This window comes from Equus przewalskii, chromosome 14, assembly GCF_037783145.1.
Source record: "Equus przewalskii isolate Varuska chromosome 14, EquPr2, whole genome shotgun sequence".
Classification (NCBI taxonomy): Eukaryota; Metazoa; Chordata; class Mammalia; order Perissodactyla; family Equidae; genus Equus; species Equus przewalskii.
In genome coordinates, this window is record NC_091844.1 from 6,859,064 (window position 1) to 6,930,620 (window position 71,557).

At 39.2% G+C, this 71,557-nt stretch overlaps 1 protein-coding gene across 2 annotated transcripts; it reads right to left on the reverse strand.

The window, feature by feature from the left end:
• Positions 1-4,688: 4,688 nt before the first annotated feature.
• TMEM182 (transmembrane protein 182) lies at positions 4,689-55,422 on the reverse strand. 2 transcript variants are annotated; one of them, XM_008524383.2, is made up of 5 exons: positions 55,057-55,422; positions 54,719-54,818; positions 52,831-52,929; positions 23,883-24,020; positions 4,689-6,748 (listed from the first exon to the last, which is right to left on the reverse strand). In XM_008524383.2, the coding sequence occupies exons 1-5, from the start codon at positions 55,186-55,188 to the stop codon at positions 6,528-6,530; spliced, it is 690 nt and encodes a 229-aa protein (XP_008522605.1). In that variant the 5' UTR covers positions 55,189-55,422; the 3' UTR covers positions 4,689-6,527. The 2 variants fall into 2 exon arrangements, with proteins under 2 accessions (XP_008522605.1, XP_070429485.1); XM_070573384.1 differs by lacking the exon at positions 4,689-6,748 and adding an exon at positions 17,242-17,359 and having other exon boundaries at positions 55,057-55,369.
• Between the last annotated feature and the right edge of the window lie 16,135 nt (positions 55,423-71,557).

Genomic DNA, 71,557 nt, shown 5'->3' on the forward strand with positions numbered 1-71,557 from the left:
AATTTTCAAAATACACAAACTTGCTCTCATTTTCCCAGGTCTTACAAATGCTTTCCCGGGGCCAGCCTGGTGGCACAGCAGTTAAGTCTGTACGTTCCACTTCGACGGCCTCCGGTTTACCCGTTCAGATCCCAGGTGTGGACTTAACTCATCATGCTCATCAAGCCATGCTGTGGCAGGCGTCCCACATATAAAATAGAGGAAGATGGGCACGGATGTTAGCTCAGAGCTAAACTTCTTCAAAAATAAAAAAAAGAATGCTTTCTCTGGACCTTACATTCTCTTCTACCCAGATCCATGACTCTTTGTCCTCCTTAAGAGATAGTCATCTTCTAGAAGTTGCACAACAAGTTTCCTCCACTTTCTCACCCCTCATTAACTCCTCATACCAATCAAATCTGGCTTCTGTTCCTCCTACTATGCCAAGATTTCTGTTGTCATTGTAACAAACAACCTCCAAGCCAATGGTCTCCTTTCTTTCCCTTAGTCATCTTCTCAGCAGAGTTGGTAAAAATCAAAACTCAGTCTCTTCTCAAAGCATTCTGCCCTCCGGGCTTCCTTGATATCCCATTTCCCATCAATCCTTCCGCTCCTATTTCTGGCTTCTCCTCAACCTCAATCATCTACTCATCCTCTAAATGTGGGGTTCTCCACTGTAAGGAGAGTTACTCTCTCCAGCCGTCCTCCCTAGTGGTCTCATCTTTCCCATGGCTTTAAATTTGGTGACTCCCAAACATGAGTCTCCAGCTCAGATTGCTCCTCTGATCTCCTGAGCGCCGTATCCAATTGTCCACCAGTGTTTCAACCTGGATATTTTACAAGCATCTCAAACACTACATCACCAAAATGAACCAAGGATTACTTTCTCCCCCAAGTCTGTTCCCCTCCTGTCTTCCCTATTCCAGACTTCTCCATCTACCCATTTGCCTAAGCTAGAAATATGAGAGCCATTCTTAACTTGTCCCTCTCCTCATCCCATATCCAATCCACCAGCAAGTTCTTTCCATTTTACCTTTCAAAATATACTATAATGGTGCAAGGGCTCTGAAGGATTGGGGATTTTCTTACTTCTCCAACTTCATCACAAACCTCTGCCCTTCCTCGTCCAGCCACCTTGCTGTTGGTAGAACATGTCAAGTTCTTTTCTACCTTCAGGTCTTCTCTCCCACTAGTCCCCCTCCCTGAAAACTTCTTACTGCCACTTTTCACCCAGATGGTCCCTTTGTATCTTCTATTGTATCAGAATACTCAGAATTCTCACCTTACAAAGAATTTCCCTGACTATTTCACAATCATGGTTTTATCTGTCATTGTGTCTTGTGTTTTTTCCTAGAAAGGATTTCTCACAATGTATAAATTCATAGTTATTTTTTGTTCACTTGTTTGTGTCTATATTCCTTCCTTGAATCCTAGCTTGAAGAATGAAAATACCATGTTTGTCCTGTTTAGCAATATATACCCAACGTAGAGCACCATTTGTGACACATAGTACACACACAATTACTAGCTGCTGAATAAACTAGTAAATATTTTAGATGAAGAAACTGAGCCAAAGTGAGGTAGAATAACTTGTCAAATTATAAGTTTAAAATCCAGGATTGGAATGCAGACCTTCAGACACAGATAACCTTTCCTACCACACCATAGGACCCTTCCTACAGGTGACCCAAATGCAGAGTTCACGGGGAATCCAGATGGCTTAATTTTCTACAGGGGGATTAAATGAATGTATTAAGCAAGGCATGCTGTTTTAGAAAGGAATTCTTTTATCCAAAAAGTTTATAACTCTTAAATAAATATTCATCAACAGCTATCAATTGCTAGGTATCAGTTGCTAGAAGATGTTCAAAAACAAGGTCATTGCCATTGGGCATTCATAGGGGAAGTCATGACCAGTCCATTGCACATGCATTACCACATATGCCCTGGATTCAAGAGAGCGAGGCCGTGATAGCCCTTATTGAGTCTCCTCTGTACACCCCACTAACCACTAGGACAAGCATACAAGGGCATAAAGATAAAAGGGGCTCTCTTTTTCAGCAAACCTTAAGAACTCAGGTATGCCTGAGACAAATATTTGGATATATGTATGTGCACATATAATGTAAATGTCAGATTTTCTTATATACATACATATATACATTATAGATGTACAAAATATTTTTATAAATATGCATACATTATGTATATATGTGCATGTATTCAGATGTATATCTATTGACAAACACATGTATAGTTTTATCCAAATCCATATATACATATGCATACAACCATATATGTACATACACACACACACAGGTTAATCTAACTTTCTGTTTGACATCTCTCCAGATATTCACGTACACTCATCAAGTTCTTGAGAAAAAAACGCCTTTTGTAATTTTGGGGTGGGTGTTGAAGACAATATATCAATATTTCTTATAGTGTCTTTGTATATGCCACACCAAAATATGAAGCAATAAGCATTATTCTTTACATATCACTCTTTTTTAAGCTATAATGTTTAAATACCTATTTGTTTAGATCATTTTCAATGCAAATGTTATTTACAAGCACTGGTGAATTTTTTAACAGCGGCAGTCTCTTTTTAAAATGAATGAAAAAAGAAATGCTAAGAAAAGAAAAAAGGAATTGCCCTGTAAAGGGGGAACCATCTACATTTCCAGTGAATTACATCACAATAACTCCTGGACTCCCAGAAGAATGAGAATATAAAAAATATTAAAATTTTTGCTGCGTGTGTACTTATTTTATCCCAGTGAGTCTCTCCCCCCATAAATTATCTGCATAAAACTCAGGATCAGTGTAGGATGCCAATGACTCCAACCACACATTTCATAAAGCCAGTTTAGACTATTTGTCATTTGTGCAAAGCAGAATAATCATCATTACTTGAAAAATTCAAAATCACTCATTTATTTACTTATAGATACTTTATAGATAAATTACATATATGTGCAGAATAGAATTATTAGACACAGCGTATGATTCTTTATATCCGGAGGTAGTTCAACTGTCCAATTGCCCCTTCAACTTTTCATAGTCATAGCTACACACTAGCGGGAAAAACGGCCCTGCCCAAGCCACAGTGAGACTCAGTGCCTGTCCATTGTCATTTGAGACTTGTTCTCTGGAATACTTCCCACCCCCACAGACTGGCCCAGGCTGATGTTAAAGTTGCTGAAAATAGAGCTCCTAGCACCTGCCTTGGTTGGCTAGTTCAGAAACTCTAAGCTCTAACTGCACATTTTTCTTTCCTTCCTCTTTTCCTGCTAACCAGGTTAAATGTTCCCTTCCTTAGTTTATGCTTATTATAATACGCATGATGTTAAACATGTCCCCACCTCCTTGGTTTTTAACATTTCTAATATACTGTCTTAAATTTTTGTTGGAATTTCTCTACACTTGATCATCATGGAGGAAATATTTAACTCCTTCAGACAATGAACAAAAATTTAGTTTCTATTTCATCTCTTTTGTATGAGCCCCCCATTCCTGGTAGAGTTTCATCAAAATTGAATTGGGGATCAAGCTTCTTACTCATTGATATATTTATTGTCATGTAACCCCAGCACTATTGGTCTTTCCCCACAATGCTACCCACCTGCGGGCACATGTCCAGCTTATGTTTACTAGCATCCATACCTGCCAAACCCTTCTGACCTTCTAAGTCTCTTTGTAAGCCTAATTTGGTTACTTTCATGGAAATATAAACCAAATTATGTGTTGAACTGAATAGACCATCATCAATTGAGTAAAATAGTTAAAGTGGCACTCAGGGAAACACAGCTATATTACTGTCCCCGGAGAAAATGATTTTCTAAAATTTGCTTATCTCAAATATATTGATTTCTATCATTCACTTTATCTCTTTCTACCCAACCTTATCATTGTAACACACACATGTAAGCATTAACGATAGATGGATAATCACCAAATACTGACGCCCCCTCTATCATATACCCTGATAAGTGGCTTTACTCTTCAAATTCAATAAATGTATTTCATAGATTAGTCATTGAAGTGACTCCATGACCAGCAGGTACACGTCTAATAGCATTTTAAAGCCCTCCCCTCGGCCCCCACATTGAACACCATCATTCAGCTTCTCTGCATGGTTTTCCCAGCCAGTTTCAGAGCACGTGCTACCAGATGCCCGACTGAACTAAAGCCACTGAACAAATACAATGTGGAGAGACCACGGCTGTCACCAAGGTCCACAGGCATAACTCACTGCCCTCTTATCTCACTCTTTCTAGAAAGGCCACCTTATCTTCTTTGTTAAATCAAAACTTTATGATGCAAAATCAACCCTCTTAAAAAAGATTTTATCACTTTGGAAGCTTCTGAAAATTAATCGATATACTGAAGAGAAAAATATAAGGAAACACGCTTTCCCAAATCAGATAGAAGGCTGTTACGAGAATACACCGCATATCTCTGCTGTTTTTAAGGATATTCTACTCCTTGACACAGCAAACACAACTCACCTTCCTTCCTTCCGTGGATTGCTGGTAAGTAGATCAGGAAATGCGTTTGAATTAATGTGATTGATGCATTACAACTAGGAAATACTTCTGAAGTGTGGATCTGTGTAAAAGTGTCACACACATCACATAGTCAGCCAACTGCCTTATGAGAAATATACGGTAGCCGCACAAGGGTATTAGAAAGTGAGGATAGCCATCTGAAATTTATAAATATTCAAACCTTTACTGAAAGCAGCTCGTATGTGAAATTTAAATGACATATAATACACCAGAAAAAGGCTCTATTCCAAAGTTCTACAAAGAGGAATTGTATTTACAGATGACATGAACTAATCAAATACATCTAGCATCGTCTGGAAAAGCTTAACGGCATGCCATAACTTAATATCACAGTCAATATGCATAACAGAGCTCATAATTATTTTTCTAATAATCAAGCCAAAAGCAAAGAAATAAATGAAGCAATATAAAAATGAAACAGAAAAAGACAAAGACAAAGGAAAGTACCACAAAATCTTGTGTGATATAATTGAAATGGCTTGAGAAACCAGTTAAACCCCTAAGGCTTTGTGGGGTTTTTTTTTAATTACAGGCAAGTCCCGTCAGTAAATACTAAACTGCCCTCATGATTCCGTAGATAGCTCGTACCTCTGCTCGTCCTCCAGAAATTCCTCCCATTGAAACAAGGTTTAATGGAAAGTATGGGATGTGTAGAGAATACTTGGGCAATTTCTCCACCACAGGAACAGCTGGATGGAAAGCAAAACAGTCCCTCTATCGCACAGCATCTTCTAGGTGGTCATTCTTCATTTACCTCTGAGTCCCGTCTTTGGTATTCACAACAGCTGCGGAGGCAAATGCCGCCCCTGGAACAAAGCCCCTTACCAAGCGGGTTCTCTGTTCCTTCACTAACACCAAACTCCCACCGGGGGAGGCTTCCAAAATGCAAATACGACCTAGATTTCTCAGATGGATTTGATTTCAATCAAAATTAGTGCCAAACAAACATCTTTGATATGCAAAATGTCTACACTAGTAAATAATAAAGAATTAGACCCCTCAGTCCCCTCGCTCAACTCCCCTGCAAAAAGTTTTCTTCCAAGATGTTAAAGGAAATAGCAGGTCTGTAAATGTTAATATACCTACTGTAAAGAAGAAGAAATTGAGGGACAACAATGAAGGGAATCAAATGATCAAAAAAGTACAACCCATGAAATCTTGGGAAAAGTTCATTATTTCATAGTCTTTAATAAAACAAGGAGATTATCCTCATATGGAAGTATTTTGAAAGTTTATAGCTAGTGCATATTAAAAGCACATTTCATCAGTAAATTTTCACATGCTGAACATATTAACAATATAATTTTAAATGGGAATTTTAAAATACCAAATAGAATTATGTACTAAGCTAAGGTTCTTGGTTTTTACACATTTTACAGTGAACTGGAATAAGTTCACATTGTGAGTTTTGTTGTGGCCCATTTTAAGTAATGAGTTTGCAGGGCTCTTGCTACAAGAACAACTTCTATCTATTTTTAAATAATGAATAATTAGGCCAGGTGTCAGTGAATGTGTATGTGGATATGTACATGAGTAGAGAAGAAATGGAGTAAATTCTCTGAAAACATTTGTTTTCTGTCCTTAATTATTGTGCAAAGATTTTTTTTAAGAGCAACAGAAGTGAATGCCAAGGATGCTTTCAATCAAATCCTGATTTGCCCCAGGTGATGGTATTATGCTCTTACCAGGACTTTGCAACCTGCGTGAACTCACACAAGTGCAATGAAAGGGAGGCCCACGTTACCTGCTCCCTAAAGAACCAGAGTCTTGATAACACTTTGAGAAGATGGACACTTGTTGGTCTCTGGAGAGATTCTAGGACCTTCTTATTAGAGGAAATGGCAAGTAAAATGGTTAATTCAAATAGCAACTAAAAAGTTACATCAAGTAATTCTACTCTGGGATGACTGAAACAAAATGAAAAAAATATGCTGTGATTTAAAATCTCCCAAGAAAACACCGGTGGCAACAGGTGGATTAGTGATGTATCTGAATATGCCGTCCAACAACTAGAAATAGTAACCCAGCTAGCAAAGAAAAAAATATCCCTGCCGGGGCCAGAAAAAATGACCAGCCATACAGAACAGAAGGGGTGAAATCCACACAGTCTTTCATTTTCATGTTTTTGTAGCTTTCCATGTCAGCCACCGCCTGGACCCAGATGACATATAGCATCACCACCAGCGAAAACAGGATGCCTGAGAAGGATAAAACAAAAGACCTTTAGACTTTCTGAAGATGTTTTCCCAAGAACACTAACCAATCATTTGCCTGATGATATGTCTCTCAAAATGTGATTCCAGCTAAATCACCTACTTTGTGTTAGACCCTTTATTATGTGCTTTATACGCACACCCTTTATCTTTAATTTTCCAAACATTGAGGTGAGGGCCATAGAGAACCTAAGAACAATGCAACAGCTGACATGTACTTATTGAATACTTACTGTGTACCAGACACTGTGTTAGGTGCTTGTGAACATGAGTCAAAGATCCTTGCCCAGTGGAACTTATTTTCTAATGTTTGTCCATCTTTTACCATATGCCTGGTGTGCAATGAGCACTGTATTACATCATTTCTTTCAATATACACAATAAACTGGCAAAGTAGGTACTATTAACCCCAAGCTTTAAGTATGTGTAAACATAGCTAGTAGTTTTCAGAGCTGATTTTCAGCTCAGGTCTTTCTTTTTTTTTCTTTTTTAATTTTTATTTTTTCTGGATGTACATCATATTTCGAATTCTGTGTACATTACATCGTGTTCAGCACCCGAACACTAATTATAGTGCATCCCCTCACATGTGACCCTAATGACCCCTTTTGCCCTCCCCCCTTCCCCCTTCCCCAATGGTAACCACCAGTCCAATCTCCAATGCTATGTGATTTTTTTTTTGTCGTTTTTATCTTCTACTTATGAGTGAGATCATATGGTATTTGACTTTCTCCCTCTGACTTATTTCACTCAGCATAATACCCTCAAGGTCCATCCATGTTGTCACAAATGGCCGGATTTCATCATTTCTTACGGCTGAGTAGTAGTCCATCGTGTATAAATACCACATCTGCTTTATCCATTCGCCCCTTGATGGGCACCTATGTTGATTCCAAGTCTTGGCTATTGTGTATAATGCTGCAATGAACGTAGGGGTGCAAGTATCTTTATGCCTTTGTGTTTTCAAGTTTTTTGGATAAATACCCAGCAGTGGAATAGCTGGATCATATGGTAGATCTATCCTTAATTTTCTGAGGATACTCCAAACTGCTTTCCATAGTGGCTGCACAAGTTTGCACGGCCACCAGCAGTGAACAAGGGTTCCCTTCTCTCCACACCCTCTCCAACATTTGTTATTTCCTGTCTTGTTAATTATAGCCGTTCTGACCGGAGTGAGGTGATACCTCATTGTAGTTTTGATTTGCATTTCCCTGACAGCTAATGATGTTGAGCATCTTTTCATATGCCTGTTGGCCATCTGTATATCTTCTTTGGAGAAATCTCTGTCCAGATCTTTTGCCCATTTTCTAATTGGATTGTTGGTTTTTTTGTTGTTGAGCTGTATGAGTTCTTTGTATATTTTGGATATTAACCCCTTATCTGATATATGGTTTGCAAATATCTTCTCCCAATTGTTAGGTTGTCTTTTCATTTTGTTGATGGTTTCCTTTGCTGTGCACTTTCTAACTATTGTTATAGTATTATAATAAAGCTAACCAGTGCTGCAGTTAAATATGGCAATGGAAATAGGAGCCAAGGTAAGTACCAAACCAGAACAGAGATGAAAGCACTGAACTACAGTCGTGCGCAGCATAACGATGTTTCAGTCAACAATGAACTGTGTATGCGACAGTGGTCCCATAAGATTAGTACCATACAGCCTAGGCGTGTAGTGGGCTATGCCATCTGGGTTTGTGTAAGGACACTCTATGATGTTCAAACAATGACGAAATCGCCTAACGACACATTTGTCAGAATGTAACCCCATCAAGTGATGCATGACTACAATGTAAAAGAATATACATGATTCTTTAAAGTTGAAACATATATGCCGAAGATTGATTACAGCATAAAGGAAATATTGCCTTGAAAGAATGAGGGAGGGGGCTGATAATAAAAGATTCTGTGGAACACAGAAGCGCAGGTTTGAGATCAAGAGCCTTATTAAACAAAAGAAAGGAAGGAAGAAGGGAGGGGAGGGAGGGAGAAAGCAAGGAAGAAAGGAAAAACAATGCTTAGACACTAACTAGAAGGCAACATCACAATTTATCAATAGTTTCAGTGTAACTGTAATCCACCTGTTCAAAAATGCTGCTAAAATTATAAAAGTAGAGAAAGTATTATAGTGTTGGACCCTTGACCGTAACAAGGAATATACAGAGGAGCATAATGAATGCTCAAATTTGAGACTACCACTAAGTATAAAGTATATAGTTTTCCATGTGACTGTGACTGCAATAACAGAAGGGAGCGATCCCAGCGCTCTGAGCCTCAGGAGAGTCAGCTAAGCTGATTGAGTAGTGAGTGAGAGGCAAGTCCCACAGACAAGCCACACAGCCCGAGGGGTTCAAATTTGTCCCTCAGCAAAACATACTTGAGGTCACTTGCTATTTGTCTAAAAGTTCAATCAAACATGTCAAAGATCTATAATAGATTTTGAATTAATAATTAATTATAACTTTGAATTAACGGATGGAACCCTCAGGTATAAAATCTCTATATTCTAATTGCTAGTCTGTGTGAAAGGCAAACATGGCCCTGTGACCAGGAGCAGAGCCAGAGGCATCACAGCAGGAGAGAGGAGCTTTTAAGAGCCTAGCCATCAATTACCCCTCTAGGTTAATTGTGCTCACACAGTTTTTGGGATGTGCTCTCTCTCGGGCCATCAATTTCATAAAGAATCTTGAGACGTAAACACAAAAGAAGGCCTCATAAATATGTCGAGGTGTGTCAGTATCAGAGCTTAAACTTTCTCATAATCATGATACAAGCTACAGAGCAATGAAGAGTCAACCTGGACGCTTCACTAAGAAGAAACATCCTTCACACCGTGGTCTCTAATGTAAATGCAAATACTGGAGCACGGAATAGAGCAATTTAACCACTGAACAACAACTCTATCACAGAGAAATACTAAAGTCATAGCCGGCGAGCATACTCCTTACAGAGCCGTACCTCAGATTTTGACAACAATATGGCAATGCCATGTGTTGTCTAGCAACTGTGTGCATTTCAATACGCTTTTTCAGCAGATATATAGACAGTGTTCTCTGCTAATGGAAAGGTTGGCTTAGTTATTTGCATGCTATTTGCCTTATGCAAACACACTGCAAACCTTTGTTATTATTTGTTGATTTGGTTTTTATCTTCCTTGTATCACGTGAAGCTCTTGTGCTTTCAGATATTTTTATAAAAAAAAGAAAATTGCCTTTGGGAAAAACCAGTAGCCTCATACACAATTTTTCAAAAGTTGCAAAACCTATCACTGAGTTTAGAGTATTTAAAAAGATGTATTGGAGGTAATCATGTAGATGAGTCTTAATAAGGAAGAATTAACTTATATATAAATATTACTGTCATTTGAAGAGCAATCACATCCTAAAAGCAATAAATAATAGGTGTTTCTATCACTAGAGTCTTTAACTTGTTCACTGATTGAAGATGCAGTCCATTATTTAATTCATATCACATCAATTTATGATTATATCTTACCCATGGGGTAAGACAGTGTTTTCCGGGGCTGGCCCTGTAGCGCAGCGGTTAAGTTTGCACGTTCCGCATCTCAGCGGCCTGGGGTTCGCCAGTTCGGATCCCGGGTGTGGACATGGCACCACTTGGCACACCATGCTGTGGTAGGCGTCCCACATATAAAGCAGAGGAAGATGGGCACGGATGTTAGCTCAGGGCCAGGCTTCCTCAGCAAAAAGAGGAGGATTGGCGGCAGTTAGCTCAGGGCTAATCTTCCTCAAAAAAAAAAAAACAAAAGACAGTGTTTTCCTACCCATTAAATTGCCAATGTTTTATACATATGTGTGTGAGTGTGTGTGTGTGTATATGTGTGCAGAGAGACAGACAGAGAGAGAAGGAAAATGAAGTAACAAACATGGGGAAATTATTTACACCAAAGGCCAAGGGTTTAGCTGATATGGCACCAAGAATTTATGACGGGAGCCTGCATGAGGTATATGGCTAAGAGAGGAGTCAGGATACTGTTACATACAGGTAGACTGATCAAATAAATAAATGTATTGAGGCTAATTGCAGTCACGTTCTTCACTGCCTGAAATAGAGTTACAAATCTGAAAAGGGGGACAGCTAGAATGAACTCTATGGTATTTGTTTGTAATTGAATGTATCAGTGTGGATTTACAGTTTTAGATAGATAGGTAGATAGATAGATAGGTATATAGATAGATAGATAGATAGATAAATGAATGAATATAGAAGAAAAAGTGTGTGTGTTTTAAAATATATACCTAGATATATTTCCTAATTCTGTTCCCTGGGAGGGTCTGGGAGCAGCAACACCTCAGCAGCATGGAGGACACCAGGTATCCAGATCATGGCTTCTAAATACCAGAAACCAGGGCGTCTCAAAGAAATAGTTGAATCCAGGCTGGGACAGAAAGTGATGAGTCTGGAATGTCTTGTTATACCAAATAGCAAAAACATGCTCAAAGGATAATGGGGGTGTTTCAGAAGTCAGTTTGATGGCGCTTCCCTGAGCCGATTCTGAGACCATTTGATTATCAAACAAATGATAGTGCCATATTATATCTCATTGAATAAAATAGATTGAATCCATGATCCCACAGTGATGTAAATAAATGAATGAATAAATAAGTGGGGAGAAGGGAAAGCTTTTCCTTACAGAATGCTAACTTATAAATGTAGAAGGAATAGTTGAATTAGAAATCACCATTTGGGAATCATTTAAGTTACAATTATTGGAAGAAACAAAAATGGATGCTAAAACTAGTGGATGCAATTTAGATGAGAAATAAATATTTACAGAGGCTCAAAGTCTCTTGCCACAAAACACTTATTAATTGTAAAGGGGGAATACTAACTTTATACTAAAGAAACCTGGCAAATACCACCTTACTCAAATGATCCAAGTTAACATCACCAGTGACATGACAAATTGATGTTACCTAACACCTCATGAGATGCAATGAGCAGAACATAGCATCACTGCTATGATACGGCAGCCAAAAATGAAAAGCCTATATCCAATCATGAGGAAACATAAGACAACCAAATTCAGGAACATTCTAGAAAATTGCAGGCCTGTACTCTTCAAAAGAGTCAAGGTCATGAAGGTTAAAGAACTTATTCTGGTTTGATGGAGACTCAAATAACACACCAACTAAATGCAAAGCATCTTCCAATACTAGATCATTTTATTATAAAAGATATTATTGGAACAATTATTGAAATTTGAAAGGAGTCTCTGGGTGAAGGGACTTGCAACTTCTACGTAAATCTGAAAATATTTCAAAACAAAAACAAAATGAATGACTCAAAACAAAAGTGTAGTGGAAGTCTAGGGCTATGTGTGTTGGAAAATACATACATTGTGGGGATGGGAGGAGAGTATGTGTGTTCATACACCAGAAAGATACATCCTCTTTTGGTGGGATATTGACTAGTAATATTATTGGTTTGGTCCACCTACCAAGTGGAGAGTCTTCTCTGGGGCAATATTAACTCTACGGAAAAATCTTAAGTATTATCCCTTGGTACCTTAAGACCCTCACTCATAAAGACATAAGCAATAACTCTCTTGAGCAACAAGTGAGTTACATTTCAAACCCACTTGTCAGATTGATTTTAGCAGGAATAGAAAATATTGCTAATATTTAGGCAATAATTTGTAATGAAGTTATATTTAAATTTGGTCATACATTTTGAATGCACAATTTATTTCCAATGAAATTTTATAATACCTATTTTTTGAAGTCCAACAGAAATTCAGAGAAGAGCTCACTGGAGGCATAATCAAAATATGGCTCCAGATCCCATGAAGATTTGTGATCATAAGAAAACCAAGGACGAATGATTAAGTCACACCAAGAACACACCGGTCTCTTCTCACCGGCCGTGTGGGGAAGGGCCATTCAAGCTTATGATTTGGCATGGATCCTCTCACAAAGTTGAAAACTTTTCCCTCCAAATATCATCAATTCAATTTGGAAAGTACTTTTTCTGAAACAAAGGTCACATAAAATTTAGTCACAAATGGGCCAGCCCTGGTAGCCTAGTGGCTAAGTTCAGCCTGCTCCACTTTGGCAGCCTGGGTTCAGTTCCAGGCCACAGACCGACAGCACTGGTAGGTCAGTGGCCATGTTGTGGTGGCAGCTCACATTTAAAAAAAAGAGGAGGATTGGAAAGGCATGTTAACTCACGGCAAATATTCCTCAGGAAGAAAAAAATTTAGTCACAAAGGGCCATTAGGAAGGTAACTGCTAATGATAAACAGTATGGAAACAATCATAATATGGAAACAAAAAAGAATTTCCCAAGCACCAAGTCACAGACTGAGAAATCAAAATGCGTGTCCTCAATATTTCACAGAAACAAGAATGGAAAAAGAAGGCATACTATAAAGATCTGTTATACCATCTTATAAAAACCCGATTTAAAAACATATTTCTAGGGAAAAGTTAGCCACAGCGATGAAAACTTTCTTCTTCAAAAGGGCAGTCCAATGTCAAGCCCTTATATTCTTGCCTTGAAATACATAAACTTGTATTTAAAAAAAAAGCCTTTTGGGGGCTGGCCCCGTGGCTGAGTGGTTAAGTTCAAGTGCTCTGCTGCAGGAGGCTCAGTGTTTCATTGGTTCGAATCCTGGGCGCGGACATGGCACTGCTCATCAAACCACGCTGAGGCAGCGTCCCACATGCCACAACTAGAAGGACCCACAACGAAGAATATACAACTATGTACTGGGGGGTTTGGGGAGAAAAAGGAAAACAATTTTAAAAAATCTTTAAAAAAATAGCCTTTTGGAGTTACTGAAAACCAATAATCTTCATCTTTAAGTGTTTAGACGTAACTAAACTGCCTTTGAAACATGCTTTAACACCTTGAACCATGGGCAGTTATTGGCTGCTTGGGGAAGAATGATAAATTCAGGCTGATTCATTGGCCTCTTTTAGTCATGCTTCCACACAAATTCAGTGGCAACTCATTTCAGCCTCCAATGGGCATGGGAAAGGCCACAGAATTCCATAGTCAAAAAAAATGCACTACAAAGGAAGTTAAAGTGAATAGTAAATTAGAATCAGAAAAATTCGTCTTTTCTCTATCTGGAGGACACACAATCTAATAGAGCAATACACAGCAAGGGCATCTACATAGAACTAGAAAGTAGGCTTCATAAAATTTTAGGGACGACAGCATCAGCTTACGCATTGTGTCTATTTGCAGAGGATGAAAACGAAGTCTGCTGTAGTTAACCGTCTAAGCACGGCTGAAAGTTTAGCCTGAGGCATAATTCAAACCAAAACCCTGATAGCAGGTGCAACTCGTTAGGCTGAAGACATTTGAAAACATCCTACAACAGGGAAAATATTCCAAGAAGGTGGTGGGAGACCACGTTCCTTTTCCAGGTCGAGCTCCCTGGAAGGCAAGGGGAGAGTTCATACTCGCTACAGAAGGAAAAAGTCTGGAGCATGAGTAAGAGAGTAAGGATAGCAGCATTCTTGGAATGGTAAGCCTACATCCGACACACCCAGAAGAAAGAACAGAAAGGAAACTTGATAAGCTATGTATTTACTATCAGTTTCTAAAAGGAAACATAGCAATTCATCAAGAAATACATAATGAGTGCACAGAAGATGTGCACAGGACACTGAACAGCATAACTGACAACATCCCCACAAGGGGATTTAGAAGAAGATACACAAATAGTCTTCACATAAATATTTCTTAAATTAGCCCATACTAGTATTTGAAGGTATTATATTAAGTTTCAATGGTTTGAAGGTTTTACTAATGGGTAAAAATCATTCCAGATTTCTTGTTTCTCTTTCTCATTCTTTTAACTGAGGCATAATTTACATAGAACAAAATGTACGCGTTTTAAGTGTACGGTTTGATGAGTATTGATAAATGTAAACATCAGTGTAACCACAACCCCGTTAACAATAGAACATATTCATCACTGTCACTCCAGAGAGGTTCTTCATGCCTCCTCACTAGCCCACCGCACCCCCCCCCACCCCGCCCCCCGGCAATGCATCTGTCACTCTAGCATAGTTTTGCCCTTAGAACTTCATGGAAATGAAATCATGACAGTACGCAGTCTTTTGTCTCTGACTGTTTCTACACAACATGATGACTGAGAATTCACCCATGTTGTTGCGTATGTTAGCAGTTCACTCCTTTTTACTGCTGAGCAGTGTTCCATCACATGAATATACCAAGTTTGGTTTATCCATTTATCTATTGGTGAACATTTGGGTTCTTTCTAGGTTTTGGCTATTATGAATTAAGCTCCTATGAATATTTTGGTTTGTGAAGTTCTAACTCAAACATAGAGTCGTGAAATGACGGATACATTTCCTTACATAAATGGTTTGAAAAGAAAATTGGCAACAAAATCTTTTTATGAAACACCATCTTATACAAAACGGATGAAATGGCGCTGGGCTCACCGATGCTGTGGCCGTGACCTGAGGCACACCTGCTCCAGTGTACCCGCTATACGCTGGTAGACTTGCTAAGTGCTGCTAAGAACACAGTGTTTTAAAAAAAGATACTGCCTTACCTTATGTTCCTCAAATGTTAACTTTGTCAACAAAACTTGATTGTTGTTCAATAGCGGTCACTGGGCAATTAAACTCTCCAGGTGCCTAGAGCACAGGGATCTTTTGTGACTGGTTGTTTTCAGTTTTTTAATTCGTTTTTTTAACTTTGTGTATTATTCAAAACATATAAAATATGACACATAAGTGAATGTCATGAAGTTTCGTTATATCATGAACCCCTGTGAACTGCTCCCCACTCTCGTACTGTTTCTTTCTGGGATCCCTTTGGAAAGGGAGCCGTTCCTCAGCTGTTTAGGGAGCATCTCGAGGCTTTAATTCAGAGGATAAAAATTACAACTCAGGAGAGAGAGCTAGACTCTCTCTGAGAATGCGCAAGGGTTTTAAGCTGTTGGGATGAAATCATACTGTTCCCTCATAATCTGGATGACACACTCAGAAACGACTTTGGATAATATCTGCAAATTAAGTTATAGTGGGCTCATTACATTTATGTATGTATTTTAAAAGCATAAAGCGTTAATGCATTAAATGTAAACACTTAAAAATGCCACAATATTTGCAAACCAACATGTATTCACTTTTAATACACTAGGAATCTTAAGAATTGCAGTGTTTGAGGTCTTTCTCAACTTCTAAGGAGCCATGCGTGTCATGTTAGAGGAGGAAACATGGGGACAAAGCAGGCTGAAGCTATTCTCACAGGTCCATTCCAGAGTCTAAACTGTATTCTTACTTTTCTAAACATTACATGATGAGCAAAGGAAAATTTGCCAATTCTACATTTTCTAAAAAGTGGTACTTGTCATTACACTGTAACATATTTTCAAAGTAGTCTCATATTTGCTAGTTCATTCATTAAAAAATTAGTTTTTCTGGGAAAATAAGCCTGAGACTCAAAAATAATTTCAATTTTATTTTTCTAATATTTTCTTTACATTAAAATGCGATTGCTTTCTTTTATAATTCAATCATGCTCATTTTTATATATCATATTTCAGAAATTATAAAACTACTAATGTATAATGGTCAACCGTAAACATTCTTGGCTTATCTCCATTTTTCATTTTCTCATATTGACTTTTCACTGATTTTTCTCCAGTTTTCTAAGATAGCCTGAAAACCTTATATAGTTATAATGTCCTGATTAGATTTTCGTTACACCTATCTGATTTCCAAATATTCATTGCTGCCCACACTTTATCACACTACTTTCCAAATACACTAATTGCCTCTTCCCTTTCACTTTCTTGGCTTCACGTTTTTATTTAGTCAACCGAACCTATATAACCTCTAGCAGATTTCTCAAATATTTATTACTTTCTTAGATTGGCATAATAATTTTAGATATTAAACGTCCTGTATATTCAATACTCCATATTCTCTGGAGAAACAATTATTGATAGAGAATGATCATGAGGGTTTATCCATCTCTACAAGTCATTAGGGATTTAATCTGAAAAGTAAGTGTTTCATTTAATGCCAAGGATGTGTTTACACACAATAACTGAGTTTTGGAAAGTAGGAAGTGATTGTAGAGGACAGGCCCGGATTCTGACCTGGATCAAATCTTGCGTCAAAGCTTTACTGTCTAGAAAGTTTTACACTTTACCAGCTGAGTAACCTTGAGCAAGGTGTTCACTTCTCCTTTTCTCAGTTTCTTCACTGGTAAAACAGAGAGAATGCAGAAAGCAGTCACGAGGAATTAGTGGAGGCAAGACAGTTAGCAGGGTGCCTGGGACGCGGCAAGCACATAATAAGCTGGGCTAGTTCTCTTATTTTCATTGTTATTATTACGCTTTGGCAAGAGCGCCTGCTAACGGCTAGCAAATATTCTTCTCTGAAATCTTTTAAAGCACCAGAGCTTCTCATATGACTGGGCTATTTCGAGACAGGCCAAAAGACAAGAGAATAAACTTGCCGGGGTGCCTTCCAGTTCTGAGATTTCATGAGAGAAGCGAGGGAAAGATTGCTTCAAACATGTAGGCCAACGTCTGACTGGAATTCTCCACCAGGTGGCACCCGTCGCCCCGTAGTCCCATGGCTGAACATTTTGGAAAGAATAACATCAGGTGAGTCTAGACTTGCGCTTGCTCAATTAAGGGCATTTTCTGTTTTAAGCGCCCAGTCTAGAAAACCTCCCGCCCCACCACAACAGCCCCCTGGTTACAGGAAATAAACATTCTTTCTAGGACAGACCGTTAGCAGACGTCAGTCGGTCATTCAGAGGAGTCTGTACCTAATGTGCTTCTCTTTCTACACAAGAAAGTGTAAAGGAAACAAAAAGGCCTCAGAAAATGCATAACAAAATTTAGTACAGAAACCAACATGCCTTAGCCACTTGTTACTAGCAATTTCTGAGCAAAGTGACTACTTGGGGGAAGGGTATGTAATGAAAAAGAATATTTGCAAAGAAATTAAATGACTTAGAGTGCTGAGTAATTAGTAGTTGTTAATGATACACACACTCTGGGAAAGGAGAATGAGGCAGATGGAAACTCATTCTGCTTTTCCACCATGACAAAACCTAATCCCATACCAGAGGTCCTATTTATAGGCCAGAAAGACTTTTGTCACCTCCCACATCTGAAAACTCCATTTCAGGGTGGAGATTAATTATCCCCTACGCTAATATGTCCTGTGAGGCGAAGCTTTCATTTGCTAGGCCTGTAGCTCTAGTTCTCAGAAGAAAAGCAACAGCACAGGTACATTTTTTAAGAGGGGTGGGGAACATTTATTTAAGTTTGAAGTTCAAAGATTTCCAGAAAAGTCCCACCGAAGCTATTACTGAGCCAGCCTCTCACACCCTAGATTTCTCCGGGCAGGAGCTAGACCACAGCCCAGAACGTCTCCAGCAAGGATATGTGTAACGAGCCCAGGTTAGCATGGAGACTCAGGAACACAACAGTTCCCTCCAAAGAACTCATCCTGGGTCTCCTTGCTCCTGTCCACACCCTCTCTCCCTTGCACAGCCTGCCTCTGGCTGAGATGTTAGAGACTCACAGGGTTCCACTTGACATGTCGCTTTTGAGTTCTTCCTCTGGGGACTTGTCTCCTCATTTTACCACCATATATCTACCATATTGGTGCCCCCTTTGAAGCTGAGTCAGAACAAGTCTGATCCCAACAGCTTGTTACACAGATTTCAAATGATAAGCAATGTGGGAAGAAATAAACTTTCAAACAAGTATCTGAGAAAGCAAAGCAATAAGGCTTTAAAATATTTTTGTAAACAAAAACTCTACACAGCTCCTTTCTATTTAATATTAACCAAGGTTGACTTATTCTAGCACTTGACATTTACATAAAATGTCAGATGGAGGACATTAAAATTCCACATCAAAATCTTGAAGACAGGTCTTCCCACATTATAATGGTGCCAATATCCAAAACAATAGTTTTCCTGACCAAATTCCTAAATAGGACAACTGAAGGCACAAAGCAAGTGCACAAAGCAAGTGTTTCCAGAAATAGCAGGGTGACTCATTCTTCTAGTGCTATTGAGAAAGCAGATCTAACATACGCAAGCCTTTTAACCGAGAAAAGGGAAATCCAAACGGCCGTCCTATAACCTCATAGAAATGGGAGAAATTCATTCTACTACCAGAAGTAATTTGGCTGATACATGAGTAATCTATAGTTTTTATTAATCACTTTTTTCTTTCCATCACCCACCTCCAACAAATCAGAGCTCTGAATAAAATGTTAAGTCCTGGACTTTGGCGAAATATTCTGTTCCCTATTGGGAAATTATGTTTGTGATCTTCTCCGGAAAGTCTGTTTCTTACGCCCCAAGAAACACACAGAAGCTTTAGAAAGCCATTCTGGCAAGCGTTCACTGGCCTTCCAGGCCTGTTCTCCTGACACAGGGGCCCCTTTGCTGGTCCAGGGTAAGCGGCTGTTCATAGCCCGAATCTTTCACTGTATAGACGTGGAGACAGCAGGTGCAAGCAGGCGCACGCATCTGCCTGTAAGTTTAGAACGCCTGCCTCTAGGCTGTCAGCAATTCTTTCCTAATCCCTTCCTGCTCTTGGTCTTCTGTTTCCTCCACAAACTCTTCTCTTGGTCCGACCGCTGCCACGTTCTGCTTTATCTGGAGAAAGACGTGAGGAGCAAGGCATGACGCCCAGCATCTCCTGTGAGCCATGGGTTCAGTCCCAGCCAAAGAAAGCGAAAGTCTGAAATATGTCCCTTGGCTTCTGTGAGGTATTTTTTCTAGGATTAAGGCAAAAAGTCTCTTGTATTATGCACCCATCATGTCCCTCTTGTCTCATGTAGAAATAGATGTGGGTGCTGGTGCACCACTACGAATTGCATTGCTCTTTTGAAAGAAAAAGGGAAAACAAACCACAAACCCAATTTACTTCTGATTTCAGCATTACCTGCTAGATATGAGAATTTTCTATTCCCTTCAGATCCACTTACGTTTCCTGCACTACTCTCTTAAGTTAGAGGGCTCACGCCATGGTACTTTTAGAAAGCAGTGTCCTCCAGTCCAGAAGGGAGCAGGGGCGAGCCATAGAGAGACGTGCTTCAGGCTGTTCGACCCACATGGCAAACGATTTATACCATTCACCCCAAGTTATTCAGCTCATATTGCTGGTAACCAACAGCAGTTGGGAAACAGCTCTCTGGGCGAGGAGCACCCACTGTGGTCACAGAACCGGGCGGGAGTCAAACCAACACTTGGTGCCCACCATGCTCCCGAGGACTGATTGCACTGCAAGGTATCGTTTCCTCCCATGAATGCATCTGGGGCCTAGAACAAGGCTGCTGTAGTCCTCTGACTTACGAGGTGTCTACGCAGTCTCACCAACTTGAGGGTCTAACGAGGGATTTAGCCAAGATTCAGAAGCTTTTCAGGCACCTCTCCCCAGGTGAGAATCTGTCTAGCTCTATATTCAGCAGAAAAATATATCCCAGTTTCTCAGTCAGGAAAAGATGATTCCAATTGCGGAAGAAAAATCTTTCTACCATGATACGCTGGTAAAATACCGATGTCCAGTTTTTATGGCTTATCACTCAACGCCAGTGTCCCGGGACATCCAAACAACATCATTATTCTTTCTTGTACACTTAGAGGTCTCACTCATGCACAGCAATTCCTGTATTGATGTTGCTTTGCCCAGGCATTAGGAATATTCAGCTGGATGATAATTTTCTCCATACAACTCAAACGTCCTGTAATGCCATGACTACCCCCTCTAACTCTTCCTGCATCTTTCCTATCCTCTCCAACATCACAGGGTTAGGAGAAGACAGTGTTAGCCCCTTTGTAGCTAAGAGTTCTCTAGGAGTCCACATGAAAGCAAATGTCAGCAATGGTTTAGGCACTGTGGGGGTGTGGGAGGAAAGTCACTGAAATACAGACTCAGCGTCATACCGTCCTGACGATTACCACACACTTGGTCCAGCACTGAACTTCCACGGGGAACACATGGCATGGCTGGTCAGGGGAGGTATCTGCCCAAGCACGGGGTGTGGCAACACATGCCTTCCAAGCCTTGCTCTAACCCTGTTCACACAGCAAGAGGAATACCACGGACCTCACTCCTTACTCACAGCAAGAGCTGTGACATCAGCATGCCTCAACCATGTGTGGAATGCCCAAAAACACACTTCCTGCTGATGACAAAGAGTCTTTCTATGAGTACACCCCCAGCACTGGCCATTGAGAATTTGGTTCTGCCTTATCCTAAGGCCATCTGTCCAAATAAAGCATGTCCAATCTTGTTTGTGGCACTGACAAAGCAGCCACGGCAACCAGGGGCCAAGTGGTGCCTGTTGCTAACAGCTTGGCAGAGCACAGCATGTTGGCACAGGTCAGCACGGAGACTCAGGTAGGCAGAAAATGATGAGGCAAACCCCAAGATGAAGGAGACTTTGGAATACTCGGTGCCTGGAATGAGATCTCTTCATTTTGAAAATACAAAATCTAACCAAAGAAAGGGTCATAAATTCAACTCAGTTTAACTCAGTAAATGACCACATGCATGATTCTGTGTTAAATATGGCACAGAAAAACCTTGCCCGGCAACAAACTTAGTGTCTATTTGTATTTTCCTCATCTTTGTATAACATAGCATGTAAATTTCCATCTTCAACTTTGAAAGAATAAGTTGCCTATTAACATTATCTGGGAAGGTTAATAATAGACAATTGTGAGATTTTAAAAAGTCTTTTGTCAATAAATACTCAAGTTTAAGGATGATTTATTGGCCCTATAACTGCTTTAAAAGATTGCGTTTCATGGTGGAAATTACTACTGGACAGTAAACTTTAGTTATTCCTGAGAACATCACTTCTCCTATCCAAACTGATAAAATGAACAGTAATATTCTATCTCATCCAACAGAAGACTTCTCTCTGTTCTTGGGAAACATACAGTCTTACACAAACAATAAGGAATTGTTCCATGAAGGAAATTAAAAGTCAAGTTTGAAAGAAAGTATCCTCATAATCATCTAGCTTAATGGCTTTCAGAATGGGCTCCCAGAACACCTGGGACACCTCTCAACTCCCAGGGAACTTTTACATTAAGACCTGAGCAACGAGGATCTCAGCCCCATACCCACATGCAGCAAAAGATTCACTATAAAAAGAAAATCCACTGGTCACAGGGCTACGCGTATGCATAAAAATTCTTATCTCCCTACAGAGTTCTCAGCCAAATGTAATTCTTTGGATATACTACTGTCTTGTGAAAATTATAAAATGGAAAAATGGCCAACATTTTTTTTTCAAAAGCAGTAAACGCACACGCAATTCCCTAATAAGACCAAACCCAGGATCAGAGCACTTCTGAGTTTAAAACAATCGTGCTGCCCATAAGGTGTCAGTACTGAACCACTGCGTTTACGTATTCCTTTTATTGACAAAGATTAAAAAAGAAAATCGAGGAATGAGAAGAAAGAAATATTTACACATTTTAGCAGAAAGCTGTTATTTCCGGGAAGACCATGGAAAAATATGCACCTTAACTAGATCTTTGACTGAAGTGAGGGTAGAATGTGGTTTGGGGGAGAAAAAACATTTGGCATGAAGATGCTCAGTTTTAAGGCATATAAGCGGTTTGTTCTTATGGAATTATGAAGTAAAGAATAGAAGGCATAAATTATGAGATCTAAGTGAAAGGAGGCAGACGCAAAGGCCACATATTGTGTAATTCCATTTATAGGAAATATCCAGAATAGGCAAATCCAGAGAGACCAAAAGTAGAGTAGTGGCTCTCCGGGCTCGGGGAGGAGAGGACAGGAGAGGAGGAGGTTTCTCTGTGGGGTGATCAAAATATGCTAGAATCAGATAGTGGTGATATTTGCACAACTCTGTAAATACAGTAAAAACCACTGCATTATATACTTTAAAGAGGTATACTTTTTGGTATGTGAATTATATCCCAACTTTTTTAAGTTATTAAAAGTATTATGAGCTCAAATGGGTAAATCCAGGCCCTTGAGAAAGGCCTTTGAAACACCAGTGAATAAAAGAGTTGAAATAAAAGACAAAAGAAAGAAAGAATAGGTTAAACATGGCTCTTGTTCTCGGAGTGGGGCTTTTCCAGCACTTTGAGCAGAGGATCCACATCTGACTATTCTTTTCATTCCCTCTGCAGAATTAAGCGCAATATTATGGAAAAAGAGTATTTAAAGGAACTCTTTGTTAGTTGACCATTGATTAAATGATGATGGGCAACGTCATAAGCTGTCTTTGTGGAATAAAAGGCCATAAAGCCATCCACTCCGCTGCTCTCCTTTATGGTCTCTACAGTCTCAAGGAGCCATTCTGCCCTTCCCATCCGATGTTATGACACAGGACAGTCATGTCCAGTCTGCTCTCGGTCATACTGAAGTCTGTCTAATTTTCTAGAATTGTTATCTTTATAAATAACCTTGTGCTTATGTTTTCAGGTTAGTATTCTGCCTTTTACTTCCTAATTAAATGGAAAGACTTAAAATTCACAAGACTCACCTATTCAATTATTTTTCTATTTGTACTATGATCATTTTAGCAGAAATTACAGACTGGTCGGAAAACTGACTAAAATAAATTCAAGTTTTACAAAGAAGAGAGTGTGTTTAGATAATGCACATGAACCACAATTAAGAAAATTGAATGGTGACATTGTAGAAAAAGATGCTTTTTACCTGTGATAAATCCGGAGGGTTTGTAACATCATTATGGGGGCTATCTTTTTAAGAGCATACAAAAACTTTTACCTATATCCTGATGTTACAGACAGACATGTTATGACCCCCAATTTACAGATAGAATATTAATGGGTAAGAGAGATTAAAAGGCTCTTGCCACAGAACTTTCGCTTCTAGTGTCCTCTTTCATACAATGCAGACACAGTCAACAAAGACTGCGTGCTAAATGTGTTAGCACACGGAAAATGGAAAGTCCCTGAAAAAGCATGTCATATAGTTATCTCTCAAGAAATACTGTATATGAATATCATTGTCTTACTACTCCTAGAAGCCTGATATCGGAAACTAGAAACGGAAAATATGAGGATATGGAGGGAAAAACCTCATGGTTGGAAATCATACCCTTTGTATTGTACATACCTGCAGCAATATACGAGCCTCCACCGGCTTTATAGAGGAAATGGCTGGCAAAGGGAGCTGCACAGATGATCAAAAAGCTTGCAGTCACCACAGCGACTACCCCGAGAAGCATCAGGACTGCCCAGAAACCACGGTAAACTGGAGACCCCAGGAGAAAAGGAGAAAAGAAAAACACACTTAGACTGTGAACACAGCAGACTGTCATACAGTTTCTTTCCTCACGGTTTTTCTAATTTCAGCCGTTGCACTGCTAGGTGGCATCCCGAGCTATGGGTCCTGAATTACCTTCAAAAGGATCCCTTACTAGATGACTTCGGACTCGATGATGTCAATCTTCAATCAACTCGCGCTTGGTATTTGCACCACGCACATGCTAATCTACTCTGGAAGCTTATTTTTCACCAGATTTTCTATCTTAGAAGTGGCAACACTAGAGTTCTAGAAAGAGTCCTCTTGAGTAAGTACCCAGTTGGGTCACAGACAGGTGTTTCATACCAAATGTACGTGAAAAGAGAGTCACATTTACAAACACTGCCTCTTGCTTCCTGCTAAGATCACACAGCGATCCCTTGGAAACTGATAATAGTCACCCCTTTCCCTAACAAAAAAGTACACTTCTATTTGGATTGTGACTCTATTGGAAAATAGTCTTAAGGTAATAAAAATGGCAAGCAAAACAAAAAAAAAGGTTTGTACAGGCTGAGATTTTAAATCAGATATATTCAAGGCATACTACTTTCTATTAATTTGTTCCTAGAAAGATTCAAAACCCGAAGAAAACATAACAGTCTCTCAGTCAAGGACCAGCAAGGCTGAATTAATGGACGCGACTGGTGATAAATGGGTTGTGGGTTGGTGATATGCAGTAATCAAATAAAGAGGAATTCTAATGATCATTTTTAAATGGGATAATTACCGATCTATTAAACAAATTCATCATTTCCCAAAGGCTAAACACTAAAATAAATTTCTTTTGGTGTAAATGAGGGAAAGCACAGTGAAGTAGATTAGTCAAATTACAATTTTTTACGAAAATACAGAAACTTTATAAGAAAGCAAAGAATAATTTTTCTCAACAAACCCACGTGGCAAAAATAAAATATGTCAATCAACTAGAAACTTAAAGAGACAAAAGAGGATGGGAAGATGGAAACTTGCAGAGAGGAGTCACTGGAGTTAAACGGGAAAGGAATGCTGGACTTTTTGTGTGAATAACCAGGTCTTGAAGACAGGAATAAAACGTAGGCTTTCACCTCACAGGCCAACGCTGTTCATTTGGCAGTGAATTCCAGGTTTGCTGTGTTAGGAAGTATTCTGCGGTTGTATTCAGGCTCCGCAGGCAGCAGAGCAGTAAGGTATAGATCAGCTTTGAGTGTAGAAGTAAGAGAGACAGGCTGTGAGCCAAATATTTGCCACACCAGTCCTACCAGAGTTTACTAGATAATCGGTGAGCTTTCCATTTTACACTTTCATTCACCTCATTTACTTCATTGCCTATCACGTGGCAGGTTCTGTGGCAAGTGCGAGGGGTATAAGCATTCGTAAGAGGCAGTCCAGGAAATAAGGAGCCCATTCTAACACTCCCTTGATCACACTAAACCTGGACAAACATGGCAAACACTCTGAGGATTCTGAAAAGTAAACAAAAACACATGGGTTAAGGAGGAAAGTCAAACCTTAAAGAAAGATCAACTCAGCTTCAAAGAGTTTTCTAGGTTTTCCCTTTTTTTCTCTCTTCCTGGATTTGGCCTGAAGGCAAGCCAAATGGGGAAATTTGTAAAAGGCAAACAGCAAAAAAAACCCACTCATTGTCATCATTCTTGCTAGAAAAGCAGGAAAGGGAGCCCCTGCAAGCCATGGTATGGAGAAAATCCTCATGTTTATTTTTCTCTTTTTATTCTCCCAGTCCTGCCTCAAGGCCAGCTTCAAAAGTAGGTGTGCACTGCTACCCCAGTGGAGGCAGGGGCATTTAAGTTACCAAAAGTGATCCAATCCTTCGGATAGAAGGATCCTATAAAGGGCCTCCCGTTGTGCAAAGAGTGTGGGAATAAATCTTATATATTTTCCTTTTTCTCTTGCTGCTTCGCACTGTAGTGCAACTCCATGGAACTGTGCCGCAGCACAGGAGGCCAAAGCTCTGAAAGAACCCAATAATTCCTTCCAGAGAAACTGGGAAAAAGGGGCCCTAGAAGCCAAAGGGTGTGGGGGAAATCCCACAGATGAGAGAGGGCTGGAGAAGAGAAGCTCTAATCCTGTGTTTGAATCTGTAACGAGCTGACACCCCAAGTTGCACATGCACAGAAAATGCCCAGAGAAGTCTAGCAAAGGCTTTGAGAATCAAATGACAGTATAAAAACTATCCAAGTACCAGAGCAAGCCCTGAGCGTGCATGCCCAGGCAGACCCAAACAGCATAGCAAAAGCTTTGCAAACTGAATTGACATTGAAACTACTACCACAGAAGAAAAAGACAGAATATGCAGGTTGAGTGCCTTGTTCAAACAACAAATTAATATTCTCTAGAGAATTTTAACAGTATGAAGGGTCTGACAATATAATATTCAAAATGTTCAGGATACAATCCAAAATTATTTGATATACCAACAACCACAAAAATCTGACCAATTCTCAAAGGAATAAGCAATCAGCAGATGCCAGCTCAAAGATGATTCAGATATGTGAATTATCAGATAGACTTTAAAGCAGCTTTTAGAACCACTTTTTATGAACTAAGGTAAATGCTCTTGAAATGAATAGGAAGATAGAAATTCTCTGAAGAAAAATAGTCTATTAAAAAAGAACTAAATTGAAATTTTAGAACTGAAACATATAATTGGAATGTAAAAATCCATTAGATGAGCTCAATAGCAGAACAGAGATGAAAAAAGAAGCAAGTGAACTTGAAGATAGAGCAAGAGAATTTATCCAGTCTGAACAACAGAAAGGAAAGAGATTGAAAAAAATGACTAGAGTCTCAGAGACTTGTGGGACATTATCAAAAGATCTCACATTTGCGACACTGGAGTCCCTAAAGCAGAGGGAAAAGATACTGATACGGAAAGAACAGTCGTGGAAATAGTGCCTGGAAACTTCCCATATTTGGTGAAAGACAAATTTACAGATACAAGAAACTCAACGAACTCCAGAGAGAATAAACCCAAAGAAATCAGCCCAGACACAAAATAATAAAATTACTGAAAACCACAGACAAAGAAAAAGTCTTGAAAGCAGCCAGGGGTTGGGGGAGGGGAAATGATGGATTACATATGGGGAACAATTCCAAAGACTGCAAGTTTCTCATCAGAAACGATGGAAGCCGGAAGACAGTTGAAGAACATCTTCAAGGTGCCAAAAGAAAAGACTATCAGACTGAAATTCTGCTTCTAGCAAAAATATCTGAGGGATGAAGGTGAAATAAAGCCATTTCTCAAGGAGGAAAACATAGAATTTGTCACCAGCAGACCTGCTCTATAAAAAAATGCTCAAGGAATTTCTTTAGGTTGAAGGGAGATGACTCCAGAGTTCACTTGAAACTTCAGGAAGGAAGGAAGAGAAACACAAAAGGTGAATATCTGCATAAATATAGGAGGCCATTTTTCTTATCTTAATTTCTTTTAAATATGTTTGACTATTAAAATAAAAAAAATCTTGTCAGCATAATGCAGTAAAGAAATGTGGGTTTTAGAATCAGAGTGGCCTGAGTATTTACCAGGTATTTTCTATGTAACCTTGGACCGGTTACTTAAGCTTCCTGAACCTCTATCACTTCTTCTGTAAAATAGGGATGCTTGTATCCATCCTCTAGGGCTATTGGAAGAATTATTAATAATGTATGTGAAGTGTGTGGCATATAATAAGAGACAAAGAATGGCATTTATTTTGTGGTTGCTTTTATTGCTGTTATTGTTAAAATTTCATTAATGCTACATAGCAGGTGGTATTGTGTTCAGTAATAGGAAAGTGAATTACTTGCCTCAGAGAGCGCCGCACACTGTTTTTTCTGTACCACTGACATTTGGAAATCCCTTTAGATTATGGTTTGCAGTGCAGTAGAGAAGTTGTTTGAGCAAAGTAGACTGCCAATACAGAAAGTTCCACAAAGTTCTCATACTGTCTTCCATGGGAAATGTCCCTGTCCATTAACCTGTAAGAAGGCACCAGCCATGTCTTATACCATGTGCCTCCACTCCTAAATACCCAAAATACAAACAAATGGAGTCAAACCCCTGACAGCCAAAAGACGGTGACCTGTGACCCATGCTCTAGGACCTGTGTGTTGAAAAGATGAGTTGGGCTAATCAGTTTGACTCCTTGAGAACTGGAAAAGTGAGGGGATTAGCAGCAGAGTTGGAGCTCACAGGAAGCACTGGTAGCAGTGTCCAGAAGAGTCACAGTAAGCCAAGGCCATACGCAAGCAAGAGGGCAGGAATTATGAATCAGGCACAGAGAGGGCAGAAAAAGCAGAGGAGCCTTTCCACAGAGAGAAGCAGAGGGATGGTAAGAAAGAGAGAAACCTCCTGGTAAGAAAGGGAGAGAAAGAGAGCCAGACAGAGTTGGGGGATAAATGCTCCCCAGAGCGGCTGTCATTCCTGACAACTGCAACTTCCTGTTCTTTGCTTTGCTCTAGCAAAACAGTCTGACTTTTGATTCTGAGTCCCCATAAAAGGCAGGAGCAACAGATTTGTATTTAAGGGAAGGGGGTACCTGGCTGCCTGGAGCGTTGTGACCATACAGAAATAGCTCCCAAGTGAGATCCTTCCTGCAGTCCCTGTGTGCTTTCTTTTTCTGCGTGTGCTTCAGCACTCCAAAGTGCATAACTTCAAGCCTATTGCAAAATTTCTTGGAACTTCCTGTTTCTTAGCTAATTATACTACCTAGTTTGCATATGTGGCACACTGTGATTCCAGAATTAAAATGCTCAGTTGTAAGGAAGAACTGTCTTGTGGAATTGGGTAGAGTTCTGTCACTGTCTGAAGTGCAACTGAGGCAACCAGAGAATCTTCAACATGAAGCGATGTAAGTGCATGTGTCTGGGGAGTCAAATATGATATTGGGGCCCTTCCTCTCACTAACTGTGGGACTCCGATAGACCACAATTTTCTAACATGGAAAACAGTATCCTTCACATAGAGTAAGGATTGAGAAAATATGTGAAAAGGAGCTGCATGTAGTAAGCACTCATTAGTATCACGAATTATACACTTTTTAATAAAATGTTCTTGCAAACAACACCGTTGACATTTAAAAGATATCTTCTATCTCGTGGATCTAGGATGAGGACCAGCTTTCAATTGTAACATTTGCACAACTTTAAAATTTTGGTGGGAAGGATATTTTTGTTTGATGAGGGGTGTATATTGTTTAAAACTCCTAGATCTTGAATGTATCTCAGGAACGCTTTGTTTGTTCCCTCCATCTTTATCTGAGCCATGGAAACCGCAAAGCTTTGTCTTTGTAAACTGTGGACTGTGCAAGTGAAAACATCTCTAAAAATCCATTTGTACCATTAAATAGTGCTTAACTTAAACAATATTGAATTTCTATTAATTCCTAGCAGAATGTGAAGCAAGATTCACAATATAAATAGATTTACATGTAATCTTTATCATCACAATTTGGATTAATTAAAGGAAAGCTTCATCTGAATCTGTGAGAGGCCACAATTAATGACTATTTCGATTATTTTCAAAGAAATGAAGTTCTGTTGATTCTAAATAATTTGGTTTATTGACCTAACAAAGCGCCCCTGGGTCAGGTGTTGTAATGAGGATGACTAGTGATCAGTCTAACAACGGATGGCGTAGAAATGGTCCTTCTAGAGTACTCAGTTTATTTTCCTTAATAGATTAAACTTTTCTATTTACAGTATTACTTTCACCACCAATTTACTTAGTAACTTCATTCTAGTGGATCTTGGTTGAAAATCATCAGCCCAGAGTATACTGAAATGTCATATCAACATATTCTGAGTGGTATATCATTTCATGTTTGTATAATATTTTCACCTATACACAGTATTTTTAATTTTCACTTGAGGACTATCCTGTTGTTTTTTAATAAAGAAAAGAGACATGAAGTCATTAGAGATTGTGCAATTTGTTAAATAAAGGTGTACATGGAATGCAAAACTATGTTCACGATGTCTCAGTTTATTCATAAAAAGTACATAACATATTAGCTGTATTGACAATTCAAGTTCAGATGCCAATTTATGTCAGAGGAGCTCATATCTCGGGGTGCACCTGAAAGGGGAAATTCCACAGTTACACAAACAGGAAGCGCAGGGAGACATCTATTAAGAATCCTTCAGGGAGGAAACATAAAAATCATCTAAAACACCAGGACAGTGAAGGCCATGAAATAAATTGGACTATTAATTATGCACATTAATATGTGTGCATGTGCATGTGTGCACACGTGTGTACGTGTACATATGTGTGTGTGTGTGCAGATTACCATAGGCCAGAGGTGAGAGGCTAATGGCAGAATCAGCATCTGTTCTGAATTCCATGTACAGGGTTAGAAAAATAAAGCCCTACAGTCTTTCTTTTCCTGCTAGGAATATAATAAAAATGCACTAAAACCTCACTAATTTAGATGCGCAAAAGCAGCCTGAATTTTTCACTCTGGATTATTTTAGAACCAGTTCCATTCCAAGCCATTCACATCCATCCAACCTCCTGAACTGGGGTCTCACAAGGGACCTCTCAGAGGGACCCTGCCAGGCTTGCTTGGTGAACGGGCACGCTGCTGACAACCAGAAGCCACCTAATTTAGCAAACATACTTTGATCGCTCTCTAGATGCCAGGCACCAAAAACTCCTAGAGTAAGACATAATCTTCGCTGTCTCATGTTCAGCCCAATGAGGAAAAAGCAAATAAGTTCATCACTGTGTGATAAGGGCCTTGCGGAGGCGTGCACAGATATCCCAGAGCCAAGTGGACTATTGCACAGGGCTGGACGATAGTGAGAAAAGCCCTGCCATACGGAGTCTTCGCCCAGGAATTCATCAGGCAGAAGGCGGGAGGAGAGTTCCACGGATGGGGGCCCGGAGGCCAGCTCCCTGCAGCTGCTGCCCAGGTGGACAAAGGGAACAGAAGATAAGGAATCCAGAAAGGTGGTCAAGGTGTTACATGCCACTTGAAAAGGGCTGGTCCTTTATCATAGGGATCCTAGGGAGCCCCTAAAGCTCAGTGATCAGAAATTCTAGCCACTTTTATATCAGACTGTCACTCCTATGTCTTGAGAATGAACTGGCAGGAGAAAGGATACAGCAAGGATAACCTGTTGGGTCATTGCTATAGCAACCCAAGTGGGGTCTAATGCTGGGCAGTGTGGACAGAGAAGGAATAAGCTTCAGTAATACTGTTGTTACGGGCGGTAAGACACCAGCAAGAATAAAGGCTGTCTTCCTGGGTTTTCATTTGTATGCCAAAACTGTTTGTTCGGTTAAGATATTACCAAATCTCCTCTAGATTTTGTAATATTTTAATTTACACAACAAACCCTCTTCCATACAGAGTATACAGGGAAAATTCAACCCAAATGATCACAATCCCAAATTCGTAGTGTTTTGATAAATTAGTTTGTTGTGTATATAAAAATGTAAATATTGTATTTGCAGTTTAAAGATAAACTTAAGTGTTATTCATTTTCCAAAACTTGCTATCTTGCCTCAGACACCTCACAAAGCTAGTTCATAAAGCTAATCCCATGTTTCGACACATCCCCGAGCACACACAGTGTGAAGTGCTATAAAATGTTCTAAATGAAGCCAAAACAAAACACGCCCGCCCCCTCCACCATCCTCAGCGGCAAACGAGAGCCTCCGGCATATGCTGCCATAGCTTTAGGCGAGAGGCTTCTGTTGCACAGGCCAGCAAGCCTGTCCTGCATCTCCGTATACTACTTGTCTTGGCAGTGTCAGGCAGGTCTAAAAATACAGGAATGCCTGCACCACAGCAGAAGGACAGGCTGTACAGTGTGTCCGTGTCTGAGCTCCGCCACTGAGGAAGTGCCAAGCCAAGTCACATGCTCTGCACAGTCCATTGATTTTTTTCAGATTTTTTTGAGAGAGCCAATGGAGTTTATTTACCTCCCCACTGTAAATACTGGCAGCGAAGGCATAGCTGAGAGGGGGAAGTGCCATGGGCAGGAGGGCCAGGGCCCTCACCTTCCATGCTGCTGTGACCTTGGGAAAGTCCCTGAAGCAGGAGAAGAACGGGTTTCCGCACATGGGTAGAGAGCTTTCCAGGTTTGAGAGTGCATCCATGGTCATTACCTCATCTGCTCTCCTAAGGATCCTGGGGGGTAGGAAGGGAGGTTTGCCAGGTGCTGGGAGGATGGCAGTGCAGTATTAGAGGCAGGCATGGTGGTGGCTGCAGTGATAGGCGTAATAGTGGAATGCAGCTTGACGACACAGCAACCAGCAGCCTCAAGGTCACAGGAGCAAGGAAACCAAGGCTCTCAGAAGGGGTAAAGGGGATCAGAATATTCTACCCCAAAATATGCCACTTTGGCGTAAGGATTATTTTGAGCTGGAAGCAAATGAGACTCAGTGCATACAGAAAGAAACCATCTAGTTTTCCTTGTCTGACTAAAAGCAGAAACTTCTGAGAAATGACTGCCACAAATCCTTTCTTCCAGGGGAGTTTTTGTGGCCTTGAAGAAGAACAGAAAATCAACACCAAGATGGGTCTACCAACAAATCTATTAAAACAACCCTTATCATCAGTTTCCCCCGACATTTCCTGGTCATTTTCCCACAATTTTCTGCCCCTAGACCAAACTCATTTTTCCTTTGTCTTGTCACACCTCCACATTCATCTTTCTTTGTTAAAAAGATATATAGGCTCTCAGGCCTATCTTTGGGTCTTCATTTTTCTATAAAGGCCTCCATATACATACATAATAATACATTTTTCCTGTATCTTTTCACAGTCTAATTTGCAAGACACCAGTCACTGAACCTAAGGTGGCTGAGGAAAAACTTGTCTCCTCCCCTCCAGTGGTGTTGTGCACAAAGCCACTCAGATCCTAAGGCAGGGGCCAGGTGAGCACCCTGGGATTAACTCCAGCTCCCAGGTCTTCCTCTGACCCCTGCAGCCTCGGAGGCCTGGATTGGCAGTTCCCACCCCTGCCCCAGCATCAGAGCGCGTTGGAGGACTTTAACAGCATATCCAAACCGGGATTCCAAAGCAGACCAGCTAAATGAGAATCTCTGATGGTGGGCACAAGCAACTGTATTTTTAAAAGCCCCCTAGGAGAATGAAATGTACAGCCAGCTTGAGAACCACTGGGCCTTTGGGTCTCTCAGGAGCTGCTGATTGCATTGAGAAGGTGCTGTATGCTCCGCAGCGGCTCAGCCTTTACAGGTATTCTTTCCTCTACCATCACAGCACTCCCTAGTTTATATTTTACAGATGAGGCTCAGAGAGTTTGAACAAAGGTCCAAAAATTAAACAGGCAGTAAATGACATGGTCAAGATTTGAACACAGTCTCAGACACCATTAGTCTCCAGGTTTGTTGTGTTTTTTCAAATAAATTGCCATTGCTTCATTGAAGCCTTCTAGGCTCAAATCCTCCCATTCTGGCTCCTCCAACTTCATCCTCCAGAAACCGCTGGAATTATACTGAAGTTTCCTGGGGCATGGATGGGGGGTATGCTGTTATCAAGCCTCCAGGCTTTTGCAAGAGCGCTTCACTTAGCTAGAATAAACAGCCCTCCTATTTGTCATTCTAGGTCCTCTCAAACATCCTTCCCTCCTTGAAAGGACAGAGTGGAGTTATTTCCTCACCTTCACCAAAAGGCAGGAGAGCCCAGAATCAGTAGAAGTGTATACAGACTCAAGAGTTGATCCCCTTACCAGCTGTGTGACCTTGGGCAAGTTACTTATTAGCCTCTCATGCCTGAGTTTCCTTCCCGAAAATGTGATAATAATGATACCTGTCTTATGGTGGTGTTAACAGGACTGAGTTACCGTAGGTAAACACTGAGCGTAGTGCCTGGCCTTCATACTCAATCAGTGTTCTGGACACGCACGAGTCCCTGAACTCAGCCCTCTGTATCATTTTTCTTTCCTTGCACATCCACCTTCACTTCTTCACTGTGAACTCCTTTAGGGCAAAGACTCAGTCTGGCTCATGTTTCTAACCCTACAGGAAGCTTTATGCCTGGCATGTGATAGATGCTCAATAAAATACGAATGAGTGAATCATCAATAATTTATCACTCAGTCTCCACTGAAATCTTAAGGTTGGTGGGATCTTTAATGGCCATGGATCAGAATTAAGCAAACTCACTCAAATGGAAATAAATCCATGATCTTGGCCTCATTCCCACAATAGTTGGAGAATCTTTATCACCTAAATCCCTACTAGGAAGAAACAAGAAGAGCTGAGGAATCAAGTAATGAGACGCTAACACTTGGGTACTAAGTATGAATACTGAGGACTATGCAATCACCCTGTCCAAGCTCCTGAATACCCAGTGCAGAGAAACGAATCAAGATCATTGGGGATTTCTGTAAGTGTTCCTGCTCAACTCTAAAAATACCAGAATTGAGACAAATTTCATCTTTCACCAATCCCTTTTAAAAAATCTGATCTATACCCGAGAAGACTAGCTATCCTTTATATTAAGCCATGAAAGGAACATTTTTAGGCCCACTTTCTTTATATGCTTTTCTAAATGTTAAAGTTGAACCTGTTTATCCAAAGCTTTTGTACAGACAATGGACAATAATTACAGCAAAGCCTCGCATACTTAGTTGTAAGTTTTCTGTCGTGAGCAGTCTAGGACCCCCAAGTCTTCATTTTCACATCTTCAGGTGATTGCCTCTACAAATCTCTTACATCCTAGAAATCACATTTCTCCAGGGAATTTTATGATCTTTTCTCATATTACAACCATACATCCAAAAATCTTCTTAGACCTGTGACTCAAAAGCACTTTCTACTATTTCTGCATCAGAAAAGTTAGTTTAGGATTCCACAGCACTGAAATGATTTAATATTTCCTCCCTCTACTTTTATTATAAAACACCCAACGAAAGCAATGATTAACAACTAAATTGAATTCCACTCTTTCATTCACCCGTACTCAAACATTGATTGAAAAATCTACCTTGTATCAGGCACTGTGCTAGGTAAACATTTACTGGTGACATGACATGAAAAAAAGTACAGTATGTGCCATCAAGCAGTCTAATAAGAAAGAAAGACACAATCGCCATCAAGCAATCTAATAGGAGAGAAATACACAATCAGATGACTACCAGCAGGTCAAGTGTAAGGACAGAACTCTATAGTATACTATACAAGAATAGAGGAAGAGTATTAACCCAATCTTGGCATATGGCAGAAGTCTTCTTGGAGGAGGTGATTCTCAAAAGGGAGAGCAGGGATGCAGGAAACGGAGGCAGAGAGCAGAAAGCACAAAGAAAGGAAACCCGGGAGGAAAGCAGGTATGTGCAAGGAGCTCAGTGTGAAGGCACAGAGAGTGAAAAGCTTTGGTGTTAAGGGAAGCGGCTAGAGGCAGGAGGAGGCTAGAGTGAGAGGCAGATGTAGGGTATAGTCATCTCCCAGTGGAACATTCTGGCCCACATTGTGTAAAACTTTCCCTACAAATGATAAGAAAAATCACAGATTAACTTACAAGAGGCTTTTTGTCCACATGGAGCTTCAATCTATTGATAATCAAACCACTGGCAAAAGGTTGGAAGTCTAGTTTTTTTTTTGGGGGGGAGGGTGTTTTCAGTGAGAAAGCTAGAAAAGAAAAAGGCAGAAAAACACATTCCCCCTTTTCTTTCTTATAGAAATAATATATTTTCCTGATTTTTTTTCTTAAGGGGTAAAATACCACGAGATAAAGGCAATGGAAAATCTGACACTACTTCCAGGAAACTAGCCTGCCTTGTGGGGAAAATGAAATGGGCAAGGAGACTTATCAAGGAATTGTAATGAAAAAGAAAGGAAGCTAAAAAGTTTCTAAGAAGAACATAAAGGTATAGAGATGAGAGTGACCACTGGCTGCTGGGGGAGAGGGCTGTGTGGCAAGTAGTGGCTTGTCCTTGCCAGCAAATGCCTTGGAAAGATACTCGGCCAGCTCAGAATAAGCACCTACGTAGTTTTGGATGCAAAGCACACATGCAAGGAGTGCTAGCACAGCCAGTGTAAGATGAGTGTCTCGTGGGGACAGAGAAGATAGCTGGGACATAGCAGGCATCTCTGGCAGGGCAAGCACTCCTCGTTTACTCCGGAACAAACTTTCGCACATTGCTTATTCACGAACAGACTCAGAGTCACATTTTCTCCACCGAGCAGGAAACATGGTCTTTGTTGTTCACAATCAGCATCTACCAAGTATAGTACCTAAACCCCCCATGGGCATCTTTCATTGAGTTGGCCTCTTCTAGGGATCGATCTGAAGGAATGTGGTAGAAACGCCTACTGGCAGCCTCGAGTTCTCCTCACTGACCTGCCTACTATTTGCTGTGTGTTCTTTCCAAGCAAGTCACTTAACCAGCCTTCCTAGTTTTCTGTGTGTTTCTTGCTAAACAGGTAGAACCAGTGGTCTCAGAAGTCACTTTCAACTGTTCTGGTTAGAGTTCCAGCAATTGGATGGTCAATATTCCCCTTTGATAATGAACTTCATAGGTTGAACTTCCAAATCTCTGCTTGAAAAGTCCAGTCTTCTAAAACTGTCCATTTTAAACAGAAAATCATTGAAAAGATCAAACACAGCATTCCCATAGCTACTCTATATGTGGTCTAGTGGAGGATTTGGTTTTATTTATTTATTTGCAGTGATAGGATACATCTTTGGAAGACTTCCCTTTCTAGCTACTCAACATAGCAAGCTGTTACAGCAAATACCCTCCATATTGCATAACAACAGCTGTTGCTCTGGAAACAAGTTAACACTTTGCTTTCCATAAAATGTGTCACTTCCACAAACAGACTGGAAGCAATGAATATGAGTACTGGGAAAATCACATTATAAAAATCAACCGTATTTTAAAATAACTATATTTAAAAATCATTTTGGTTTTACTTCTATACCCCCAAACTTGTTTGTGAAGAGTAATAAATAGTAAAAGAAAAACTGATATTGACTGATCATACCAAAATTAAAAAGTAAAATAACAGAACCTACCAATTCTTCTCTAATCAACAAACAGATTTTGTTTTAAAGTATATACTGCTTGTTAAGAAAATGAAACAATTTCCCTTACAATGTTATCAAGGATGTGATTATGGAAATAGACACAGCTCACTGCAGAGCATGATCTTTGAGTTGAGAAACCTGAATGCTCTCAGTTTCCTTGGCTTTAAAATGGCAGCTATATGTCCTACCTCATAGTGCTGTAATCAAGATCCAAAGAGGCAATATTTGTAAAGTAAAGTGGGTGGGCTAGCACAAGGATTGCACAGAATAGGAGCTTGCAAGAAGTAATGAAATAAGTCATTTTGTTGTGATATTAATGACTTTTACAAGATAAATAAAATTTTTCTCTTTTATATATTTGTCAATAGATTAGTAGATTTCAATACGCAGAAACAAAAAGTATGGATAGAAGTGAATAGCTTTGAAGAAATTATCATGGTGCCTCTGAGCAATTTATGGTATTGATAAATTCACTGAGTCTAATTCTTCATGCCAGCACTGAAATTTATGAAACAGTGCTTATGTTTATCATTCATATATTACTATCTACAGATAGAAGAAAGAAAAAAGAGATTACACAAAATGTGATCTGTTAAAGGGAAATGGTGATAGCGAGCCTAAGAAGAAAGAAATCCAGTTGGAACACATGAGGTCAAATTGCTGTGGACAGCCTGCCAAATCCAAAGGTCAGGTCTCAGTCCATGCCTTACTCTACTTCTTGGCAGCATTGGCCAAACTTATCACTCCCCTCTCTGAGAAAAACTTTCTCTGTCCAACTTGCAAAACACCACACTCCCCTGGTTTTCTTTCTGCTTCCCTAGCTACCCATCTTCAGTCTCATCTGTGGGCCCCTCCTCTTCTCCCTGATCTCTTAACAATAAAGCATCCTAGGGCTCAATACTTGGACCCATCTCCTTTCTCTCTACACATCTATCTCTCTCTGTTTCTCTCCAAAATGGTCTCATCTTTTCCCACGGCTTTAAATATACCTCCATGAAACGACTCCCAAATGTACATTTCCTGCCCAGACCTCCAGCTTGAACTCCAGACTCTGCGATCCAAAAGCCTACATAACATCTCCACTAGGTGTCCTCAACATAACATGTCCAAAAACTGCCAAAACTTCCTCTTAGAAATCAGTTCTACTTCAGCCTTCCTCGTCTCTAATAATAGCGATTTCATCCTTCCAGTTGCTAAGGAGAAAAAGAGTCATCATTGACTCTTCTTTCCCTCACACCCCACACTCAATCCATCAGCAAATCCTGTCAGCTGTTCCCTCATAATACCACCAGATAAAGTGAACTGCTGCCAGGGAGACGAAGCAGACATACTTTTCTCTATTGCTTCTTTTAATCACAACTAAAATCCCTGGAGATTATCTATGAAACGAACAGAAGAAGATTCAGAAAGAAGGAGAAAAGAGCCAGACCACCCAGGGAACTTGGAATCCAAGGAACGATGTGGTGGTGAGCTCCTTGGGCTTTTTCTGTGTCTCATTCATCCCATACTTGGAGCTAGAGGAGCCAATAACCAGGAAATGGCAATGGACACAGACAACACAAGACTGGTCAGTCTAGACCAAGTACCTGTAAAAAGGCAGCCTATCGAGACAAAAAACATTTAGACAATAGCTGTTCTACTGCAGTCAAACACCACAAAAGAAAATGTCAGCAAAGTCTGAGTGAAGAGTCCAGATTCCACCTTCACCAGACTATAAGGAACACTCCAGCCTCCCTCCTGGGGTGGCGTCAGAGAGGAAAGGAAGGTGAAATTTTTATTACCACCAAGTGGTAACGTTCAGCCCCCATCCTATGGTGTGAGTGGAGATGGAAAAGCCAGAAACCCAGAAATTCCAAATAATCAGAGACAAAAAAGCACCCCAACAAAAACTGTTTATCCAAAGGACCAAGTAAAGGGCCACCTAGCAAGGCAAGACACTTTTAGAAAATAAGCACTCTATACCAGCCAAACACCACGGAATAAAACTTTTGCCCCTAACTGCACTCTCATCAGCAAAAACCAAGAGGGGAGCCTAGACTTCAACCCTTGATAGACTATAATAACATGCCCCATCTCACCCCACCCCTGACATACACATATACACACGCACAAGGCTGTGTCAGAGAAAGCTGAATAAGCAGTCAGGACTTCCACCTCTGCAGGGATAATGAGGCCACCATTCACAGAGACAGTGGAGACCATGTGGAGAGCCTGGACTTCTACCCCTACAAGGTGGAAATTAAACATCCCTTCCCTCCAGAGTGATATGAGAAGAAGCCTAGAGGAGATTTAGGATTTTCACCACCCCAGTAGTAATGAGGCCACCCTTGCATACCCACCATATCAGTGGAAGCCATGGTAGAAGCTGTAATGATTCAATCCTGCCCCTCCTGGCCAGGATGTTACCAATGGAAGCATAGCGAAAAGCCAGAACTCTCATGACTGTCCAGCAGTACCAAGGATGGCTCCTCCACAAGTCAACACAGACTAAATGGGAAACCTAGAATTCCACCCCCACCTGATTTTATTGAGGCAATGCCCACCTCTTCTCCTACAGGAACAGTATCAAAACAGCTGCCCCAAACAGAAGATCCAGAGTCTCAGAAAATAATACCCCCAAATTTCAGATTTTAATTTAAAAAAATGACTAGTCCTACCAAGAATCATGAAAATCTCAACTTCAGTGCAAAAGATCACTCAATAGATGTCAACAGATAGAGTAGAGATGTTAAAACTATCGAACAAGGATTTTGAATGACTCATGATAAAAACATTTCAAAGAACAATATGGACATGCTTGAACCAAACCAAAGAGAAAAAAAAATGTATTGGCAAAGAAACAAACAAAAAAAAAAACCCCAAAAAAAGAACCAAAATGATATTTTAGAAATGAAAAATATAGTAGCCAAAAATAAAATTCAGTGGATAGTCTAAACAGGAAGAGAGAGGAGATATACTCAAAAACAATAGATAAATCAAAATGGAAAGGAATTGTAAAAAAATTCAATTAACCCATAGGAAGTCAGGAAAAAGAAAACAGAAATGAAAAACAGATAGAACAAACAGAGTACAAAAATTAAAATGGCGGGGCTAAGGCCTAACATATCAGTAATGATATTAAGTATAAATAGTATAAATACACTAATTAAAAGACAGCTTTGCTTTAATGTGCATGCACCCAGCAACAGAGTATCAAACTATGTGAGGCAAAAACTGATAGAACCAAAATGAAGAAAGGATGAATCCACTATTCTGGTTGGAAACTTCAACACCCCTCTATCAGAAATGGACAGATCCATCAGGCAGGAAATCAGAAAGAACCTAGCTAGACTCAAGAACACTCAATCAACTTGATAGAATAGATATCTATAGGATACTTCACCCAACAACAGCAGAGTACACATTTTTCTCAAGCTCACATGGAACATTCACCAAGACAGACCACGTTCTGGGCCACAAAACACACCTTAACAAATTTAAAAGAATAGAAATCAAACAATGTCTGCTCTCAGACCACAGTGGAAGTAAATCAGAAATTAATAAGAAGAAGATAATGGGAAAATCTCAAAATATGTGGAAACTGAAACAAAAAACACTTCTAAATAGCACATGCATCAAAGAAGAAATCTCAATAGAAATTAAAAAATATTTTCAACTAAATGAAAATGAAAGTACAACTTATCAAAATATATGGGAAGCAGGGAAAGCAGTGCTGAGAGGGAAATCTACATGATCATGTGGGATTTATCCCAGGTATGCAAGGTTGGTTCAATATACAAAAATCAATTAATGTAATCCATCACATCAACAATCTAAAAAAAAATCACATGATCATATCAATAGCTGCAGAAAAAGCTTTTGACAAAATCCAACACTCATTCATGACAGAAAACTCTCAGGAAACTAGGAATAGAAGGGAAATTTCTCAAATTAATAATGCATATGTACAAAAACTCTACAACTAATATACTTAGTGGTGAGAAACTCAAAGCTCTTCCACTAACGTCAGGAACAAGGCAAGGATATCCCCTCTCACTACTCCTTTTTAACATCACTGAAAGTCCTTGCTAATACAATTAGACAAGAAAAGGAAATGAAAGGTATACAGGTTGGAAAGGAAGAAATAAAATTGTCTTTGTTTATTGATTGAGGTCATCAATGTGGAAATCACCTCTGTAGAAAACCTAAAAGAATCAACAAAAAAAACTCAGAGAAATAGATGTGTATAAATATAGTCAACTGATCTTTGACAAAGGAGAAAAGATAATAAAATGGAGCAAAGAAAATGCTGCAGGACCAAGTAGACATCTGCATGCAATAAACTGAATCTAGATACAGACCTTACACCCTTCACAAAAATTAACTCAAAAAGGATCATAGACCTACAAGTAAAACATAAATCTATAACACTCCTAGAAGATAATATAAGGAGAAAACCTAGGTGTCCTTGGGTAGGTGATTACTTTTTAGATACAACATTAAAGGCACAATCCATGAAAGAAATAATTGATAAGCTGGACCTCATTAAAATTAAAAATTTCTCCTCTGCAAAAGACAATGTCAAGAAAACGAGAAGACAAGCCACAGACTGGGAGAAAATATTTGCAAAAGACACATCTGATAAAGGGCTGTGATCCAAAATATACAAAGAACTTTTAAAATTCAAAAATAAGAAAAGAAACAACCCAATTAAAAAATGGGGCAAAGACCTTACTTAACAGACACCCCATCAAAGAAGATATAAAGATAGCAAATGAGCATATGAAAAGAGGCTCCACATCATACGTCATCAGGGAAATGCAAATTAAAGCAATGAGATACCATTACACACCTATTAAAATGGCCAAAATCCAGATCATTGACAACCCCAAATGCTGGAGAGGATTAGAGCAATAAGAACTCTCATTGCTGGTGGGAATGTAAAATGGTTCAACCACTGTGGAAGATTTAGTAGAATTTTATAAAACTAAAGATACTCTTGCCATACAATCCTGCAATCACTCTCCTTGGTATTCACCCAAAAGAGCTGAAAATTTATGTCCACACAAAAACCTGCGCACAGATGTTTATAGCAGCTTTATTCATAATTGCCCAAACTTGGTAGCAACCAAGTTGTCCTTCAATGGATAAAATAACTGCCAATGGAATATTATTCAGTACTAAAAAGAAATGAGCTATCAAGCCATGAAAAGACATGGAGGAAACTTAAACGCATGTTACTAAGTAAAAGAAATCAATCTGAAAAGGCAACACAATTCCCACAATATGACATTCTGTAAAAGGCAAAACTAGGGAGACAGTAAAAAGATCAGTGGTTGCCAGATGTTGAGGTGGAGGGGAGGTATGAACAGGTAGCACACAGAAGATTTTTAGGGCATGAAACTACTCTATATGACACTGCAATAATGGACACATGTCATTAAACATTTGTCCAAAACCATAGAGTGTACAATGCCAAGAATGAGCCCTAAGGTAAAATATAGACTTTGGGTGGTTATGATGTGTCAATGCACATTCGTCAATTGTAACAAATGTACCACTCTGATTTGGGATGTTGATAATACGGGAGCCCTGCATGTGTGGGGGAAAGGGGTACATGAGAGATCTCTGTACTTTCCTCTCAATTTCCCTGTGAAACTAAAACTTTTAAAAAAAATTGTCTTAAAATTTAAAAAAAATAGAGACAGCTTAGCAGACTTGATTAAAAAAATCATCCGACTACATGCTGTCTATTAGACACTCACTTCAAATAGAACGATATAGGAATGCTGAAAGTAAAAAGAATGAAAAAAGTATATGCCATGTAAATATTAATCCAAAGAATGAAGGAGTAGCTGCACCAATATCAGGTAAAGTAGATGTTAGAATAAAGAAAGTTACTGGCAACATTACACAATGATAAAAGGGTCACTCTACCAAGAAGACATAACAATGCTAAATGTGTATGCATCTGAAAACAGAGCTGCAAATACGTGAAGAAAAACTGATAGACTTGAACAGAGAAATACATAAATCCACAATTATAGTTGGAGACTTCTATACCCCCTCTCAACAATTAATAGAACAACCAGACAGAAAATCAGCCAGGATATGGAAGAACTCAAAAATGCCGTCAGTCAATGGTTTCTAACTGACATTCATAGCGCATTCCATCCAACAACACAGAGTCCACACATTCTTTCAAGTGCCGTGGAACATATAGCAAAGTAGACCATATCCTGGGCCACAAAACAAAGCTTATTCAATTTAAAAGAATTTAAATCAGACAGAGTACTGTCTTTGATCACAATAGAATCTAACTAAAAATTGATATCAGAAAGACCAAAGGAAAATCTCCAAACTCTTGGAAACTAAACAACACACGTCTAAATAATCTGAGTCAAAGACGTTGTCTCGAGAGAAATTTAGAAACACACTGAATTGAATGAAAATAAAAATAAAACACATCAAGAGTGGAAAGCAGCTAAAGCAGTGCTAAGGTGAATTCTACACCAATAAAGACATTAGAAAAGAGGGAAAAAGATCAATAATCTACCCTTTCACCTCAAGAAACTACGAAAAGAAGAGCAAGATAAACCTAAAGCAAGCAGAACAAAGGAAATAATAAAGATCAGAGCAAAAAATAAACGAAATTCAAAACAGAAAACTAATAGAAAAAAACAATGAAAAGAAAGCAGGATCTTTGAAAGTTCATAAAATTAACAAGCCCCTAACAATATTGACAAAAAATAAGACATAAATTACCAACATCAGGAAAGAAACAGGGGCTATCACCACAGATACTGCATACATAAAAAGGATAATAAGGGAATATTATGAACATCTCTATACACATAAATTTGACAGCTTAGATGAAACGGATTAATTCTTAGAAAAACACAAACTATTGAATTCAATTCACATATATTAAACACATAATTCGCTGAAGTTAAATCTGGCTCAGATGGTTTCACTGGTGAATTCTACAAAACATTTACATGTAAAGAAGAATTAACACCAATTCTCCACAATCTCTTCCCGAAAATAGAAGAGAGGATACTTCCTAGTTCACTTGATGAAATCATTACTACCCCGATCTAAACCCAGAGAAAGATAGTACAAAAGACTCCTCCATGTCTTTTCATGGCTTGATAGCTCATTTCTTTTTAGTACGTGCTTAATAAATATTTACTGAGTGAATTTTAATCAATATTACCAGGCAAATAGTGGTAAATCCTGGCCAGTATAGATGGTAATATTAACTATCCTGTAGTAGGATGATGGTGATCATTATACTGATAATGAACATTATTTATCAAGTGCTTACTCTTTGCCAGAAACTCTGAAAAATACTTGATGCGGCTACACACACACACACACACACACACACACACACCTTCAGACAACAGGCAGCATTTCACTAGGAAGAAGCTATGATGAATTCATGCGTCCTGATGATGACTTACTTTGGGCGCTCTAAGTTGGTGTATTGCGCCATAGGAATAGCTGACATTTATTGAATACCAGCTACATGGCAACCACTCTGCTAAGCGTTTGTACTATTATCTATTAACAACTGTATGAGGTTGATGCTATACTTATCTTCCTTTTACAAATGAGTGGAGTGAATTTTGTGGAGCTCAAGAAGCAGAGCCAGGGAGTGGTGGCTGCAAGTAGTGAACACAGACAGGCTGCCTGAAAGCCCAGCTTGTAACTCCCATAGAAACTTTACCAAGAGCTAGTCCCTGTGCCCAGCACTCTCCGTACAGCATCCATCTAGTCCCCAAAAGATGGATTAGGGAACCAAGACCGTTTAGCTGGATGGCGGAACCCCACTCAACCCCGCGCTGTCCAACTCAAAACAGACATCACCTTCCAGGCCTCCCTGGTCACCCCGTTTAATATTGAGATCCCTCTATACACTCCTCTCCCCTTTTATTTCTCTCCAAGTACTTGATGGACCTATTTTCTTTATTTTCTGCCTTCCCACTATAATGAAAGCTCAATGAGGACAAGAATTTAGGGCTGATCTGAAGCACTCAGAACAGTGCCCAACATACAGTAGGCACACAATAATTTTCGTCCTCAAATCTAGTTAATTCCCTCTTCTGAGAAAAGATCTGAAGCATGGGGCAGAAGCCATAATGTTTAGAGATAAGAGAGGTCTAAATGAGCTCCTTGCTCCTTTTTGGCTTAAATAATCTGCGTGAAAGAAGGTGGAAGGAATTTACCTATTATTTATGTGCTCTGGGGTCCAGAACTGGAGCTGTGCACAGAGTGTAGGCAGTACGAGTATAACTTCAAAGAAGAGCTTGGCCCTGGTCAGAAGTGTTGGGAATGAATGTCTAGACTATCCCTGTGGTTCTCATCTGAGGTGATTTTGTGCCCACCCATCCCAGGACATGTGGCAATATTTGGAGACAGTTTTGATTGTCACAACTGAGGGGTACTACCGGCATCTAGCGGGTAAAGGCTAGGGATGCGACTAAACATTCTACGATAGACAGTCCCACAACAAAGAATTATCTAGCCCAAAATGTCAATAGTGCCGAGGCTGAGAATCCCTGGTCTAGAGCACCAGGAGGTTCCCTATCATTAGAGGAGATTTCTGCTTCTGAGTGTGGCTGACAATTGCATAGACATCACCAGCACCCTCTGTAGAGGCTGGAGCCTGTCTTCTGTGAGGGGAAGTCGAGCTACACCATTGTCGATAACCATACAGCTTTGTTTACAGAAAGCTATCCCCCTCATTACTGGAGGGATGTTACCTAAACTGCCAACCAATCCTTAGATGCCCATGAATAAATTGTCACAGCTTTGATGTTGGGTCCTGGAACTGAAAAGCCAACTGTCTCCTCATGAGTTGCAGCATGTGAAAGTTGAGCAAGCTTCCCTGAGGGTGGCACTCCAGCCTGAGCACAAGGGAGCCTATGCTGGGCTCGCAGAGGAAACGTCAGCCAGAAATCGGGATAGCAGCCACCCTGTAACATCTTCGGTCATGGCTGTGTGATCCCAAACGTCTGAATGAATAGTAGGAAACTAAGCGGATGTTAAGGTATTTCCAAATATCTAGGTCCTTGAAATTTACGACAAAAAAAAGAGAGATTGAATCGTATTTTCCATTAAATTTTGCAGGGTATGATTTTTTTCTACACAACTAAAGCAGAGCAGAAATGTTTAAAACTATCTGGGAAATTCAAGACAATGTCCAGAATTAACATATAGGACCACACAAAAAAATGGTATATAAGATCCAGCTACATCAGTATAATTGATCTGTAAGTTTGGGGAGGGGGGCGGTTGTCCCAACAAGATTAGATACTTGTGACATGTTGATATGTCGCCTCAATTATTTAAGGATTTATATTTATATTAACTCTAGACTCAAATTTCAATTCATTTCCATGCTGTTTAAAACTGTTCAATATAAGGGCATTCATTTTTATATTTTATTTCGCTAGTATAGTAAAGCATTTTGTGTGTGCACCTGACTGTTTTTGTGAGGACTTTGGACTCTGTAATGCTGTGCTCTTGGAATGGCTCGGTAGCTATTCCAAGTCCAAGTGTTGGCTAATTGCAAAGGTCTCAACTTCCTCACGGCCCACTCCCTAAACAGCCAGTGTGAGGTTTCACATTCCCATCATTCTGTTGCTCCACCCCTTTACGAGGATCATTGCTTCCTGACCTCTCCTCTCCTGTGATGACAAGGACGAGGAAGCCTGGGTAGGGCTTGACTCTCAGGAGGATCAGTGGCAACAGAATGTGCAGGAAAATGGAATGGTTTCCTGGGAGAGGAAGAGCGTTGCCAGGAAAAGAGGCCAGGGCCCTCAGGTCCAATCCGAGGAAATAGGCAGTGAGCAAAAGTGGGACACAGAGCAGAAGGTCTGATTATCTCAAGTCAGATCAGCAGGGCATGCGGGCTTAGATTTAGAAGGAGGCGCCTGGAAAGAGCTGCCCTTTGGGGCCTCTATAGCTGAGCAGTTATGGGGAGGAAGCTGGCAGGGCCACCAGGACTTTTGCATTATCAGTGTAATATCCAATTCCTTCTTCTCCCTTCTCATTCTCATTCATTCTGCACTTATCATTGAGGACCACCACCTCCTTCCCCAAACCTTCTCCTCCACCAGCCCCTTTGACAGCACACCAGCTTGCTAATTAGCTTGCTTCTCAAGGCTTCTTTCTCTTTCTCGTTTGTGAACTGTCTTTGCTTCTTTCCCTCTCCCGCTAAGTATAACTCATATTTTACCAGCTTATTTCCCATGATTATTTTTTTCTTAAAGATTATGTCTGATATCAAAAACTACCTCTGCATTTCCTCATCAGTATCTGCTGTGCTAATTCATGTCTTTCAGGAAAGTCAGTTTTGCACATCAAGCTACTTATTGAATTATTTATTTCAAACTAGTGTTCCACCATCAACTCAATTTTAATGTGTTTAAATCCAAAGTAAATCCCCGTCCTCCACTTCAAAACATGTCCCCTCTTCTTGATTCTCCTATTTCTGTCCTCCTTACCAAATTTTCTTAGTTGAAATCATTCACAGTTCAGTACTTGTTGGCAAGCAACTTGGCACTGTGACACAATAACCATTAAAAAAACCTATTCCTATCTTTTGATTCACCATTCACACTTCTGTAAATGTAATCCAAAGAATTAATACAAATTATGAAAAATGTTACACGCATAAAATTATTTTTAATGTGGAGGTAACAATTAACATATTTAAAATTTGCAAAACCATTAGGTAAAAACATGGAGAAATGTGTGCCAACTTAAAAATAGACAAGTGAGATATACATCTGTATTTACAATAATTAAAACTATGTATAATATGCATATAAAAAGGACTAGAAAGAAATACACTAAAATAATATTTGATGTTTGTAGGAAAGTGACCACATTACCTTTAATTGTATATTGTTTAATACGAATTACACCTTCTTCAAAAGGAAATTTCTTCACCATCTCAGATTCCTCCAGCTTTCTTTTGTTTGGCTACCGAGTTTTATACATTAACTCTTCAAATGTCATCGATATCCATTATTTCCTTCTCATCTCTGCTGTCCCACCCTCGCCAAGCACTGATGACTTTCAGGCAGGATTATGATGCTTCCCCTTGAATACGAGGATCCTTTGTTGATCCACTCAACACTCACTCCCGGCCCGTCTCCCTTCTCCTGCTCTGCTACAGTGGCTACACAGCCAACAGCGCCTCGTCCCAGCCTTTCTCTGATGAAGAAAGCATTGGCAGGAATCTACTGGAGAGTTCTAGGACACTTCCGCTCTTCTGAAGATAGGAGGACATCACAGTGACTGTCCACCTGCCAAGGATGGGGAAAGAAAAGCTTGAAAGGGCCTGGGTCCTGGACAACATCATTATGGCAGCTGCTTCTGAACTTCTTATTGTGGGGGAAAAATGGCCCTTATTTTTTACCTGCTGTTTGTTTTCCTTCACTGACAGCCTAATGTGTTACTGACTAATATCTTGCCTACCTACCTTCCTGCTTCGAGTCTTATTTCATTCACTTCACTCTACATCTTTTATATAAGGGTGAAGAATGAAAAGACCAGAAAAGAATACTAAACAGATAAACATTGACAATAAAAGCAAAGGACAGCTGACATGTGAACAAAGTTGAAGGCCTAAAAATTATAAAAACAATCAAAAAAATTTTAAAGAAGAATCTAGATCCATTTAGTAAAGATTTAAAAAATTCCTACATACGTCAACAATTACTTAGGGCATCAATATTAGTACCACAGAACAGTATAGTAATGGAGACTCTGAAGAAATATTCATCCTACAAAAAATATTCAGTCTACAGTAAAAGAATGAATGATTCAAACATAAAAAGACTTCACTGCCATGGAGCTCAGAGTTGAGTTGGGAAGAAAGTAGATGAACAAAATAATTACACAAGTAAATAAAACTATGCTAAAATTACCAAATTAAAACATGGGTTTTATAAAGGAGAACCTAGTCTAGCCCAAGCGTTAGGAGGACAGAGCCAGCAAGGAAGCTTTCTTCAGAAAACTAAAGTTTGAACCACCTCAGAGGATTAACCTCTTTGTTAGAGAAATGAGGGAGGAGGGCTTGGGAAGAGAGGAACAGCACTGGGGAGGAGGGATGGCACATGCAAAGGCCCTGGGACAAGAGGACAAATACTGATTCTCAGGAACTCAAAGAAGGTCATGGTGACTCGCCCATGTGTGTGTTTTTATTCCCACTCATCAAGAAAAGGTAAAACTATATTCAATATATCCTACTTAAGAAGACAGCCAAGCACGAAATTTAGTTTTGAAAATTTTCCACTTAGAAAAATGAAGTTAAAATAGTTTATTGCTGAAAAGACTATCTGTAATTTTTGCATTGTCATTCTATACAAATATTTAAGCATCTACTAAGTACCAGACACTATACTAAGCTCTGGGATTATAAATATGAGTTGGTTACATTCTATGCCTTTAGGGAGTTGCAATAAATAATGAAGAAACTGAGGTAAACAAACAATTATAATTAAGTATAATGAGCACATTGATGGAGGTGTGGTCAAAGGCTATGGGGACAACAAAATGAAATGATTAATTCACTCAGGGGTTGAATTATCTTGAAAATTAATCTATGTTCAGTACGTCATTAGCAAATGATACCAAAGAAATGAACAGTGACTGAGTTTAAGCATGAAACAAACCAGAAAATCTAAATTCTGACATATATCAAAAGGTAATAGAATTGTTTGGTGGACTTCAAAGTACACAATCCTACCTCACAAAACAATTCTGAGAATTAGATGACCCCTTCTAGGCTTAGGCAACCATTCAAATAACTAGATTTGAGCACAACTGAATTTGAGAATATGTAATTGAGATTTAAAAAAAAGTAGAGGAGACAATGAATTAGACCTGACTTTATACACAGATCAGAATTAGATAGAAAGGTAGAAAAAGCTAACTTAAGTTTAATTTGTTCTTTTGTTGAGATTCAAGTAAAAGATTTATACTTAAAGAGATTTAATAGTAAGCATTAAAATTAGCCTTTCCATTCACTTTACTTTATAACATTATCAATAAAAAATCTGGAAACTTGGCCCTTTGTATTAGTTCTGCCAATGATCAGCTGTGTGACAACAGAGGCAGACAGTCTCTCTGAGGCTCACTTTCCACATTATGAAATGGAATAATTTCATCACTAGCATCCAATGATTGTAAAACAGTTTTTTCCAGAAAAATCATGTACACTATATTATTCTTACTGATTTCAATTTTGGTTAATTGTAATTGTAAAAACTCAAGAGAACACAAAGACATTTTACCAATAATTTGCCAGGCCAGGATACATCAGATTTTACAAACAACACTTTGAATTTACCCAAGATAAATTGGCAAATGTATAACGCCTGATAATTATGAAGCTACATGAAGTCTGAGGTCTAGGAAGGCCTATGCGGCCTCCTTGACTAGGAAACACACATTTTCAGTCAGGTAGAATCCTTTGATGACATCTACGCCCTTCTTTTGGATAACGGAAACAATAAAAAAAAATCACCCAAATATAACATCAGATATCATTATACATTATTATAAAGATAAATGAAATGTGTATATACTATTTCTGTTGTGTGATATACCTCTTCCTATCTCAGTCATTTCTACTTACAGTGTTTGATAAAGTGGCTTAAAGCGAATGTTACAACATGAGTGCCAAGGAGGAGTTTGATAATTAAAAAAAAATTGGAATATGTTTTTGTCACTAGATCCAAAAATTGACACAATTATACGCAGTGCTACAAAATAATTCTAAATGTAACTGCAGTAGAATTTTTATGACATGCATTTACTATCCATCACTCTTATGATTATTACATATAGATTATGTTACCTTGTTTTTCATGTTCTTCACTCTCTCCTTGAGGAGCAGACTTTTCAAATAGGTAGGTTCATTTGAAAACATACGGTGCCCACAATACCTATCTCATCACAGGACCTCAACACATGAACATCCACAACAACAATGCTAATATTTATGCAAATACCTCATCTTCTGGAAAGCCAACCTTGCACTACTTCTTAGTTCATTTTATGAAAGTAAGAATGTCAGGATAGGATATCTTTTCTGTAACTTTTAGTAATATAAAGTGGTTTATCTTACTCTTTCCTATGCCATCTCTTCTCTTATCAGTGAGAAGTTCCACATGATACATGACGCACGAGGTTCCGACAAATGTGAATGAGATGCTTCATGCAGTTTTTAATGGGAAAGAGTATCCACACGACACACATTTTCAAGACCAGCAGCCGCAGTCCTTTTGAGCACAAGCAATGCTGGTGGACAGGCAGAGGTGTGTGTCAGCTCACCACTTTTCCTATCCAGAGCCCACATCCACTCCAGAAAATGTCATGTTAATGATGGAATATAAGTAAATGCTATATTCTTTGACAAACTTAAGACAAAATTATAATGTGTGGAAATACATATTTTACAAAAAGATGAAAAAATGGATGAATGATGTAAAGACTCGTTAAGTTCTGTGATGGTTAATTTTATGTACCAACTTGGTTAGACTATGGTGCCTAGTTGTTTGGTCAAACACTTGTCTAGATGTTGCTGTAAAGGACCTTTTCAGATGTGAATAGCATTTATAATTAGTGGACTGAAAGTAAAACAGATTATCCGCCACAATGGGGTCGGCCTCATCCAACCAGTTGAAGGCCTTAAGAGCAAAGAGTAAGGTTTCCTGAAGAAAAAGCAATTCTCCTCAAGACTACAACATAGAAAGTCTACCAGAGTTTCCAGTCTTTAGACGCAAGACCACAATATCACTTTTATCTGAATCTCCAGCCTGCAGGCTTACCCTACAGACTTCAGACTTGCCAGCCTCCACAATCCCATAATCCAATTCCTTAAAATCTCTCCCTCCATCAAGCAATCAATCCATTTCTTTGTCTCCCTCTCTCTTCCCCCTGCTCCCTCCTATATATCTCCTATTGACTCTGGAGAATCCTGACTAATATAAGTTTATTCAGAACATTAAATATATTAGATATTCTCTTTGAAACACAAATATTTTTTTTGCTCTGTTTATGACATTGGTAAATTCTATACAAATCTTTGGTTTTAAGATTGGGATAAACACCCTTTATTTAAAATTTCATGACCAGCTGAGAATTAAGTTGATACATTGAGCTTATGTACTTTCTATAAAACTGGATTTATGTACTACATATTTTGTACTTCCCATGGAAACTCAGTTTGTATACTTTTTGTGGAACAAATAGTATGAAAATACAAAAGAAGCTAGGTAATCCTGACCCTGAGTCAATGACCTCTGCCTATCCTTCTGTGGCAAATCACACACAACAAAGTTCAGTCATTTTGTAGAAACACAGAAGCATAATCATATTCTCATGCATAACAATTGCAAAAAGAAATGTTTTAAAAGCAGGGTGTATATTACAATATTTTCAAGTAAAACTAGTTTTAGGTCAGTTAAACCCTTAAGAAGCAGTTTTTCCTAAAGAGGATCACTATTTCCCTATCAGAAAACACACTTTTAAAAAATTATCTCTATAAGTAGCAACTAAATTAGAAAGGCTTTACTTTTAGACCAAAGTTATATTCTATCAGAATTATAAATGGTGTGTTAAAAATGATATCCTATTTTTTCATACATAACAGATTGATATCAGAGAAAATGTTGAAATTATAGACATTAAACTATTTTTCGTTGCCCACAAAAATTTTGTGGTGGGCACGTTTCAGAAAGACAAGTCCTTCTCAGAGACATTTTGAGAGTACTTACTCACTGCAGAGTCGTAGGAGGTCGAATTGTGCTCGCCTCTCAGGAAGGGATATGGCGACAGGTAAGCGTGTGTACAGTTCTTCGATGGTGGCTGGTTGGCTAGGAAGGAGACCAAAACGATGGTATTACCGGAAGCTAAGTGAAGACCTTTGGTCCTAATAGAACAGAGATATGGGATCTGGGGGATACACAAGTTCTAAGATGGTTAATTTTATGTATCAACTTGGTTAGATCATGGTGCCTAGTTGTTTGGTCAAACACTCGGCTAGATGTTGCTGTGAAGGTACTTTTTAGATGTGATTACCATTTATAATTAATAGACTATAAGTAAAGCAGCAAACCTAAATAAAACCGCCAGTTAGATCAACAAATTCAGAGAATTCTCGAGGGAGGGGTAAGACTTCCTTAACAAACTCATACTGAGGGGTACAGGAGATCTGGAAAGGGGACGCATCCAAAACATCCAGCTCATGACGTAATTAAGCGCAGAGAATGCCCTTAACATCACCTTAAAACTGAAGGCACCAAGTTTCATTTATTTTCATAACCATACTCCCCAGTTCCTAACATAATGCCCAGCACTTAGTGAGTATTCAAAAAATAATCGTATTCAAAATCTAAAAAACTTAGATTTAAATTTGATCCGTTCCAATTAATATAAAATTTCTTCTATATTCTATTTTTAGGGAAAAGATACATGATACATCATACAAGTTAATAATTCAAATACATTTTTAGCATTTGAAGAAACCACAAGAGAGAACCTTTAAGTTGTTTGAAAACTTGAAGATTTCATTGTGTACATTTTAAGGAGGAGTGAACTATTCTTCCTTTCTCTAAGTCCTTGGCAAAATCTTCCTCTTGCACAGTCTGACTTACTCTACTTCACCAAAGACTAAATAATTTTCATTGGCAGACTGCATGCTTATTCTCCTCCCCAAAATGACTCTAAGATAGTCTAGCACGTATTCATCTCAACGTCATTTTATAGTTACTTTGTTCCTTCTACATATGCCAACTTGCACCAGCTGGCTTAAGTCTTCCGAGAGATATTTTTACTATATATTCCCATAATCTTGACTTTTGTGTAAATACCGTTCTTTGATCTACCACAGGAGTATTTGATAAGGAGACTAATTCTTTCAACCCACAATAAACTTTAGGGTAATAAACAGTTCTTTTGTCGTTGGATGCAATAAGATAAAGGCTAGCTATTTTCAATAAATAGATTTTCAAAGATTAATACAATATAGGAAATAAGTTGAAAGAACACATATTTTTAAAACCCATTCTATTTCAAAAAAGAACTTCAGAGTTTCTACGAGAAGATGTAAACATCAAAAGCAAGGCATTTCTTGATATTGCCCACAAACTTGGTTTCAGCCCAAAGAGAGCAAGCTTTCATCTACCACTGCTGGTAATTAAGTTCCATTATAAAAGAGACTTTTTTTTAACTTTGAAGCCATGAATATGAAATAATACATCTCTATTTCTTGATTTTTAAATTTGAGCTTTCAGGGGTTTATAGCCAAAAAACCTAAAACATTTGCTTGCAACACAGCAACACCAGACACTCGAAAATACTACCATGCATACATCTGTTTTGTTTGTTAGGGTTAGTGTATTTTAAATATGAGCAAGGAAACAGCAGATAACTCAGTTTTGCCATAAATATCCAGACTCCTATTTTATGTTAGAATAAAATAATTATTTCTATAGCCATTTCTACTTTCTGAACAGGAATCACTTCATGAACCTTTTGAAGACACCCTACTGAGATTCTATCGCTAAGAACTCAATCCTATTTCGTAAGTGACATGTACTAAACAAGAAGTTGTTCATTTGTACTTTAAAGAGAAGAAGGAAAATAAAGCTAAACTGTACTTACTGTACCAGAACTTCCAGATATTGGAATCATTCCCTTCCACAATCCCATTAAACCAGCATCTCCAGAAGAAGCCTTCATGGTGGAAGGTGACGTTCTCTATCTGCACAGAACACAAACGAAGTAACTTGCTGTCAACGCAAGGAACGTAATCTAGACTATTACATCCAGGAGATTTTTTAAGCAATGTATTTTATCTCAAATACTGAGGATCAATAGCTTTCTACAAACGTCTTCTATGAAGAAACAGACACTCCATTACTATTCTCTGATTTCAAGAAGATATATAAGGCCATCCTCATCAGTAACAAACACATCAATATTTTGAAGAAGAAACGCACATTCTGTTCACCTGAACACTTCCCCACTTCAGTCGCAAGAAGCCAATAATCCGATCCAAAAGCCACCAAAAAGAGTAAAACTCCCAAAGCACCAAAGAGAGCCCCAAAGAAGATGGCGATATTTAGTCTCATTTTCAAGTCACTGGTTTCCCTTTAAATAAACAAGAATTTAAAAATGGCAGACACCTAGCTTCTCAACCAAAAATACATAAAACTTTTTGAGTGGGCGGAATCTTCTTGAGAAGCCTCTCCCAGCTGGTGTGTTGGTGGCGTCTCCCTGGCTCCCGCGGGGGGATCTGTACTCCCTGTACTCTCCCCTGGAGGCACTCCAGCCCAGCAGCTGAGAATGGCCGGCTATTTTAGGATACTGATGGAGGAGCTGTCTCTCTCCCTTGGGGATCAAAAAATAGCTGACCTTGCCCTGACAGTAGAGAGAGGATCAGGAGCTGGCTAGAATTATCATTATTGCTCTGGGTAATCCATAGAAGTGGAAAGAAGACGAAATGGTATGAAGTCATTGACAGTATTGGCCCAAAGCCTTCAGTGTCTGAACAAGCTCCTTTTAGTCTAGAATGACCATTACAACCCCAAAGACACTTCAGACTCTCTTTGAAGATATATAAATCATGGCCAAACAGAACCACAAAGACTTCTCGTGAATACAATTGAAGTTACAATTAATTTTTAAATTCCTTTTGGACATTTTTGGGACAGAAAATAATTTATGGGTCAAATGGTCTAACATAACACTGAGTACAGTTCGGGTTTACAACCCAGACATTCAGATGTGTACTTAAAAGATCAAGAATATAATAACATAAATGATTTAAAATATAAAAACGCACTTTTATGCAGCATACCCTATTGACATAAAAACAGCTCTTTCTACAGCAGCTCCCAGATCTTGTACAGTTTATTCCAAATGCTCATCCCAAAAGTGGCCTGATGAAAAAAAGTCTTAAAACTACACTGTTTTCCAGAGTCAGATGAAAGAATCTGGTCTACTCTTTCTTTTGTTTTCTTCATTTTAAATATCCTACTTCCTCAAAATATGTCATACTTGATACCGACATCACCTCATAGCAATGAAACTACACTTCTTCATCCCTTGTCTCTACAGTTCATTGGTTGTCGTTTCATGTCTGAATATGCCAGAGAGTATTTTTTTAAGTATTTGTGTAATATTGTAAAACTTGTCCTGCCCCTATGGTTATTGTATTTTATATTCTCAATAGTGACATGGGCCATTGTACCTTCTAAAGAAGCATCTGAACTCTACCAGCTTCCTTCACCACTTCTTTTGTTTGGCATGGGATAGAGCGATTCTTAGATACAGATTTGGAGAAGGCGAAAGATGACTCCTTAGTCAGGCTGTCGGGCCTTGGTCATCTCTGGCTATACACAATCAGAGGTGCCCAAAGGTCACGAATGGAATTTTAAGTCATAGAAGCAGTGACTGCTGGGTTGAATGGAGTTTGAGAGTACATCGTAGCCGATCCCTCATCTAATGCTGAAATCTCCATTCATCAGCCATGCCATTTCCAGCCTGTCACATTCAAGGATGTCAATGATGTCCATACCACACTGCCTTAATTTCTGCCAAAAGCTGCTTCTCTAGAGTTTGCAGTATTAATCCGATTCTGTCCTCTGAGACTGCACAGGTTTAAACCCTCTGTTAGGCAACAGAACTTTCTGTTTTGAAGAAGCAATCATCTGATGCCTCCTCAGACCACAACCCCCACTCCACCCCAAAATATAGGTCTTCTTTATTCTAAGCTAAACATCCTATTCCTTTAAGCATCCCTTAGACTGGCACAACTCCACATCTTGCTGTTCTGGATTTTTGCTATAATTTTCACATACTTGATTGAAGTGAGACATAGTAAAATATTCTGGTATAGTCAAACAAGTTAATACCACCACTTTTCTTATTTGGATGCTGTGATAAGCAAAATAATGGCCTCCCAAAGACATCCACACCCTAATCCTAAACATAATCACATAATCTCTGACTATGTTACTTACATGGCAATATCTTGGATTTTACAGGTAGGCCCAATCTAATCACATGAGTCCTTAAAAGAAGAGAATCTTTCCTGACAGAGTGGTCAGAGAAAGAAATTTGACTCAGAAAAAGGGTTGAAGAGTTCTGGTTTGAGGATGGAGGAAGAAGGCCACAAGCCAAGGAATGTGGGCAGTTTCTAGAGGCTGAAAGAGGAAGGAAAACAGTCCTCCCCAAGAGCCCTGAGAAAGGGACACAGCCCTAGCAACACCTTCGTTGTTGGGATTTCTGACCTCTGGAATGATAAGATAGTAAATTTGTGTTGTTTTAAGCCACTAACTTTGTGTTAATTGGTTACAGCAGCAATAGGAAACAAATGCAGATGCTATTCTACAATTAATGCAATATCAGATCAAATGAAGGCTTTTTTGAGAGAGGTAGGAAATACCTCTTCAAGAAGTGCTTATTGAGAACTTGTGAAAGTCCAGGCATTTATCAGCTATTACGGTTACAATACACAGGCCCTGACCTTGAGGAGTTCATGAGCTTGTGGGAAAAAATTATTCATTAGAACAAAATACATCAAAGTTGTGATAACGCGCTTCTGGCCACCCTAGACACATGCCCCCCAGGATTAGCGTGCTTGTGGTTGTGCAGTAGCGGTTGTTGGTGACAACGCTGTTTGAAGAGGAGGAGGAATCTTCTTAGGAAGGTTTTATTTATTTTATTTACATCTCAATCGCTTATGGTAAAAATCTATGCATTAATACTAAATCTTTAACACATACTTTCATAAACATACACACATACAAACAACTAGATTTTTAAAATAAATAGAAAAAAGCATAGGGCTTTGTTGTTACAATTCATCTCAATTTTGGTCTTTTCACAAAAAAAGTCATCTTTTTGAAAAGGTTTATCAACTAATAACACTTTCTCACCGTTTTTGGTTTATCCAAGAATGTATAAACATCATCGTGAAAATGTATATTTATTAAACCAGTTATTAATGCAACTATTTCCAACCATTTGTGTGCATCTGTTTGAGAAAAACATCATAAAATACTTAGACATCATACAACTGAACTCCTTTAGCTCGATTCTCCCCAGTGCTTATCATAGCGCTTGACACACAACAGGGACTGAACGAAGATAAAAATGAATGTGTATTAGCACTCGTGGCTGAGATGCAAATACACGACCTCCTGAGTCATCTACCTAGCAATCCAGCCCAGAAGACACGGCCCTGGGCTGGCCTGGCCTGGCCTGCTCCTTGTGAACTTGGAGAGATGGATTTTAACAGGGGGTGTGCTTCCTCTGCAGATGTTCACAAAACATTTGTTTAACAAATCTATATTAGACTCTTATTGAGAAATGAAAGGGAACTTACCATGAAGGGTCAAAAAGGTTTTTTTTTCCTCAGAAAATTGGGCCACTTACCTGTCATTTCAAACTCCACTACTTTTCCATCACTCCTAAAATATTTCCAACAGCTAGTCAGTGTTTCTTCCCCAAGTTCTCCCAGCGGACTGAAAAATTGTCCATGCACCAGGAAGATTGCTAAACAGCTGATGTGTTCTTGTGATCTCTTTACAAATTTGGTCCTAGGTTCTTTTTCCTTTTACCATCTTTTCTAGTGAAAGGCCCAAGACAAGGGGAGACAGACATACCTGAGCATCAACCTCAACTCATAATAATCCTATAATAAAACAACTGCATTACTACTGTCTGGACCTACTCTTTATGTGAATATTGAATCTATTTTCATGTCGATATGATGATACACTGAATCTGGAAGGCCATGAGCATAAGCATGGCATCTCAGGTTCAACCCTGTGGGGGAGCTTGATTGTCAAAAATGCAAACTGAGGTGAATAATAATAGCTAATATTCATGAACATCTACCATGTGGCAGTTACCAGCCTACATTAAATACCTTGAATAAGTAGGGAGAATATGAAACAACCAGTTTCTCTGTGGGCGTCCACTCTCCTGGGCAGGAATTTTAGTATCTAAGAGTCTTCTTGATGGTAGGAGCTAAAGATGTTCTTGGTCACATGAAGAAGGCCAGAGGTAAGCCAAGAGAGATCTGCATGAGGTCTCACTGCCAAAGGCAATCCACAATAATTTACGGGTTGTGTTTCTATGTTTATATTCTAAATGTTACCCCATAGCTTTGTTACAACTTTCTACCTGTTCTCTGTGGCCCTAAGGCGAAATGAGGAGGCAAGGTGGCTGAGTGGGGACTCGGGTCTGATCCTCCAGGATACGATGAACCTGGGGACAAGAATAGGAACTGCAGGTACCAGCTCCCTTCCCCACGTTCTCCCTCATTGCTGGTCTTTTATAGTGAGGATTTCATTGAATTAAGAAGAATTGGAGTTTCCTTTCATAGATAACTGATATTGGGCAAACTGTTCAACTCTCAAAGTCTCAGTTTCTTTATATGGAAAATGGGAACAATGCTTCAGAGGATGATTGGGAGTATTAAGTAAGATGAGGGTGTCAAACGAGTTGGTGCATCATACACTTAGGCTTCTCTTCTATCTCACCCTTAGCTGAAGGTCATTCTTGATGAAAAATTAAAAAACAAAACTCCCTATGCCAGTATTCCAGATCTGACTCAGGTTTATTTCAAGAGACTAACTCCTCACCAAGTGCCCCCAGCCCTCCCCACACCCATGTACATCCTCCCTCCGAGGCCATTGGCAGTTTCCCAAATCTTTGCCTGTTCCGCTCTCCTCTGATTAGAAGGCCTTTCCCTTCCATCTGTCTGATGAACTCTTCCTTAATCCATTCAAAGAATACTGACCAACTTGCCACTATGTGCTACATGCTCTTCCAGGTGTTGAGTTCGCAGCAGCACGCTCCAAGGAGACTGTATTACATAACCTGTAACACTTGCCCATATTTGTTTAATTACCCTCTTACTATTCGAGACAGTTTTTAAGTTCCTGTGTCTTGGAAAAATTGAGTCAAGAAATATTTGTTTAATGAACAAATTAATTTAATAATGAATGAAAGTCCTATATAAAATTTGACCCATTATTCTTCAAGATTATACTGAGGATGTGGGTCCCTACACCTATGGTGTCCCCTTATGAAGACAAGGAGGAAGTTTCTGAATACTAAAAAGAAGTTGTGTTTTCACAGACCAGGACTGCTATTTTTGATCTTAGAGACACTATAAATCTTGATTCATTTGACAAATATTTAGCACTTGCTTGTTCTAAGATGGAGTTGTCTATTCCTAGAGTGGTGACAGTGAATAAAACAAGCTTATATTCTCGTGGACCTGAGAGGCCTGGAAAGCTCAGAGGCAAGTGTAGCTCCCCGCCCCTACCCTGACTTCCTTAGTTTCCTTCCCACATGCCCCTGACATTCTCTCTCTCACATACACATTTTTAACCTGTTGTTTTGTATGTGTTTATGTATGCTACTTCAAATCCTCTTTTTTTAACTGGGATTTTCCTTTGGGGTGGGGTGCACTGGGATTCCCAGGTCCAGGTCATCATTCAACGTGGGCAGCCCCTCAGGACAGAGCAGCCCAGACCACTACAAAGAAGGAGGAGGGTGACAACCTGGGTGCACATGTCCACATCTCCTAGTGACTCCGACAGTGGAGCCAAGGACACCAGGTCCTGGAGAGGCACCCCTTCAAATACTTTTAAGAACAAAGTAAAGACTAAACAATGAAGCAAACAAACTTAGGCACTCTGTGAAATCAGATAGGCGAAGGCATAGTGTGTCCAGCTAAGAACTGTTGACCGAGGAGAAATTACCACAATTTAAACAGCAGGTACCTATTTGGGCAATTAGAACTGCAATTTGGGAGACACAGATTCAGGTAGAATCCTCAAACGTGTTATGGGCAAAAGGGAGGATGAGGCGAGTTGTATTGAGAAAGAGTTCATTGGTGCTAGAGGAGGTCAGGCTTAGATTTGTACTTCATAGGTTGGCTTGAGATTCAGTTATCAGGCAAAAGGCTAGACTTGTATTTCATTGATCGGTTAGCATTTCAGTCACCAGCAGAGTCCAGTTTTATCAGTCCTTACCAACAGGATATTCTTATCCTTACTGACTTCTTCGAACGTTGGCAGTTTCGTCAAGTTTGGAAGATCAAGAAAACAAGACGTGCAAGACAATTCCTCTGGATTTTGTTTTGTTTTCTTTCTCCATTTTGAAAGCCCTTTGAACTCTGTGGTCAACCTGCCTTTTTCCCCCTCATCCTGATTATGTCTACTGTCAGAATTACAGTCAGAGATCCTCCTGACTTCCTGGAAATAAGTTCCCTGTTAGAGTCTCTTGTTACTTAGAGAAATTGCGGCAAAAATGTTTTTAACTTAATTTTTTAAATTAAGACCAGTTTTAAAAAATCAATCTTTTAAAATCTAGAGTATACTAAGATCATTAGCATTTCAAGACAGTGCCGTAATTTCCCCCTTGTTTTTCACAGGTTAAATAAAAGTTGACAACCCAAGGCTGGATCATAGAAGCCTTTCCCTGTTTTGATCCAATGTGTTTTTATTTGATTAACTGTGTTTTTTTATTGCTAAATACACTGAAACTCAGCAGAAACCTCAAGTCATATTTAATTTGTGAGTGATGATGAGCAAAACATTCTTTTTTCTAAGGTCATAACTTCCAATCCTAATATTGCAATTGTCTTAATTATCTCAAAATATCTAACGAAACTAAACAGTCTCAAAAAAAATTAATTCTGATTCATGTTAGTTTAAAAAAATACAAGAATGACAATGCCCAGCACCCAATGATGCTGAACAAATTTGTAAAAGATATAGAAATCAAACTCTCACAGCCTCTGCAGACTAGGAACCCATGTTCCAGAAAACTAGAATGGTTTTTGGAGATTTTAGGGTGGATTCTTTTTTGTCATGGATCCACAGTTCTTATCTATCATTCCAACATCTGAAATCTCTGAAAACAAAAAGCTTTTGGTAAAGCAGACCTGATTGGCACAGGAATGTATATATACTACAGTGTGAAACCTCATCTAGTTTGTTGCATCATTTGGAATGTCTTTGATTACAGAGCTCCTCAGGTCCCACTGAGGGTGTTAGGTAACGTCCAGTATATACACGTTGTTACTTTTATAAAATCCCCAAACTTCTGAGTACTAAACGCATCTGGCCCTAATGGTTACAGATAAGGGATTGTGGTCCCATAGTCCTAGACATAAGACAATAGACTGAGTGATGACCCTAAAATCATTTGCTTCCCTCTGATTGTTATTGAAACAGATTTTTACTGTCAGTGAACCATCACCATGTGTCTCTGTCACTCTAATGACTTCTTAAATCTCTGTTTTGTATTATTGGCCTTGGTTCTTGCATGACATCCTTCCCACTTCCCCCCCCCCCACCCCCATCCACCAATATGACAACAGGACCGCATCCCATAATTTTCAGAGATTATTCACAGGCCTTCTCATCTTATGCATAGCACAAGAACAACAATTAAACTCTATGGGGGTGATGAGCAGGTCTATTTTTGTTTACTGCTGCATCCCTAACACCAGCATAATGCTTGAGGTAGATGCTCAGTAAAATCTTAGCTGACCAAATATCAAATTTATTGAGTTGAATTGAATTGGGTTGAACACTGCCATCTGCTGGCCACAGGTAAAACTCGCCTTCCATTGTACACTAAGGTCAGCTGCTGGGCTTTTCATATAAGGCAAATACTGTAGTGCAAGGCCTTACTATTTTCACAGTATTTGATGCTGAGCAGCCTTAACTAAGATAGTGCCATCAAAATACCAAGGTCCTGATGAATGTCTTACATTTAATTACAACTGGAGCAAGACCATAGGCTCATTCACCTCATTAATTGGAGCAGTTTACTTTCCACTGAATTGAGAGGTACTTACACAAGTAACTCACACAAAGGGACTTATATTACAAAAACATCCTTCGCTTTTTTTTTTTGAGGAAGATTAGCCCTGAGCTAACTGCCACCAATCCTCCTCTTTTTTTTTTTTTTTTTGCTGAGGAAGACTGGCCCTGAGCTAACAACCGTGCCCATCTTCCTCTACTTTATATGTGGGACGCCTGCCACAGCATGGCTTGCCAAGTGGTGCCATGTCTGCACCCAGGATCCAGGCCTGCGAACCCTGGGCCGCCAAAGAGGAACGTGTGCACATAACTGCTGAGCCACTGGGCCGGCCCACATCCTTCACTTTGAAAATGGGTTTGCTGCCTAGCTCCATGTTCGATTCCATAAAGAACTCTATTAGTGCACTAAGTGTATTAACTCTTGAAAGAGGCAAAAAACTTGGAAATTATTTGTTACAAAACTACCTTCAATTGCAATCAACACACAACAAAACATTTCAGAAACAAAATGGGACCAAAGGGGAATTTTTTTCATACAAAAAACTAGAAATCAAAATTATCTAACTTATAGGAATATATCTATTGTACAAGCACACATTTTAAACGATTGTAATTTTGATTTAATTTACTCATCCCTTTGTTTAGTTGTAATTCTTTCTGAGGGTACACGTTACACTCCTTATGCCAGAAACTGTTCAAATGAAAGGGTTCCCCTCTCCTGTCCTTGTTTGTGCAAGTGCTTTGTATGAATCTTGTGTGCAATTAAGACTTGAGTCTTAATTTAGAGAAAGACGTTTTTATTTGTCCTAGGCACTAGGGTATTTCATCTTCTCCTTAAATACTTTTGCCACTGGATCCTTCTTTATCCATAAAAAGGAAGACGGACTTTTAACGTCTATTCTGGATGACTTTCCCAAGGAGGGACTTGTAAGAGGCTCAAATGAGCCCTGGGTCTACCAGCCAGTTCAGGTCATGTGCCCCCAAAGAAAGATAATTCAATCCATGAGTAAGACAATGGCGGGTGGGGAGACACATCTGTGTGACCCTAGTGCCACCCGGTCTCCAAGTGGAGAAAACAGCTGGTGTTGCGTTGATGTGAAAATACAGTCAGAAGCTGCCCATGGAGAGGCCCTTGTCTGCAGATTGCAGAAGAGCCACCAGAGTCTGCACAGGCAGCTCCACGGGCTGCTCTTCATGTTTTGCTTAGCTGAGTTCTTTAAGTTCTGTTTAATTTACCCACATATGCAGTACAAGGTAAGCGCTTGACATCAGGACATACCAGTTTATTCAAATAACAAAAATGACAACAGTGATAAAATAACAATACCCAACCACTCGCAGAGCACTTACTTTGTCCTGAGCTCTATTCTAATTGCTTTGGGTTTATCAACTCGCTTAACCTCCACAATAACCCACCGCAATAAGTGCTATGATTTCCCCATTTTCTCATTGAGGAAACTGAGGCAACTCCGAACCTCTCCATGGCAGGGCTTCCTATTTACGACTGATTTGTGTCCCCCAAATTCATATGTTGAATCTCTAACCCCCAATATGACCGTTTTTGGACACAGGGCCCATTTGGAGGCAATTAAGATAAAATGATGTCATAAGGGTGGGACCCTAATGTGTCACCACAGAACTTGGAACTAAGGCCAGGAGTTAGATGCTCTGGGGAGATTTCAGTTCAACATCAGTTGTTAAAGAATTATTACAATGTAAAAATGTAAGAAGACTTCTATTTTCACGTTGGAGGTGTAGAGTCGGAAAGAACATTGTGCCCACCGTTCCACAAACAAAAGGCTAGACAAACTTCAAATTAATGACTTTTCTTGAACTTATTAGAGACTTGAGGTCTCAGGTGAACAACCAATCAACTTGTCTTTCTGGGGAAAAACAAGTTCTTTTAGGGAGAAAACGGACCCAAGCATATGCTAACCTACAGTGGATGATGCTGAATGGCATTTACGGTCCTAAGACTATTCAGCTAAAAATTTCTAAGGAATCACTACAGGCTGAGTGTGGCTAGTAGGAAGGCCCTGCAGGTCCCATACAAAGGGGCATTTGTACCAACTTGCTTTTCCTTCATAAACCCTACTGGCTGCTTACAAAGAAGACTGGGCGAATCTTAAGAATCCTCTCCCATCCTGGTGTTGGCTGGGGGAGCAGAAAGTAGCCTCTGCCAAACTCAACCAACCCATCTCCCCTACAGCAAAAGCTCTCATCTGCATGGCGAAGAACAACGACACTGTCACTGCAGGGCACTGGTGGAAAGCCTTGGTAGCTGAGGAAGACAAGAGATTTTTAAAAAGCAAGAAAGGGAAGGAGAAAGAGAGAAAGGAAGGAACTTTCCTCCTGAGAGAAAAACAGGTATACAGAGCACACAGAATTTTTGGAGCAGTGGAACTATTCTGTATGATACTACAGTGATGGATATATGTCATTATACATTTGTCCAAACCCATAGAATGTACAACAGCAAGAGCGAACCCTAACATAAACTATGGACTTTGGGTGACAATGATGTGTCAGTGTGCGTTCGCTGAGTATAACAAATATACCACCGAGGTACAGGATGTTGATAGTTGGGGAAGCTGTGCATGTGTGGAGGCAGGGAATACGCAGGAACTCTCTGTACTTTATGCTCCATTTTTCTATGAACTTAAAACTGCTTTAAAAAAATAATGTCTACTAAAAAAAATCTTTCTTTCTCCCAAAGAGAGGAAGCAGAACATGTGGTGTCAGGGCCAGGGCAACAGCTGAAAGAGGGATGTGAGCGCTTGTGAAGGCCACACCCCCAAGACTCAGGTTCACAGCCCTGCGTGAGCCAGGGCCCGTCTATGATTACGCCCGGCTGAGACATAGTCAGAATGTCAGAGAATGCTCCCCTCCCCTGCCGATCACCAAGGTGCCAACATGTGTCAAGTAGAGTTACCAGTGGAATACACCCAGGAGAACTGCAAAAGGAAGACTCTCTGAGGGATAGTGCAGAGGGAAGACCCACAGCCAAGAGAGGAGCAGATATAATAAAAAATGCTCTAGCAAACCAGCCCACACCTTAAACATAAGGTAGCACTAGAACAGTGTTTCTTAGTTCCAACTTAGGGACATTATGGACTGGCTGATTCTCTGCTGTTGGGGGCAGGGTGCTGTCTTATGAGCTGTAGGACAGTGAGCAGAATCTCCGGTGTCTACTTGCTCGATACTAGTAGCATACCCCCAGTTGTGGCCATCAAAAATGTCCCAAGCAGTGCCAAACGTCCACCAGTAGGCAAAATCTCCCTCAGTTGAGAACCACTGCACTAGAAAAATGTCAAGCTGTGGTGCACTGAGGGTAACCTCAGCAACTACAAAGTTCAAATTCAGACCCACTCTCAACTAGATGAACACACACCCTCCCAAGAGTCCTTGGCATTTGAGCCATGGCTCACTCCCTCTCTCCCTCACAAAATATACACAAAATTAATTCACAACAGATCAGAGGCCTACATGTAAGAGCTAAAACTATAAAACTCTTAGAAGAAAACACGGGCCTAAATATTCATGACCATGGATTAGGCAATGGTTTCTTAGATATCACAGCAAAAGCACAAGCAACAAAAGCAAAAATAGATAAACATGACATCACCAACATTAAAAACTTTTGTTCATTAAAAGACACTGTCAGAGAGTGAAAAGATAACCTGAAGAATGAAATATTTGCAAATCATACATCTGATAAAGGACTTGTATTTAGAATATATAAAGAACTTACAATTCAATAATAAAAAGACATACAACCCAATTTAAAAATGGGCAAAGTATCTGAACAGACATTTCTCCAAAGAAGACAGACAAATGGCCAATGAGCAAATGAAAAGATGTTCAATGTTACTATCTATCAGAGAAATATAAATCCCACATCCATTAGATACTAAGTGTTGGTGAGGATGTGGAGAAATTAGAACCCTCATACACCGCTGGTGGGAATACAAAATGGTGTAGCCACTTTGAAAACAGTTTGACAGTTCCTCCAATGTTTAAACAGAATCACCATATGACCCAGCAGTTCCACTTCAAGAGAAATAGAAACATATATCTACCCAAAAACTTGTACACAAATGTTCATAGCAGCATTATTCATAATTTCCAAAAATTGGAAACAACCCAAATGTCCACCAACTGACTAATGAATAAAAAAAAGTGGTATATCTGTGCAATTAATGCTATTTAACATCCAGGCTATAGTATGGATAAAGCTTGAAATCATTATGCTAAGAGAAAAAAGTCAGCCACGAAGAAACGCATATTGTATGATTCCATTTATTATGACATGTCCAGAATAGGCAAATACATAGAATCAGAAAGGAGATTAGTGGTTTCCTAAGGCTGAGGAGGGCTGCAGGTTTGCAGGGCGATGCCTAAAGTGGACAGGTTTTCTTTTGGGAGTGATTAAAATGATCTAAAATTGATTGTGGTGATGGCTGCACAACTCCATGAGTATTCTAAAAGCTACTGAATTGTAAATGTTAAATAGGTTAATTGCATAGTATATGAATTATCTCTCAATAATGTTGTTTTAAAAAAAAAAGAAAGAAAAAACACAGTCTGAAGAGACAAAGCAATCGCCACAACCAAACCCAGATATTGAAATGATCATACAAGGGAATTAAAATAACTATGATAAATATGTTAAAGCTTATCATGGAAAAAGTAGACAACATTTAAGACCCAACAGGCATCCTCAGCAGAGAGATGTAAACAATAAGAATCAAATGCAAATTCTAGACATCAAAACACAATAACAAAGATGAGGATTGCCATCGACAATTTCATCAGCAGACTAAACACAGACAAGGAAAGAATCAATGAACTTGAAGACAGGTCAATAGAAATTATTCAAACTGAAATACAAAAAGAAAAAAAGAGTGAGAAAAAAAATAAACAGAACACACCATTCAAGATCTGATGGGCAATAGCAAATGGTCTAATATCTATATCGTTGGAATCCCGGAAGTAGAAGACAGAGAATGGGACAGGAGAAAAATCTACAGAAATAACAGCTGAGAGTTTTCCTAAATTAGAGACACACGAAACAACAGATCCAAGAAACTCAGAGAATACCAAGTAGGATTAATACCAAAATAGAAAAAACACACAAGCAGGCCTATCATATTCACACTGCTGAACAGCAAAGACAAAGAGACAATATTAAAGAGACAATCTTAAAGGTGGCCAGAGGAAAAAAGGACAAGTTACCCACAGAAGAATAGGAGTTACAGCAGACTTCTCCTCAGAAAATATTCAAGGATAAAGACAATGAAGTGAAAAAACTCCACATATCAATCTGGGATTCCATACCCTTTAGAAGTGAAGGAAAAATCAAGCCTGGTCATACAACAAAAACAGAAGGAATTCATTGCCAGCATATATATTTTATAAAAAATGTTAAAGAAAGTTCTTCAGGAAGAAGGAATGTGATATAAATGAGAAACTTGACTCTAAACAAAGAAATTAAAATTGCTCTTCTAGTTTCCTAAAATAGAAGATCAGATTATTGATTTTAGATCTTTCTTCTGACATTTGCATTCAATGCTATAAATTTCCCTCTAAGTACCACATTTATTACATCTTACAAGTTTGATAAGTTTTCATTTTCGTTTAAACCTATTTTTAAATTTCTCTTGAGACTTCACCTTTGAACCATGTCTTATTTAGGTGTGTTATTAACCTTCAGATAATTTTGGGTGTTCCAACTATTTTATGTTCACAGTTTCTAGTTTATTTCCATGTGGTCTGAGAGCATATTTCATAGTTTCTATTTTTTTTTAATTTGTTAAGGTCTATTTTATGGCCCAGAATGTGGTCTCTCTTGGGGAATGGCAGCGTGATCTTGAGATAAATGGGTATTCTACTGATGTAAGATGAAGTATTTCATAAGTGTCAATCAGATCCAGTTGAGTGCTGGTGCTGTTCTTTGGTTTTCTGCATTTGAATAGGATACGCTTCATGTAGGATGTTTGGTTTTATCCTGGTTGGTGTTCTCTGTGCTTCCTGTACCTGTGGGCATGGTGTCTGTCATTAATTTTGGGAAATTCTAGGCCATTGTTACTTCAAATAATTGTTTCTTCTTCTGGTATTCCAATTATGCATATCTTACAATTTTTTTAATTGCCCCATAGTTCTTCAATATTCTGATCTTCAAAAAATGTTCATTATTTTGTGCCTTTGTTTTCCGGTTTGGGAATTTTCTATTGGCCTGTCTTCAGTCTCAGTGCTTCTTTCCTTGGCTGAGTCCAGCCTGCTGATGAGCCCATCAAAGATAATTTTCATTTCTATTTCAGTGGTCTTGATTTCTATCATTCCCTTTTGATTCTTTCTTAGAATTTTCATGTCTAGATTACCCCTCTGTTCTTGCCTACCTTCCATTAGAGCCTTTAACATATTAACCACATTACTTTAAATTCTCTGCTTGATAATTCCAAGACCTGTGTCATATCCATGTGGTTCTGATGCCTGCTTTGTCTATTCAGACTTTGTGTGTGTGTGTGTGTGTGCTGAGGAAGATTGTCCCTGAGCTAACATCTGTGCCAATACTCCTCTATTTTGTATGTGGGACACCACTACAATATGGCTTGATGAGTGGTGTGTATTTCCATGCCCAGGATCTGAACCTGCAAACCCTGGGCTGCCAAAGTGGAGCACGCAAACTTAACCACTACGCCAGTGGGCCAGCCCTCAGACTGTTTTTTCCTGATAAAAAGTCATAAGTTTTTGTGTTGAAAGCTGCACATGCATGTATTGGGTAATAGAAACTCAGGGAATTAGGCCTTTAGCACGATGTTTTATGTTAATCTGGCTAGGAGCTGGGCTGTATATTTTCATAACTAAAGTGCCTGAGGCTTCAGTTTCCTCTGGTTCTCTTGTTTTGTTTTTTTCTTCCCTGCTGTCTTTAGGCTTCCCTAGAAACTCCTTCTTAAATAGGGCCTGTGTCTTACATCTTTCTCAGTTATAATTCACTGTTATAATACTGGAGCCCTATTGATATTTTCATAAGATGTTGGGGAGGGGAAAATTTCTATCAGCTTGATTACATCTTAGTATTTTAGTGTGTTTGAGTCCTTGTATTATGACTTCCAGAAGCATTTCTTAGCCTTTTTTTCTCCCTTAACGTGAGAGAAAAATGGTTACAGACTGCTGGAGTGGTCTAACTGTCCTTTTCCCAGGTCAGATAAGACTCTGGTAAAGTAGTTTCCCTTAGAAAGTACACCTTTGTTATGGAGAATGCCCTGGATGTATCCCAAAATAGTTAATTTTTCCTGGATGTATTTTCAAATGGTTATTTTTATCCTCTCCTTGCTGGAAACATGCAGGGCCTTTTCTCAGATCTTCACCATAAGAATCTGGTGGAGCTTCTGGTGATAAATATAATGAAACCAGGAGCATCCCTAAGACTGGGCCACCAAGAAGTTTTAACTCTCATGCCAGTCCACTTTCAGCCTTCATGAATTCATCAAAATCACCATGGAAGTGTTCCCACTGGTTCCAGTAACTTCTGCTCCCGTTATGCTGACCTCAAAGGTAATTCTCTGTATTTGTCTGTCTCTCGAGATTTCCAGATAATGGCTTGCCCTGTGACCTCAATTCTCTGATGCATCTAAGAAAGTTGTTGGTTTTTAGTTTTTCCATCTTTTTTTCTTGTTGTAAGAATGGGAGTAGCAACTTCCAGGCTCTTTACATATTGGAGCCGAAACCAGAGTTCTCTAAAATTTTTATATGAATGGAATCATACAGCATGTATTCCTTCTCATGTAGCCTCTTCAGTCAGCATAATTATTTTGAGATTCATCCATGTTGTGGTATGAATTCATAGTTCTTTAGTTTTGTTGCTAAGTGGTACTCTATTGTATGGATTTACCACAATTTGTTTAGCAAGTCACCTGTTGATGGTATTTTGGTTGTTTCCAGTTTGGGGCTATTACAAATAAAGCTTCTATGAATATTTGTGTACAAAACTTTGGGTATATGCTTTCACATCTCTTGGGTAAATATCTCAGAGTATAATTTTTGAGTTATACGGTAGGTGTATGTTTAACTTTTTAAGAAATTTCCTATCTATTTTCCAAATTGGTTGTGTCATTACACACTCCCACTAGAGTTACTATTCCATAGCCCAGCAAATCTTGGTAGAGTTTTTTCATCTGTAACCATCCTAATGATAAACAGTTGTATCTCAACGTAGTGTAATATAAATGAGAATGATTATCTTAATCATATTCAGTCTTGCAGTTAATGATCATGGTATCTCTCCATTTATTTAGGTTTTTTCATACCTCTCTGCAGTGTTTTGTAGTTTCAGTGTACAGGTCTTTCTTGGGTCTTTAATTTGACGTTAGCTTATCTAAAAATTAAGTCAGCACACTACACTTTCCTAAATGTCAGGAGAAGATGCACGACTCTTGAGTCAGAGACAGAAGACCTTTATTACTCATGATGCAGTAAGCAGCGTAAACATCAGCATGTTTGCCTCAGTTTCTCTTGCTTCTCCATCCCATTGGAGTGATGCCATGGACCCATGTGGATCCTGCACACGTAGCAGTTTTTCATTGCAAGTGAGGAAGACTGAGCTTGGAGCATTATCACTTTTGTAAGCTGTAAGTAAGCTTTC

Bases quoted from the DNA above. Each gene is read 5' to 3' on its own strand.
- TMEM182 (XM_008524383.2), bottom strand. From the start codon at position 55,188: ATGAGACTAAATATCGCCATCTTCTTTGGGGCTCTCTTTGGTGCTTTG. The intron at 24,021-52,830 runs GTAAGTACTCTC...TGGGGTCTCCAG, and splicing joins CTCCTACGACTCTGCAGTGA to TTTACCGTGGTTTCTGGGCA. The intron at 6,749-23,882 runs GTATGTACAATA...TATCCTTCTCAG, and splicing joins AGGCTCGTATATTGCTGCAG to GCATCCTGTTTTCGCTGGTG.